Source organism: Pimephales promelas, chromosome 7 (assembly GCF_988280905.1).
Source record: "Pimephales promelas chromosome 7, fPimPro1.hap1.1, whole genome shotgun sequence".
In the NCBI taxonomy this organism is placed as follows: domain Eukaryota; kingdom Metazoa; phylum Chordata; class Actinopteri; order Cypriniformes; family Leuciscidae; genus Pimephales; species Pimephales promelas.
This window is the reverse complement of record NC_142775.1, coordinates 25,780,954-25,841,901: the sequence shown is the minus strand read 5'-3', so window position 1 is coordinate 25,841,901 and position 60,948 is coordinate 25,780,954. Positions and strand designations below refer to the sequence as shown.

The window sequence follows — 60,948 nt, the reverse complement described above, 5'->3', positions numbered from 1 at the left end:
AAGTATGGCGGCCTCTACGGCCTTCATTCCGAGTGTTTCCCTTCTCGATATTTGTAATGCGGCAGGATGTCCTCTCTGCATACATTTGTCAGATTTTATGACCTTGGCCTCTCCACTCCCGGGGCTAGGTTGCTTGCTTCTTAGTGTGCGCAAGGACTTCACACAAAACAGGCATTTCTCAGCATGGCGTAGTGGGTATGGGGTTCCCATCACGTTTGACAACGCAGCTCGAAGTTCCCTTGAAAGGGAACGTCTCAGGTTACGTATGTAACCCTGGTTCCCTGAGAGGGAACGAGAGCTGCGTTCGCCTGCCATACTTCCTGCATGCCCTGATCGACTTGCTTCAGGCCTTTCACAGAAGCTGTCGCGGTCTGATCTCAAGGGTGCTTTATAGTTTCCTGGTCTGACGTCACCTGACGTCCTACTCTCTCATTGGACTGATTGTACAGACGCTTCACTACGCAATCACACAAAGCGTTCCCATCGCGTTTGACAACGCAGCTCTCGCTCCCTCTCAGGGAACCAGGGTTACATACGTAACCTGAGACGTTTTCAGTGTACAATACATACAGGAAAATATTTACCTGGATTTCCCATAAATTGGTCATAAAATCTAATCTAAACTAAAGTCACTGCCTAAACATTAATAAACAAAAAATAAGCTTTATTTCTCTATTGAAACTAAGAAGCACTTTTGAGAAGCACAGATCACTCTTACCTGAAGACTGTGTAAAGACAGCAGAATGTAACATAAAAAATGTTTTAATTATATTTCAAATGATATGTCAAAAGCTTGCACTATGAAGTGAAAGAAACACAAATATGAAAGGTATATATAAATGATGAATAATACCATTTCAAACATCTAAAAGTGTACTCTTTAAATATTCTCATCCACGTTTTTAAATAAATATATATATATATATATATATATATATATATATATATATATATATATAATTATAATTAATAAAAAAATAGTTGCGGCCCTGGAAAAACACCTTTATATATATATATAAATGTGTTTTTATAAAGGTATTATTTTAATAATAATAATAAAAAAATAAATAATAAAAAAATAAAACAAATGCTACTTATGCTTCCAGTTTTTTTGATGCTCACCATGGTCAGTTGAATCTCTATTGGCAGGAGCAATCCTACTTGTGAACTGAATTTTCTCTGTTTCCATGTGCAATATTTAACTATGAGTAATACATGTATTTATGAATATGAAATGAAATATTAGACACATTTAATGGAAAATGACACAGTTACAAGAGACTGTAAATTCAAAAATAAATATTGTATGTTTGTATGTGATGACTGCCCTACTTGTGCATAAAGAGCACTTATTTACATGGTCCTGACATCCAATCTCACCTTGTTAGAGTGTACAAATGACATTTATAATTCCAGAGGTTTGTTGAGTTCTATTTTGTCCTTTTTGTAAAACTAGTTAATATGATAAGGGAATAGCTGTCAGCTAAATTGTCTCTGTCATGTGAATACGGTCACATTCACTCTGGATGTGACTAAAGCTTTGTCTATACTGTAAAAGACAATGCACGAAATACTGCCACAGATGTATGGATAAAATCTATTGTTTCAGTTTACAGGACTACTTCAGCAGAAGTCATACTGCTTAATCATCAGCGTTTGGCATTTGAATAACAACAAATGAGAGCCTCTGGTTCTTGTATAAAAACCACAACCAAAGGCCATCAAAGTACAGCTGGTACAGTGAGCTGAAACACTGAGAAAAAACAACACATCACCACCATGGGCAAGGTAATAGTGCTTGAAATAAGTATACTTAATACAAATGCTTAATGTTTGATAGTGTTAGTTTGAAACCTGATGCAATTCAGATCTAAAAAGCTTTCTGTTTATTTAAAAAACAGTGTATTTTTTTTTTAATTCCATCAACAGATCATCTTCTACGAGGACAGGAACTTCCAGGGCCGCAACTATGAGTGCATTAACGACTGTTCTGATATCTCCTCATACCTGAGCCGCGTTGGTTCCATCAGGGTGGAGAGCGGTTGTTTCATGGTCTATGAGCGCAATAGCTTCACGGGCAACCAGTTCTTCCTCAGGAGGGGCGAGTACCATGACATGCAGCGCATGATGAGCATGGGCATGATGTTCGACAGCATCAGATCTTGCCGCATGATTCCAGCAGTAAGGGTCTCACTTTGTTAATGGTGTTGTGCAGATTTAACAATGCACAATTGTTGTTGTTTTTTTCATAATTTGTATGGTATTCTAAGCATGCATTGCTGAAAAACTGCTAAATTAATAATCTTTCTTTGTTTTACAGTACAGGGGATCATTCAGGATGAGGATCTATGAGAGGGATAACTTTGGAGGACAGATGTATGAGCTGATGGATGACTGTGAAAACATCATGGATCGTTTCCGTATGTCTGACTGCCAGTCCTGTCATGTGATGGATGGTCACTGGCTCATGTATGAGCAGGCCCACTTCAGAGGCAGGATGATATACTTTAGGCCAGGAGAGTACAGGAGCTTCAGAGATATGGGATTTAGCAACATGAGATTCATGAGCATGAGGCGTATCACTGACATGTGTTAAATTGCTAGAATTTAGAAGCAAATAAAAAGTGTTATTTTCAGAACTACCTTTTGTGTCCATTGTTTCATTAGATTACTGAATGGCTGACATTTTAAAAGGGCTATATCAAGCATTTTTAAACAATAATACTTTTTGTTACTCAAAACTAACTTAACATAAGTCACTTTGTTAGACTAAAACAATCATAATTTGGTTTTGCATGGTTGTTTTTCACCCTCTCTCTGAGCCTTAAAATGAAATAGGGCATTTTTTGCTTGATTGTTTTTAAGTGAATGACATTGTCGCAACTTGGTAGCTCGTGTTCTATCATGTCCAAAAGCTAAGCATATTTGCAAGCTAAGCATATTTCTTTTACATATTACACTGCAAGAGCCTTAACTTTGCAAAATGATATTACTTGGTGCTATGAAAAAACGTAAGTATATTTTTAATAAGTTTTCAAAAACATGCTCAACCAAACGGTTGATATGGCATATGATGGTTAACTGTCACCCCCCTTTTTGAGAATGGACATTACAATGCACTATTAAAACTTGGTTATGCTTTGGAATAAAAACCTAATTAATCTTGTTTTAAAGAAAACACTTCTGATTATTGCTGAAGTGAAAGCACTTAAAAAAAGTATGACAAAGTTATGGAAGTTTTAAATTTATATTAAATAAAATATAGTGTACTAAATATTTTTTCTTTTATAATACATATATATATATTACAAAAAATTACTATAAAATCAAAGCCATATATCTAACCAAGTTGTGTTCCAAATTTGAAGTTGATATCACGAAAATCGAAGTTCCCATGAGATTTTGTTAAGGCATAATACCAAAAATGACATAAATTCCATTGAATTTCATTGTATGCTTCTGTAACAAATTAATAAATTTCTGTCCAAATATCACTTCTGTTACAAAATATGGAACCTTGAGACCTTTCTGACAATGTGTTTTGTCAAGATTAGAAAAGGTTTTGATCATAAATTATGATTTCATTTGCAATGAAAAAGTATGGCAAAGTATGAGTATGAATTTATTAATAACTTACCATTTATTACCATTAAGTGACATCTCAACCATTTGGTAGAGGCCGATATTTTAAAAATTATGGGATGTGTTAAAAAAAAAATACATTGACTGTGCTTACTAGCGACATAAGAAAATAAGAAATGCAATTCCCAGCATTCTGTGTGTCACTTATCACTGTTCATTGCACTCAGCTCTTGTATTCTTCCGTATTGGTATCCATCTTCTGGCAGACGGGCGTACGCATCAATTTATGGAGAAAGAGTAACATCATGGGGTAATTTTAATTTTTGGGTGAACTATCCCTAAACACAGCTCTTCAACAGGAAATGAAGGTTTATACAATTGTTTGTTTATTTATTTATTTTATTAATCCATGGGACTTGAGCTGGCTCAATTGGCCAAAATGGAGGAAAAGGTTGTTGTCATGATGTTTTTTTTGAACGGGGGCTATCAGAGCAACTTAGCTTGATCTTACTATTGCATGAACCTTCCTGGACTCTGGAATTTTATATTGATCTCTGTATTTACTGTGGGAGTCGTGGCAGAGGAACACAATTCTTCCGTCATGGCCGCCAGCTCAGAGTTCTCAGCCATCATGGCCGCCACTCCCAAAGCAACAATGGCTTTCCCAAAGCATTAGAGACTGGCATCCAGTGTAGCTAAACCACCGGTGATGCTGGTGCGAGTGGCTGGTTTCCCAAGTCCTGTGGCCCCAAATCCTGTACTCCCAGTGCATCTACTTCTGGTGGTTGCAACACTTCCAAGTCTGGTGGTCCCGAATCATCAGTGGATCCAAGTCTGGTGGTCCTACCGCCATCGGCTGTGCTGTCCTGTAATGGCAGTGACCATCTTATGCGTTTGGGTATGCACACACACCTCCACACACTCCTCCCGAGGCAGTGGCAAATGCTACAACTCCTCCCAAGGCTGCAGCGAGTTACAGCTCATCTCGGGGTGGTGGTGGTGACCGCTCCTGTACTTTCTGTCTTCTTTGACATGACCAATAGTTAGGACCAGAAGTGAGGAGATGGGGTGGTGGAGGGATGCTGATAAACTGTCAACGAAGAGATAAGTCTACTGTATATAGTACCTCTTATCGTTAATTGACTGAATGCGCTCTTCTCGTGTTAATCAAGTTAATTATCTGAATGTGCTCCTTCCAAACTTTGTTAATAAAACCTAATTTTAAGGTAGTAATATGTGACTCATTTAACCTTCTTTGCTATTGATAAATGTAACCGAACTGCAAACTTTCCAGTGATATCTTTGAAAAAGGGATGTGTGCTCATCAAGCTTGCCACTCCGAGTTTCATGTCAGCTTCGTATCAGCTTGCGCACAGCAGCTATAGGCATAAATATTCTACACATTTACTTCATAGATATCCTTCTCTGATAAATCCATTCTGGTCTTTGTTTGTTCTGTTGTCTGTGTATATGAAGAGTTCAGATGCAAAAGCCTCTAAGTGCCATTTGAAATTTTCTTCTAAAATGATCATTTTTATCAAGCTTGTTTAAGTTCAGTAATTTCACTTAAATGGCAATGAAGATTACCTATTAATTGTCATTTAAGTGAAATTACTGAACTTAAATATACAAGCTTGATAAAAATGATCATTTTAGAAGAAAATTTCAAATGGCATTGCTTTTGCATCTGAACTCTTCATATATACACGTTTAATTTTCAACCCACAGCTGTCAAAATTACCATATTAAAGACATATTTTGCTAGAAATCTGATGATTACTTTTAGATACAACAGAAGTAATTTTTTTTGCCTGGAATACATTAACAGAATGTACCTGTTAGTTTTAAAATAATTACATTATAAATAATTTGCTTGAATATCTGCTTGTTACCCCTTTATTACCCAAAACTTAACATATTGTTCCCTTATACCTACACAGAAGTACATCATAATTACAGAAACGAACACCGTACTTTCGGTTTACTTATGCAGTTGTTTGCGGGTCGTAAAATAAAGTGTTACCAAAATCTGTCAGACATTTGCTTCTATATGTATATATATATATATATATATATATATATATAAATAATAATATTTTTGTTTTATGTTATTTGATAGTTTAATTTAATCCATTGGAGATTTGTTAAAGATGGTTCAAAACACAATGTTTAATGTTGTATAGAAGTTATTTTATTGAAACATTAAATCTCTAGTAAAAGGAGTCCATGATGCGCCTCATGCTCATGAATCTCATGCCACCCATATTGCTGAAGCTCCTGTACTCTCCAGGCCTGAAGTAGTGCATCCTGCCTCTGTAGTGGGGCTGCTCATACATGAGCCAGTGGCCGTCCATCACATGACAGGACTGGCAGTGAGACATGCGGTAACGGTCCATGATGTTGTCACAGTCATCCATCATCTCGTACATCTGACCCATGAAGTTCTCCCTCTCGTAGATCCTCATTTTGTAGGAGCCTTTGTACTGTATTGAGGAAGTTGTCAGGCGGTAGTTTAGGTTCAAGGTTTAAGTTTTTACGAATTGGCATTCTGAAATTATCATCTATGCTTTTTGAGCAAATGGATTTAAAAAGATTTTTTTTTAAGTTTTTACAAATGCAAAATGTACATGGAACTCACCATGGGGATCATACGGCAAGATCTGATACAGTCACTCATGCCAAACATAGACATGTAGTCAGCGTACTCGCCCTTCTTGAAGAAATACTGATTTCCCATGTAGTTGGGACGATCATACATCATCCAGCATCCACTCTCCACTCTGCAAGAGTGACAGCGGTTCATGTAGGAGGAGAAGTCACCACAGTCGCTCATGCACTCATAAGTGCGACCCTGAAAGTTCCTGTCCTCGTAGAAGATGACCTGGGACAAATTTAAAAAACAAAAAACAAAAAATCAACATTGAATTAATTACTATTCATCAATACTATATTACCGTCACCCAACACAGTATCCACATGGTTCTTCAAAAACCATTTCTTTTATTTGAATTGCCGTGTTTTATTTTCAATATATCAATTAGAGCTGAGATACCATAATAAATCAGAAAAGCAAATAAATGCGTTGCATGTTTTATAAGATGGTGAGAATTTTTAAGGCTTACCTTTCCGTGCATGATTGTGGTTGTGGTTATTCCAAACTTGCTGCTGTAACAACAGCCTGCTGCCTAATTTATACTATATGGACTCCCAAAGAATTTGTATTCCTATTGTTTAAAAAGGCCTTAGTCAGCTGCATTGTGTAGCGAGTGGTACAGTTTGCTACTACAGACCTGAAAGGGTTATTATTTCAAGCCTTGTGATGGAGAAAATTAGAAATTTCTGCTTGTAAAGCAATTCCAATGACAAGAAAGCATTTTAAACAGTCAAAATGAAGCTCAAACCAAATATGCTTGTGTTACTTGTGCTTGTGGAAGAAGTTATTAAACATGTTGTTTTTATCATTAACCTATTAATGTAAACTACAGTAACTGTTGTTTGCTTTTAAAACATTTTAAGTTTTTAACACAATTTTTATAATTATTTTTCATCTATATTGGCAAAAGTATAGCAAACATTAATATTCAAATGACTTTAATAGGCTTTCGCTTGTCAGAGTGAACAACTGTAATAGGATATATTTTATTCTGATATTGCTTTTATGAGAGCACCTAATCCATTTTTTTTTTATTTATCAATAGAATTTAGATATTTCAGCCTTTAGAAAGTAGAACAGTTGATGGTTTGCTGTTCTCCAGATCTGACAAGGAGCTAAGGCTGGACCCAATGCAGTGCTGAAGTGCCAACTGGCCTCTCCCTATGGAGGATCCCTTTCCCACTATAGATAAAGCGTTGTGAATTTGTTTTGCACCTACCCCGAAGTGATAAAATAAAACAAAATTCGGTATCAAATTTATAGACAAGTAGTTTGTTCAGACAGGGTTTTGTAGGGATTTACAAACCTGAGCACATATATTCAAATGCACATAACTATAGAATCAATTCTTAATGTGCATGTGACTCCCTGGCCGCCTGAGGGGTCTTCCCCGCCCTGGCCACCCTAGGGGTCTTCACCGTCCTGGCCGCCCGATGGACTCTTCGTTTCGCCCTGGCCTCCCAGGACTAAGCGTTCTGTCCCTCCCTTCCCGCCCTGTTCTGTCCCTCCTATCCCGCCTGATGGAGCGTCTGGTTGCCACTCCGTAGTGAGGGGGTAATGTCACATGCCTGTCCTGTCTTGTATTGCACATGGGTGTTTTGTTATTTTGGGCCATGTGCTCTCATCATTTTCTGAGCGTTACCTGATTAGTATTTGAGTTCTCCCACCTGTCCCCTCTTGATTTGTTCCCTTTTTAAGTCCCCTCTTGTTTACAGACCTGAAAGGGTTCATACAGAATCACACGACAGAATCACACGAATGCGCGTGCGCGAGCGATCGGTTGTTTGTGTTTGTAGCTCCGGAGAATTTCTTCACAAATCCTTGATTTTCTTCTTTACCACTTATTTATAAACAAGCACTTTCTATTTTTATATTATGTGAACTTATCCTCGATAGTATTCCTTATAAAAAACAATTGGATTGCTTTGATATCGCTACTTATATCCAACCTTCCTAATCTACTAGCCTTTAGCCCGCTAGCATTCCACGCGTGCCCTCTCGCCTATTGATCGTCTCATTTTACACCCGTTTCACTGAATCCTGGTTATTTCCGACATTTCAATCCTAAATTAGTAGTGATAGTTGTAGTATCACTACTAATTTACTGATCATCCGTTATAATGGCGAACATATCAGATGCGTTAACCAAAATAATCCAAGGTTTTTATTTAACACCGTGGCTAGACTAACAAATAAACAGACATCACCAGAGCAAAATATACCGTTACAGTTTAGTAGTAATGATTTTATGAATTACTTCAATGCGAAAATAGAAAGCATCCGAAACAAAATTATAAATGTACAATCCGCTATGGTATGATTCAGCTTCAATTATGGACCCTCTAGAACAACTAAACCGCTTTACAACGATAGGACAGGAGGAGCTAAATAAACTTATCATTGCATCTAAACCAACAACTTGTTTATTAGATCCAATACCCACTAAACTACTGAAAGAACTATTACCTGTAGTGGAAGAGCCTCTCCTCAATATTATTAACTCGTCTTTATCTTTAGGTCATGTCCCAAAAATATACAAGCTGGCTGTAATAAAACCGCTCATTAAGAAACCGCAATTAGATCCAAATAACTTGGCAAATTACAGACCCATTTCAAATCTTCCATTTATGTCCAAAATACTTGAAAAAGTAGTGTCCGCTCAATTGTGCTCTTTTTTGCAAGAAAATGATATCTATGAAAAATTCCAGTCAGGATTCAGACCGCATCATAGTACAGAAACTGCGCTAGTTAAAATTACAAATGATTTACTTTTAGCTTCTGACCAAGGCTGTATCTCAATACTAGTCCTACTTGATCTTAGCGCTGCGTTCGACACTATAGATCATACTCTTGGATCGACTACAAAACTTCACCGGTGTCCAGGGACAGGCATTAAGCTGGTTTAGATCGTACTTATCGGACCGTTCTCATTTTGTCTGTTTAAATGGGAAAAAATCAAAGATAACGTCAGTAGACTATGGAGTACCGCAAGGATCGGTTTTAGGCCCTCTGCTATTCTCAATATATATGCTGCCACTTGGTAATATTATAAGAAAACATGGAATTAATTTCCACTGTTACGCTGACGACACTCAATTATATATTTCATCACGACCAGATGAAAACACTAACTCATCTAAAATGACAGAGTGTCTCAAAGATATAAAATGCTGGATGACGCGTAATTTCCTGCTATTAAATTCAGATAAAACGGAGGTATTACTTATTGGTCCAAAAAACTACTCACAAAACCTCTCACAATACAACTTTAATATAGACGGATGTCCTGTTACTTTATCCACTACAGTAAAAGACCTGGGTGTTATACTAGACCGCAACTTGTCTTTCGAAAATCATATTTCATATGTTACAAGAACAGCCTTTTTCCACCTTAGAAACATTGCTAAGCTACGTAACATGCTATCTATTTCTGATGCAGAAAAATTAGTTCACGCATTCATGACCTCGAGACTAGATTACTGTAATGCTTTATTAGCCGGTTGTCCTGCATCCTCAATAAACAAGCTACAGTTAGTACAAAATGCAGCTGCTAGAGTTCTTACTAGGTCAAGAAAATATGATCATATAACACCGATTTTATCATCTCTACACTGGTTACCTATTAAGTTCCGCATCAACTACAAAATACTACTACTGACCTATAAAGCCCTAAATGGTTTAGCACCTATGTACTTAACGGACCTTCTTTTGCCCTACAATCCACCGTGTTCCTTAAGATCACTAAATTCAAGGCTTCTGGTCATTCCTAGGATATCGAAGTCCAGTAAAGAAGGGAGGGCGTTCTCGCATTTAGCTCCAAAACTCTGGAATAGCCTTCCCGATACGGTCCGAGCCTCTGACTCGCTGACACAGTTTAAAACTAGATTAAAGATGCTTCTCTTTAGTCAAGCATTCACATAATGCTTACCTTCTAGTCCTCTGTTATGCCATACGGAACCGTTTGCCACTGAAACTGCTTAACGCACCAGTGGGGCTCGACAGCCTTTTAGACAAACGGGTCGGCGCGTATGGTCGGCGCGTATGGTTGGGTTGCGGAGAGTTCGGGTTACGGAGAGTTTGTGAGTTATAACGGAAATCATTATGAACATCAGCTATGCTAATTATTTCCCATCTGCCTTTCTGCTGTTATCTCGGGACGCTTGTCCCGAGAAAAATGGCGTTCGTCAGGTCCAGTTTTGTGTCCAGCCTCTCACGGGGATTTCGGATGCCCCAACGCCTGTGATGAAACGACTCAACGCCTGTGATGAGACGACTCAACGCCTGCGATATGTTATGGCGCCGTTTGATTCATAAACAATATTTATATTTAATATTTATATTTAAACAATATGAATGTAAGCCAGAGGAGAACTGGCCCCCGACTGAGCCTGGGTTCTCCCAAGGTTTTTTCTCCATCCAATCTGATGGAGTTTGGTTCCTTGCCACTGTCGCCTTGCTTTTGGCTTGCTTTGAGCTTGCTCAGTTGGGGTTATTTAGTGTTTAGCAATGTTGTTGATCTGTGTTGTGCTACTTTCATGTTATCACTGTGAAGCTGCTTTGATACAATCTGTATTGTGAAAAGCGCTATATAAATAAATGTGACTTGACTTGACTTGACTTGTTTGCAGACTTTGTTGGATCGTTGTCATTAATTGTCTCCCATTTTCCCTGTAATGTTCTTCTTGTTCAGGTTCAGTTTTTGTTCATCAAGTTCAGTTATTGTTTCACGTTTTACTTATTGTGTTTTCCCCCTCGTGGATTTTTGCTTTGTGTTTGTTTTCTTTTTGTAAAAAAATATATCTTGCTCTGCACTTAAGTCCTCACTCCCCTTTTTCGTAACCATGCCGTGACATTGCCAGAGGAGAACTGGCTCCCGACTACGGTTGGGTACCAAAGTGCGGTGCCAATAGGGAACCGGTTCCGACGTAAACAGTACTAACCAGGCCGAATAAGAATGACAATTTTGGTGCCTGATTTCGGTGCCTGCTGAGTCTCTGTGTCATGAGTCATGACGCGCATGCACGCAAAGTCTTGCTCTCTCCCTCGAGCAGGCATCAGGGAGCCTTTATAAATATACGGCAGACTCCCGGAACGTCTGCTAATGGCGAGGGGATTAATAAAGATGCAGAAGACAAAATGTGTGCTGATTGTCTGAAGCCCATAGAATCAGGCCAATCCATTGGCTGATAGCGCGGGCGTCGCCTTGACGTTCTTACGTCGTCATGTTATATTTGTGCGCGCATCATCTGCTCCTGAGATTTCTCTGCCGAAAAAGGAAACTTGTCGGCAGGCGCAAGGAGTTTGGCAGCGAATACAGCGTCTCGCTCCCTATTCAGAGATCAAGGGTTACACCAGTAACCAGAGACTTTCTCATACTCAAAGCTGCTAAGACACAGTGGGAACGAAGTACCAAACTCGCCAAGCTAAACGCTGCGTAACTACCCAGTACAATGACCAGATACAGGAACTTACATGACTGGTTCAAGCAGACAAAACATGGGAACCTGTAGCTATGTCGATATTAGATAACCCTGGTATTAAACTCTATTAATCTCCGGTATTATTACATTGTTTGATAAAATATTGTTTTATTTGACATTATGTAAATGTGAATTTTTATGTTATATTAGTTTATTTATTATTACCATGTTACTTATATTCATATAGTTTAAAGATTTAAGTTAATATTGTGTCCAGTTTGGCCTTGTAAATAAAAGGGTACAATTTTTTGACAAAGTGTGTGCGGTTTTGTTTTCCAGAACCATTTAAAAAATACAGAGTACTGATAGTATGGATAAAACCCAACCAATATCCAACCCTAACCCCGACTGAGCCTGGGTTCTCCCAAGTTTTTTTTTTTTTTTTTTCTTCTATTGGGTCACCTGATGGAGTTTTAGGACAGCATTAGGTCACTTGATGGAGTTTTTTCGGTTCCTTGCCACTGTTCCCTTTGGCTTGCTCAATTGGGGACATTCAAATTAATTATCCAAATCATTAATATTGATCAGCTCTACCAAACATGGATGTTTTTCCACTAAGAAACGAACATGGCTATTATGTTTTGATTGATACTGTGAAGCTGCTTTGATGCAATCTATATTGTGAAAAGTGCTTTATAAATATACTTGACTCAGATTTTAATAAAAAATATCTTAATTTGTGTTCTGAAGACGAACAAAAGTCTTGTGAAGTTGGAACAACAGGATGAATAATTTCTGACAGAATTTTCATTTTTGGGTGAACTATCCTTTTAAGCTATAATTCACAAATTAGATTACATTATATTTGATTACACCTTTCATAGTCATGCATTGCTTATTCTGCTCATACTGTCAGAAATTGTTGGTTATGACATTTACAAAATTGTATTTAAATTAGTAAAAGACTTACCAAGTTACAGCCAAATTGCCTGTTTACTTCATGTCAAATTCATTGGCATTTTATAGACCTTTTTTTTTTTGTATACAGAAAATCCATTCAGATTATTTTTGTCAGGCTGAAGGTTTGAAGATATCCTGACCAAAAGTGAATGAAGAAGATTCAATTAGAGTGGAACAGTTTTGAATCGAATTACTTGTATTCTAGATCGACCAAAGAATATGACTACAGTGAGAGAGCCATAATTTCATAAAAAAGGATTTCTAAAGTTATTCGAAATATTATAAAATATTTTATTATTTCAAATATAAAATTACTGGTCATAATTTTTGACCAATAAATAATGGCGTCTTATTCAAGTACTTAGAGGCCATGGCTTTTACTAAATTTAATTTTACTATACTTAAAACTAAACAAAAGTGTTTTAAGAGAGTAGTTCAGAAGTGCTTTATTGTCAAGTAACACACATTTTCTTAACACAGTCTCACATTAATACAGTTTACTTTTTAATAGAAGGAATCACTGATACGCCTCATGCTCATGAATCTCATGCCACCCATATTGCTGAAGCTCCTGTACTCTCCAGGCCTGAAGTAGGACATCCTGCCTCTGTAATGGGCCTGCTCGTACATGAGCCAGTGGCCGTCCATCACATGACAGGACTGGCAGTGAGACATGCGGTAACGGTCCATGATGTTGTCACAGTCATCCATCATCTCGTGCATCTGACCCATGAAGTTCTCCCTCTCGTAGATCCTCATTCTGAAGGATCCTCTGTGCTGGAAACATATAAACAGACAGGTAAACATTTTGCTAAACTGTTTTGGAACATTAAACATTTTTTGGAAGTACATGAAGAGGTCAGATGCAAAAGCCTCTAAGTGCCATTTGAAATTTTCTTCTAAAATTATCATTTTTATCAAGCTTGTATATTTAAGTTCAGTAATTTCACTTAAATGGCAATGAAAATTACCTATTAATTGTCATTTAAGTGAAATTACTGAATAAAATTACTGATAAAAATGGTCATTTTAGAACAAAATTTCAAATGGCATTTAGAGGCTTTTGCATCTGAACTCTTCACATATTGTTCTCTTACCATAGGGATCATACGGCAAGATCTGATACAGTCGCTCATGCCAAACATAGACATGTAGTCAGCGTACTCGCCCCTCCTAAAGAAATACCCATTTCCCATGTAGTTGGGGCGATCGTACATCATGAAGCAGCCACTCTCCACTCTGCAAGAGTGACAGCGACTCAAGAAGGGGGACATGTCGGCGCAGTCACTCATGCACTCATAAGAGCGACCCTGGAAATTTCTCTCCTCATAGAAGACGGCCTGAGAAGATTAAAGATAAGAGGTTACTAGGAATTTTAAGGTATGCATACATTTCAGTAAATATTGCATTCTACTAGAGAGAGAAAGCTGTATTTTGTTGTTATTTATATGAATACTTACCCTGCACGTGCTCATGCTGCTGGTGGTCATTTTTTTATTTTGTTATTGGTTGCTTTTCCCTTTACACTGCACTGTCCTCCTGACAGGTCTCACCCTACTTTTATACCCGAGCGAACTGAATAAAACTGTGTGCTTGCTATTGAGATTGAGGACAACCTCCTGACTCAGCAGACCAGTATGGAAACGTTCAGAGTGCATTCATTGTGGACCGTTTCGAATGAACCTACAGGTTATATACACTCCACAATAACATTTTTAATTTTATCAAACACAGTGTTAATCAAAATTGATCTGCTTAAAATACCACACTTTTACAACATTTAAAGTAATGTTTAAACATATTGAGATACAGGACAAAAGGTTTTGGCAAGGCTCATTTCAAATGTATTTTTGTGAAAGTGCTAGGTTAAAAAAAAATAAATATTAAATTATTCTGATTGCAGAGCTTCTATACTAGATGTTACTATACTAGACATAGATGTTCTAATATACCACAACATTTCAAAAACAATGTTACAACATAGACATTTGGTGGTTTGATCTATTGATCAAATGTGTGAATTTGGACTTTTCAACACAGTTCAGAGTGCATTCACTGCTCAAGTTAGTCAAAAACACTGATTTTCCCCAATATTTGTAATTTAAGTGAAAATAAAATGATTGTGGTAAGGCAAATGGCTACACGTTATAATTTTAAACATATGCTTTATTATATGCGTTTGATGTTTACATCTTCCAAACCCATTTTACCTTTTTTGTCTCACTTTCTTTACTTTTTTTCTTTTATTTCATTTACTATATATATATATATATATATATATATATATATATATATATATAATGTATTTTCCTATACCTGAATATGCTGGGAATCTTGTCAAATTGATCTGCCAGCTCGGGTAAAGAGGGTTATTTTACAATTAATTCTGAGTAAATTTATGGATTGGTTGAGGAAGAATTGCCTAGTCTGTGCTTACATCTCATGTGACTGTAGGTTCACTTGATTGTTCGTTCAACACAAAAGAAACATCAAGATGCAAACCCATCTACTGGCTACTTGAGACTGATAAACATAGAAATAGGAGATTCAGTTACATTTGACATATTACAAAAGTACTTTAGCTTTTCATGGGCCTCTATACCATGCTGCTTTGTCAGGAGTTTCCACAATAGGAGGCACATATTCTTTAGGTTTGGGAAGGTATAAATGTAAGGGTTAACATGAGCAAAGGGTTAGTGTACCAGTACGAAAGTGCTCTGAAAGACTACCACTACCATCATGGGCAGGGTAAGTACTACTGATACTTAAATATAAAAACAATAGTACATCTTTAGGATGCTACTTTTACTCATTTAAAAGTGCACAAGTTTGTACAAAGTACAAATTACACAAATTGCATTGTTTCTTTTGTGTTTCAAAACAGATAATTTTCTACGAGGACAGGAACTTCCAGGGTCGCTCTTATGAGTGTATGGGTGACTGTAGTGACTTCTCCTCCTACCTGAGTCGCTGTCACTCTTGCAGAATAGAGAGTGGGTGCTGGATGATGTATGATCACCCCAACTACATGGGAAATCAGTATTTCTTCAGGAGGGGTGACTATGCTGATTACATGTCTATGTTTGGCATGAATCAGTGTATCAGATCTTGCCGTATGATCCCCATGGTAAGAGCATAATTCATACAAATTTACCTACAGCTGTTGTTCACTAAATGCTCTTTTAACAATTTAACACAAATTGTACATTTCTGTACATGCTTTTGCAGCACAGGGGATCCTACAGAATGAGGATCTACGAGAGGGAGAACTTCATGGGTCAGATGTACGAGATGATGGATGACTGTGACAACATCATGGACCGTTACCGCATGTCTCACTGCCAGTCCTGTCATGTGATGGACGGCCACTGGCTCATGTATGAGCAGCCCCACTACAGAGGCAGGATGCACTACTTCAGGCCTGGAGAGTACAGGAGCTTCAGCAATATGGATGGCATGAGATTCATGAGCATGAGGCGTATCAATGATTCTTATTTTTAAAATGTACTTTTGCGGTACTACAATAAAGAGTTGAACCAGTCCATAAATTTAAGGTGCACTCAGTATGTTTTATTTTTTATTTTTTCATTAAAAAAGTAAAGTGAAAGAAAATGACAAGAACAAGACCAAAAGGCTATTTTATATATGGCACTCGACCCTGCTGTGTGTAGATCACATTGCCATTTATGTCTTGCAATTTGATTGATTTGTAAATAGAAATAACAAAATAACGTTGAGTGCTTTGCATGTTTCATTGGTTCAATTTGATATGAACCTGAGCCATATGAGCCATATGAACCTGGTAGGGTCACCCGAGGCAAACAGGTCCTGGTGACGGGTCAGACTAAGAGCAGTTCAGAACCCCTTATGAAGAAAGAAAAACTAAGGGCCGAGACATTGCCCAGCATGGTGGGCCCACCCGTGGGCTCACCATCTGCAGGAGGGATTGTAAGGGGCTGGTGCATAGTAGATCAGGCGGCAATGGAAGCTCCAGTAAGCACAAGTAACGTTCCGTCTCTAAAGTGGATTTATTTAACTATATACATCTTAAACCAATGAGCATTAAGCTGTGTCGTCAGCAAGTCGTTTCCCATCGTGCTTTTGATCAGCGCAGTCAGTAGAGAGAAACTGCAAGCGACTGCAGAATCCGACAGAGTTTTTTGACATAGCCTATGTCGGCATGACATCAGAGCCAGGCGAACCGCTCTCAGACATATTTCTAACCGGCATGCATCTTGCGCTGATCGCCGGTGATCGATTCTGCGCAGATTTTGCTCATCTCAAACAAACCTCACATCTCATTCTCATGATTCTTGGTCTGGCGTTAGCCAGGCTATGCAAATTTGTGGTTTCGTTAAATTTACTTTCAGTATGATTGTTTTAAATGTGTAAAACAGTGCAGCATTAACACATCTTTTGAAAAAAAGTCACATATTAGTAACAGGCTAGCATTAAATTTCAAGTTTCTTTCAGCTTCATCAAGATGACATAAAATAGTGTGATGACGTAGGCTACAGGTAATAGAAAAAATAATTTATTACCTAATCCGTGAACATGATTCGTGAAATAAAAGAATTATACCAAACATCTCTGCCTGGTAAAAACAACATCTTCCATTTGTTCCACTCACTTTCATAGCGTCATCAAACTTCGCCTTTGTTTTCAAAATGCACCCTCTGGTGGTGAAAAAAAGAAGCTCTCTTTTAACAGAATCCTTAACGATAATTGTTAAAAAATATTGTTTTCCTGTGCTTCTTGAAGGTAATTATTTTTTTTATTCTTAAGGGTTGCTGTTTGGGAATAAGGCTGCTCAGAGGTTGTGATGGCTTTAAACCAGCTTAAAAATCAACACTCACCTGGTCAAACTAGAGCGAGTTCCTAATCTGTTTTTGCATTTCTGTCTTGTAGTGTGGAGAATGCAATTGCTGAATTTACATTGTAAACTGTTGAAATCAAATTTTATTTATTCTTGCTTGTTAATAATCAGATACTTTTAAAAACAAGTAATTATGGCATGCCCTATGCTTATAAATGTCATGACACTCATTCTCATATCTGAAGATCTGGAGTCATGCTTGTTTGTAAGGTCTTTAATAACATTTTGTGATTATGAATTATATCTTATGAGGCATTTTTGTGGGGATACATATATTGATGGCACTGAAGCGAGTTTCATGAAAGTGTTTTGTTTTATTTTTATAGAGAAAGTAATTCATCATAATGCTAAAAGACTAGTACCAGGAGTCCATGATACGCCTCATGCTCATGAATCTCATGCCACCCATATTGCTGAAGCTCCTGTACTCTCCAGGCCTGAAGTAGTGCATCCTGCCTCTGTAGTGGGGCTGCTCATACATGAGCCAGTGGCCGTCCATCACATGACAGGACTGGCAGTGAGACATGCGGTAACGGTCCATGATGTTGTCACAGTCATCCATCATCTCGTACATCTGACCCATGAAGTTCTCCCTCTCGTAGATCCTCATTCTGTAGGATCCCCTGTGCTGTTGTAGAAGAGAAGTCATTTAAGTTTATTAGTTTTTACTTTAAAGAATATCTAAAACAGTCTAGTTATGCCTCTTTGTAGATCACCATTGTGAACAAATATTTTATCTAGAAATGTTTATATATAAAAAAAATTATATAAATGTATTTAAAATAATTTAAAAAATGATGCCGTAAGATTTATTATTAACACGTTGTGTTCTCAGAAAATGCTCATAGAACTGACCATTGGGATCATACGGCAGGATCTGATGCAGTTGCTCATTCCAAACATAGACATGTAATCAGCGTACTCGCCCCTTTTAAAGAAATACCCATTTCCCATGTAGTTGGGATGATCATACATCATCCAGCATCCACTCTCCACTCTGCAAGAGTGACAGCGGTTCAGGTAGGAGGAGAAGTCGCCACAGTCGCTCATACACTCATAAGAGCGACCCTGGAAGTTCCTGTCCTCGTAGAAGATGACCTGAAAATACATAAAAAATTGTGTTAATTGGTTGATCATGTATCCTGAAAGAATATTTGCAAAATGGCAACATTACAATTTATGTTTTAGTTGTTTTATAACAATTTATAATGTAAATCAAAATGTTAAGAACGCACTTTGCCCATGATGTCAGTCTGTCAACTGTTAACAAGTTGATATGGCTCGAATGCACTGTTCTTTGCGCTTGGCTACCTTTATATACCTGTTCCAGTTCAAAGACTGTGTGTCCCCTATTGTATATGAATGCCTGACCCAGCATTGCAGCACACTGCCTTTTACATAGTAAAACACTGTGACAACATCATGGACCGTTACCGCATGTCTCACTGCCAGTCCTGTCATGTGATGGACGGCCACTGGCTCATGTATGAGCAGCCCCACTACAGAGGCAGGATGCACTACTTCAGGCCTGGAGAGTACAGGAGCTTCAGCAATATGGGTCGCATGAGATTCGCATGAGGCGTATCTATGATATTTTTAAAATGTATTTTTGCGGTATAGAACAGTTTAACTAGTCCATAAATTTAAGGTGCGCTCAGTATTTTATTTATTTATTATTATTTTTTTTCATTAAAAAAGTAAAGTGAAAGAAAAGGACAGTGCTTTTGAACAAAACCAAAAGGCTATTTTATATATTGCGCTCATGGAGCCTGCCGTGTGTAGATCACATGAACATTTACATCTTGCAATTTGATTGATCTGTAAATATAAATAACAAAACAATGTTGAAAGTGCTTAACATGTTTTATTGGTTCAATATCCTTTATAAAACATAAAAAGAATATAAAAACTGTCCAAACTACATAAGCACAATAAGAAAAATAAAATGTCCAAGGAGATAGACTCTAGTGTGACATAGAAGCAGTTAATAAACAAAGTTCATGCATCAGTAGTAAGTATTTGTTCGCTGAGATTTGTGAAGTTGCACTAAAGTAGCACCATAAGGCTACTGAAGTTTAGCCATGAGAGAAATAGGATTTAAAATATATTAAATATATTTAGTTGATGTCGCCCCTCCTTGAACTGTCACCTTATCGTTTGAGTACCCGAATGATCCGGGGCTATATTGTCTGGGGCTATATGCTCCTGGTAGGGTCTCCCAAGGCACACAGGTCCTGGGTCAGACTAAGAGAGGATCAGAACCACTTATGAAGAAAGAAAAATCAAGGATCGAGACATCGCCCGGCATGCAATATGTAGGCCTAATTCTTTAATAATTACTAATCTGGTCTCTATATTTTCGCTTTCGAATACTGTTTTGGGTTCTAAGTAATTCCTGAAGAAATATCTAATAATTATTTATTAATTAACAATTAATTTCCTCATATTTTCACTTTAGAATACTGTTTCAGTTTATCAGTTGCCTAATTCCTGGATAATTATTTGATGGTTCTTTATTAATTATTAATGGGTTCCTTATATTTTCAGTTTAGAATACTGTTTCGGGTTATAAATAATTCCTGAAGAATTGTCTAATAATTATTTATTAATTACTAATAATTATCCTATATTTTCAGTTTCCCTCAGTTGTTGCCTCGAATACATGAATTTACTCAATGGGATTCTAGGAAAACAGACACACACAGAACTGTATAAAATATAAAACTAATCTGAGGTTAGCTATAGCAAAGCACGTGTGTGGGGTTCCTTTGTGAAGTTGATTTCTTACAGAACATGCTCACAAAACCACACAGGCATTTATTTAACTTTAACATTATATGTATTTGGTAAATTGCTACTTCTATTAACAATATTAGTGAATAAGAAAGTTCACAATTCAATGTAGTTTTGTATAACTGTTCATTAGTTACTTTTTATTATTCTTGAACCTTAATTAGTAGATAATTAGTAGTAGTTCTTCATGAGGTATGACCTCATACCTTAGTGGGCTTGAACTCTCATGTGACTAAATGGAGAAGAGACAACAAGTTCATGCTTTCCTTTTTCCCAATAGACATAGTCACCTGGCATTTTCTGACCTATTTAACATCAAGCACTCAGATCACTGTTACACACTTGCTGTTGCTCACATGACAATTCCAATCTAATTAGTAAAGATTAATAGCCTGGATGCCAGCCCGAACTCCGCCCACAACATTTTATGGTCGGGAAGTTCGGTCTGGACTCGATCCATTGAGGAGTAATTATGATCAGACAAGAAACGTTCGGGCCAATCAAATTGCCAGGGCGGGCTTTATACGATGATGGACAGATGATCTGCAAGGACGTAATCATCACGTTATCAAAGAGCGCTTAACTGGTCTCCCTCAAAGATGACTGGAGCTGGAGAATTGAGATGTATAATAGATTCCGCTGTCGTGTCTGTTATAAAATAAATCAGCGCATTAATTTTAATAGACAAACAGAGAACTGCAATCAAGGCATTTTTCGATCGGAAATATATTTTTGGCGTCCTTCCTACATGATTCTGGAAAAGTGTAACTTATCAGCTGGCTCTGACGGTCGCTCAGAAGATGGAACGTAATGAAAAGCCTGTGGTCGTTGTGGTTTCTCCTTTGGTCGCACTCATGGAGAAGTAAGTAAAAGAAGCAACACTCGTTATTTAACTTCTAAAATAAGTAAGTTCTGTAGTTGAAAACTGCACTATGCAAAGGAGTTGACTTAATGCGTTGCTCTGATTGGTCTACCGACTATCCAGTTGAGTGCAGAGCTTTTTTTTTTTTTCCTGGTTCGGTTAAGACACGCCTCATAATCAAAGCCCTACGGAGGAGTTTCAGACTCATATTCTCACTAGAATATGAGTATGACGAAGACAGGCTAAAAGATTAAAGGTACAATATGTAAGATTTTTGTACGAAAAAAAAAACACTTTCACAGTGTGCTATACAGTATATTAATGCACTTGTGTACGTACATTATCCAGAGATAATTTGTAAATTGTAAATCCATTTGTAAATCCAGAGAAATTACAGTATTAGATAATTTCTCATCTCTTGTCATTGTCGCCTATCAGTGACATAATATCCACGCTAACCGCTTGTAGAAAACATTGAAATGTATACATAGATTAATTAGATTCATTAGCCTCATTAGCAGCCGTTTCAATGGGCCATCAGTTGCTTGTATATCTGCTTGTTACCCCTTTATTACCCAAAACTGAACATATGGTCCCCTTATACCGACCCAGAGGTACACTATAATTACAGAAACGTACACCGTAATTTCGGTTTACTTGAAATTATAATTACAATCAATTAGTTGTTTGCAGTTTTATTTATTTTTGCTTGTTAATAATCAGATACTTTTAAAAACAAATAATTATGGCATGCCTTATGCTTATAAATGTCATGACACTCATTCTCATATCTGAAGATCTGGAGTCATGCTTGTTTGTAAGGTCTTTAATAATATTTTGTGATTATGAATTATATCTTATGAGGCATTTTAGTGGGGATGCAAATATTGATGACACTGAAGCGAGTTTTATGAAATTGTTTTGTTTTATTTTTATAGAGAAAGTAATTCATCATAATGCTAAAACACTAGTACCAGGAGTCCATGATACGCCTCATGCTCATGAATCTCATGCCACCCATATTGCTGAAGCTCCTGTACTCTCCAGGCCTGAAGTAGTGCATCCTGCCTCTGTAGTGGGGCTGCTCATACATGAGCCAGTGGCCGTCCATCACATGACAGGACTGGCAGTGAGACATGCGGTAACGGTCCATGATGTTGTCACAGTCATCCATCATCTCGTACATCTGACCCATGAAGTTCTCCCTCTCGTAGATCCTCATTCTGTAGGATCCCCTGTGCTGTTGTAGAAGAGAAGTCATTTAAGTTTATCAGTTTTTTACAGTAAAGAATATAATAAATATTCTTATATATACAACATTGATTTTAGTTAATTTATTATGAACATGTTAAAATGCTTATAGAACTTACCATTGGGATCATACGGCAGGACCTGATGCAGTTGCTCATTCCAAACATAGACATGTAATCAGCGTACTCGCCCCTTTTAAAGAAATACCCATTTCCCATGTAGTTGGGATGATCATACATCATCCAGCATCCACTCTCCACTCTGCAAGAGTGACAGCGGTTCAGGTAGGAGGAGAAGTCACCACTGTCGCCCATACACTCATAAGAGCGACCCTGGAAGTTCCTGTCCTCGTAGAAGATGACCTGAAAATGAATCAAAAATTGTATTAGTTGGTTGATCATGAATCCTGAAAGAATATTTTGAATTTGGCAATTACAATTTATGTTTAAGGTGCTATATAACATTTTATAATGTAAATCTAATTGAGAACGCACTTTGCCCATGATGTCAGTCTGTCAACTGTTAACAAGTTGATATGGCTCGAATGCACTGTTCTTTGCGCTTGGCTACCTTTATATACCTGTTCCAGTTCAAAGACTGTGTGTCCCCTATTGTATATGAATGCCTGACCCAGCATTGCAGCACACTGCCTTTTACATAGTAAAACACTGTGACAACATCATGGACCGTTACCGCATGTCTCACTGCCAGTCCTGTCATGTGATGGACGGCCACTGGCTCATGTATGAGCAGCCCCACTACAGAGGCAGGATGCACTACTTCAGGCCTGGAGAGTACAGGAGCTTCAGCAATATGGGTCGCATGAGATTCGCATGAGGCGTATCTATGATATTTTTAAAATGTATTTTTGCGGTATAGAACAGTTTAACTAGTCCATAAATTTAAGGTGCGCTCAGTATTTTATTTATTTATTATTATTTTTTTTCATTAAAAAAGTAAAGTGAAAGAAAAGGACAGTGCTTTTGAACAAAACCAAAAGGCTATTTTATATATTGCGCTCATGGAGCCTGCCGTGTGTAGATCACATGAACATTTACATCTTGCAATTTGATTGATCTGTAAATATAAATAACAAAACAATGTTGAAAGTGCTTAACATGTTTTATTGGTTCAATATCCTTTATACAACATAAAAAGAATATAAAAACTGTCCAAACTACATAAGCACAATAAGAAAAATAAAATGTCCAAGGAGATAGACTCTAGTGTGACATAGAAGCAGTTAATAAACAAAGTTCATGCATCAGTAGTAAGTATTTGTTCGCTGAGATTTGTGAAGTTGCACTAAAGTAGCACCATAAGGCTACTGAAGTTTAGCCATGAGAGAAATAGGATTTAAAATATATTAAATATATTTAGTTGATGTCGCCCCTCCTTGAACTGTCACCTTATCGTTTGAGTACCCGAATGATCCGGGGCTATGTTGTCTGGGGCTATATGCTCCTGGTAGGGTCTCCCAAGGCACACAGGTCCTGGGTCAGACTAAGAGAGGATCAGAACCACTTATGAAGAAAGAAAAATCAAGGATCGAGACATCGCCCGGCATGCAATATGTAGGCCTAATTCTTTAATAATTACTAATCTGGTCTCTATATTTTCGCTTTAGAATACTGTTTTGGGTTCTAAGTAATTCCTGAAGAAATATCTAATAATTATTTATTAATTAACAATTAATTTCCTCATATTTTCACTTTAGAATACTGTTTCAGTTTATCAGTTGCCTAATTCCTGGATAATTATTTGATGGTTCTTTATTAATTATTAATGGGTTCCTTATATTTTCAGTTTAGAATACTGTTTCGGGTTATAAATAATTCCTGAAGAATTGTCTAATAATTATTTATTAATTACTAATAATTATCCTATATTTTCAGTTTCCCTCAGTTGTTGCCTCGAATACATGAATTTACTCAATGGGATTCTAGGAAAACAGACACACACAGAACTGTATAAAATATAAAACTAATCTGAGGTTAGCTATAGCAAAGCACGTGTGTGGGGTTCCTTTGTGAAGTTGATTTCTTACAGAACATGCTCACAAAACCACACAGGCATTTATTTAACTTTAACATTATATGTATTTGGTAAATTGCTACTTCTATTAACAATATTAGTGAATAAGAAAGTTCACAATTCAATGTAGTTTTGTATAACTGTTCATTAGTTACTTTTTATTATTCTTGAACCTTAATTAGTAGATAATTAGTAGTAGTTCTTCATGAGGTATGACCTCATACCTTAGTGGGCTTGAACTCTCATGTGACTAAATGGAGAAGAGACAACAAGTTCATGCTTTCCTTTTTCCCAATAGACATAGTCACCTGGCATTTTCTGACCTATTTAACATCAAGCACTCAGATCACTGTTACACACTTGCTGTTGCTCACATGACAATTCCAATCTAATTAGTAAAGATTAATAGCCTGGATGCCAGCCCGAACTCCGCCCACAACATTTTATGGTCGGGAAGTTCGGTCTGGACTCGATCCATTGAGGAGTAATTATGATCAGACAAGAAACGTTCGGGCCAATCAAATTGCCAGGGCGGGCTTTATACGATGATGGACAGATGATCTGCAAGGACGTAATCATCACGTTATCAAAGAGCGCTTAACTGGTCTCCCTCAAAGATGACTGGAGCTGGAGAATTGAGATGTATAATAGATTCCGCTGTCGTGTCTGTTATAAAATAAATCAGCGCATTAATTTTAATAGACAAACAGAGAACTGCAATCAAGGCATTTTTCGATCGGAAATATATTTTTGGCGTCCTTCCTACATGATTCTGGAAAAGTGTAACTTATCAGCTGGCTCTGACGGTCGCTCAGAAGATGGAACGTAATGAAAAGCCTGTGGTCGTTGTGGTTTCTCCTTTGGTCGCACTCATGGAGAAGTAAGTAAAAGAAGCAACACTCGTTATTTAACTTCTAAAATAAGTAAGTTCTGTAGTTGAAAACTGCACTATGCAAAGGAGTTGACTTAATGCGTTGCTCTGATTGGTCTACCGACCAGGGCCGGCGCTAGCCATTTGGGTGCCCAAAGCACAAATGCTTGGTGGTGCCCCCTTAACAACCCCCCACCCCCCCACCCACCCACCCACCCAAGGAATAACAACCATTCAGAAGTTCTTAGTTAGGTTCTCTTTACTTCCAAAATAACGTCTGCAAATACATACATTTACATTAACAATGGCACCAAATATGAAAATAAATAAATAATAAAAAGGTTAAAATTATAAATACCAAAAACCACCACAATTACTAAAAACACATATTTGGAACTGGCTACAACTGCTGGTTGATGGTTCTTCCTCCTGGCCTTGAGTTGCTCCTTGCATGTATTTTAGCATTGACCCTGCATTCAGAAATACAAGACAAAATATTCAGGGATTCTACTGAATCAATAACCATCATACAAAAATATTGCACACATTAGTCTTTTATATAATATAGGCCTATGTGTCACTGGAACATTTAAAATTCAAAACTCTATTCTACCTTTAAAAGAGGTCTGATGAGGCACAGTATAATAATTCTGTACATAATTTGTAGGGCTGGGAAAAGATGAATCGCGATTAATCGCATCCAAAATAAAAGTTTGTGTCTACATTAATGATATAGGCCTATGTGTGTGTACTCACTGTGTATAATTATTTTGTATATGTATTTAAGAAATATTTGTTATTTATATATAAAATATTTTAATTTATATATATATATATATATATAATATAAATTATCTATAAATATATACAGTATATACATGCAAATATTTCTTAAATATATATGTGCATATGTGTGTATATTATATATACAAAATAATTATACACAGTACTCATGTAGAAACTTTTATTTTGGATGTGATTACGCTTTTCCCAGCCCTAATAATTTGACAACTCCATATGAAAATATACAAACAGTGAGATTGTGTTTTTTTTTTCTAATTGCAGTTTCACCAATAGATGTCGCCCTTGGGCCTTTGACCGCATTATCCGATAGAACAACAACGAAAAAACATATCTAAGCGATCTTCCTTTTCTTCTCAAACCAACTAACTGCATCTTAAACAGCCCAAGTAAAAAAAAAAAATCCCAAGGAGAAACCCCCGGACCCCCGTTAAAATAAAAAATTCTACATGCATTGCACAACTAGCGACGCCCCTCTGGACATGCATACACGAAGCAAGGGTGCCTACAAAACTAACACTTTTATTTAAAACATTGTCTTACCTGCAAACGAGTATCATCCCACTGTCTCTTCTTTTTCCTTTTTTTCCGCCCCTGACTCTTTCGAGGCCAATGTCTGATGTCGATCAGGTGTCTGCCAAATTTGACACACTGATTGAGGAACAGACCACTGCGAGGTGGGGAAGGGGGGGCACCAGAGGGAGAGTGGCACAGGAGATTCATCTTTTTCTCCACTAATTTGGTCTAGGCCTATATTACTTTTGTATTGCTGTTGTATATTAACATGCTTTAGACATATTGTATTTGTTATTTATACTAGTAGCCTATTGTGATGATTTTTCACCACCCAGATTTTTTGGTGCCCCCCCAAGCACTTGGTGCCCTACGCGCAGTGCGTGATGTGCGTGTGCGGAGCGCCGGCCCTGCTACCGACTATCCAGTTGAGTGCAGAGCTTTTTTTTTTTCCTGGTTCGGTTAAGACACGCCTCATAATCAAAGCCCTACGGAGGAGTTTCAGACTCATATTCTCACTAGAATATGAGTATGACGAAGACAGGCTAAAAGATTAAAGGTACAATATGTAAGATTTTTGTACGAAAAAAAAAAACACTTTCACAGTGTGCTATACAGTATATTAATGCACTTGTGTACGTACATTATCCAGAGATAATTTGTAAATTGTAAATCCATTTGTAAATCCAGAGAAATTACAGTATTAGATAATTTCTCATCTCTTGTCATTGTCGCCTATCAGTGACATAATATCCACGCTAACCGCTTGTAGAAAACATTGAAATGTATACATAGATTAATTAGATTCATTAGCCTCATTAGCAGCCGTTTCAATGGGCCATCAGTTGCTTGTATATCTGCTTGTTACCCCTTTATTACCCAAAACTGAACATATGGTCCCCTTATACCGACCCGGAGGTACACTATAATTACAGAAACGTACACCGTAATTTCGGTTTACTTACAAAGTTGTTTGCAGTTTTATTTATTTTTGCTTGTTAATAATCAGATACTTTTAAAAACAAATAATTATGGCATGCCTTATGCTTATAAATGTCATGACACTCATTCTCATATCTGAAGATCTGGAGTCATGCTTGTTTGTAAGGTCTTTAATAATATTTTGTGATTATGAATTATATCTTATGAGGCATTTTAGTGGGGATGCAAATATTGATGACACTGAAGCGAGTTTTATGAAATTGTTTTGTTTTATTTTTATAGAGAAAGTAATTCATCATAATGCTAAAACACTAGTACCAGGAGTCCATGATACGCCTCATGCTCATGAATCTCATGCCACCCATATTGCTGAAGCTCCTGTACTCTCCAGGCCTGAAGTAGTGCATCCTGCCTCTGTAGTGGGGCTGCTCATACATGAGCCAGTGGCCGTCCATCACATGACAGGACTGGCAGTGAGACATGCGGTAACGGTCCATGATGTTGTCACAGTCATCCATCATCTCGTACATCTGACCCATGAAGTTCTCCCTCTCGTAGATCCTCATTCTGTAGGATCCCCTGTGCTGTTGTAGAAGAGAAGTCATTTAAGTTTATCAGTTTTTTACAGTAAAGAATATAATAAATATTCTTATATATACAACATTGATTTTAGTTAATTTATTATGAACATGTTAAAATGCTTATAGAACTTACCATTGGGATCATACGGCAGGACCTGATGCAGTTGCTCATTCCAAACATAGACATGTAATCAGCGTACTCGCCCCTTTTAAAGAAATACCCATTTCCCATGTAGTTGGGATGATCATACATCATCCAGCATCCACTCTCCACTCTGCAAGAGTGACAGCGGTTCAGGTAGGAGGAGAAGTCACCACTGTCGCCCATACACTCATAAGAGCGACCCTGGAAGTTCCTGTCCTCGTAGAAGATGACCTGAAAATGAATCAAAAATTGTATTAGTTGGTTGATCATGAATCCTGAAAGAATATTTTGAATTTGGCAATTACAATTTATGTTTAAGGTGCTATATAACATTTTATAATGTAAATCTAATTGAGAACGCACTTTGCCCATGATGTCAGTCTGTCAACTGTTAAAAAGTTGATATGGCTCGAATGCACTGTTCTTTGCGCTTGGCTACCTTTATATACCTGTTCCAGTTCAAAGACTGTGTGTCCCCTATTGTATATGAATGCCTGACCCAGCATTGCAGTGCACTGGCCTTTTACATAGTCAATGGTGTTCTCCATTCTACACGTGACTAAATCATGCTTTCCACCCGTTTCAGTGGTTCCTTTTTTATTCCTTTTTTTTCAAGAAGAATGAGGGGAATGTTTCAGTGTTTCCCCCATTTTAAAATGTTTTTTGGCACAGAATGAATACATTCGGAGGAATCATCCAAACTATCTAGAGCTAAGTGGTTGATCTTATTTGTGATAGATTCATTCTGAGCTCTGTCACATTTTCATAATACAATTACTAGTAACACCAAAATTCATTCAAAATTTCATTGCAGTCATGGAACTTTAAATTGATGGAATAAGTGAAACTAGATATCACCAATTTTTGTCGCATATTCCAGGATAAACCGCTGAAATAATCCAAATGTACCACCACTGTGAGGTGACGCTTGGATGCCTGGTGTTTGATAGCTGCCTTGGTGAAGCTATTGAAGGAGTAGTTCACTTTTCAAAAAACTTTTGCTGATAATTTACTCACCCCCATTCGTTGAATGAACCAAATGACTCAAATGACAAATGAAGATTTGTTCATTTTGATGAACGAGTTCGAACAGGAGAGTCACAAACGTGCATCACAGAACAGAGCAAGGCGAGCAGTTGAGCTTATGAAACTTCAACTTTGTTATTTATTTATTAAATGAGCGATCGTTTCGCTTAAGACCCTTTTCATCAAAAACCTTCATTTCTTTTCGACTGAAGAAAGAATGACATGGACATCTTGGATGACATGGGGGTGAATAAATTATCAGCAAAAGTTTTTTTTTTCAAAAGTGAACTACTCCTTTTAGGCTGTTAACCTGTGCTTAGGTCCTTAAGTTTAAAGGGACAATGTGTAGTTTTTTAAAGTATTTTATCATCTAAAATCACTATTTTTTATTCGGAAATATGTCCTCAATGGTGTACAAATACCTGCCAATGATATGACTCATAAATGAAGAATTTATTATCTTTACATACATGGGATGGGTAGATCCACAGAGGCTCATTTTTTCAACAACTCATTTTCGTTCAGAGCCAGCGTCACGTGACTGAAAGCAGCGGAACCGGACAAGAACATTTGAGAGACGCCCCCAGTGAAAAGTGTATCACTGCCCCGAAATAATGAAATAATAAATAAATTATTTAGAATAAATTTCTGAAATAATATTGTGGCGAGCAGGACGAGGCCGAGGGACAGGGACATGAGAGTGGCGTGAGGTCGGTGGCGTGAGTGATAATGAACAACACCTGTGAAACACACCGGTCTCGCATCTCTCACGGAGAAGCGGAGGCATAAAGGAGGAGCGACGACAGTGGAGAGAGGAACAGGACTGATTTTACGTTGTGATTTTATGTTCTGTTTTGTGTGTTGTCCGTGAGGGGCTGCTGGCTTATTCTTTAATTTAGTATTTGTTTATTTATTATTAAACTTGTTGAATGTTCGCCGGTTCCCACCTCCTTTTTCCCATAACAACTGAACCCTGTTACAAATGTACTAGCAAACCATATCTAGCATTAGGCCTACATATCACTAGAATAATTATTTGAATTATATGATGTTACGTTATCGTTATATTATCTTACTAGCTATTCATAACTTAGAAAGGGTGCAAAGTTATAACATTACATGTCCTGCAAAATACGTAATGATTTGAGGACCAAGTTTGTTGTTTGTTTGTCAAAGTATGGGCAGGCCTTAGTCAATGTAAAGCATATTGTTGATTTTTCATCATTTCATAGACTCAGGGTCGACTCTCACTTTTGAAAGACAATAACTTTATATACGGTGCACTTTCAGATATAAATCTTTGCAGGATGTTTTCATTTCCTTAGAGCTATATTCCACATGAACAGTCATTTTCAAAAATCCATGATAGGTGCTCTTTAATAAATCATTCCTGGCCTGATTTCTCTGACATTTTAATAAAAATATATATTTTTAGAGGGTATGGAGAGTATATTTTGATTTCCTAGGTAATGAAATTGAACTTTTTTTTTCATCTTGTGTGTAAACAAAATGAAAAAAGAATTTTGCACCTGGCTTCATCATATGTTCAGATCTATCTACCGAAAATGTTTTTCTTTTCTTTTCTTTTTCTTTCTTTTATATGGGGCCACGAGCCATCTTTTGTTTTTCTTTCATACGGGGCCACTGGCCATCTTTTTTTTTTCTTTCGTACTGGGCCACCGACCAACTTTTGTTTTTTTTCTTTCATACTGGACCACCGGCCATTGTTTCTTTTAATGCAGGGCCACCTCGACCTCGGCCATTTTTTTCTCTTTTGACATCACTAGTAATTGCATTGAGATTTACACAAATTGTTACTGGAGAGCTTGCTGAGCTTCAAAGATGACTCTCTGTTCGGGTTTTATATAAGATTCAAAAGCAGGAAGACCAGGAAGACCATCTGCCCAGGATTTTGATAGCTGAAGTAGAAACACCACGTTCAGCCGCTGTAATGGCTTCCCGGATCCTGAAGGAGTTTGGCATAGTTTTAAAAGAGTCTATTATGTCGACTTTAGCCAAGCATCTTGACCAGCTAACTTAATTAACTGAATAATATTAATTAACTGAGTTAACAGAATTTTCATTTTTGATATTCGGTCAAACCGTTCCTATCTGTCAGTCATATAATGGAGGTTTATGGGGTCCACCTCAAAGAGCATGCACAGAGAAGTCCAAATTAAACATGATTTAATGACTTTAATGACGATAAATGTAACATTGATGGCCTAAGACACGAAACGAGCGAGAAACTTTGTGTGAGAAAGCGAACAGTATTTATATCGTTTTTAGCTCTTGTAACCACAGCCAGGTCCAAGTGATCTGAAGGTATGGGTGCTTCGGTCTGCGCAAGCGCCAGAAGTGATCTCTTGCATGGTTGCGAAAAAAAAAATCAACGCTGTCAGTTGATATATCGAAATCGTCCTTCCATTGCAATTTCCTGTATATCTAAATATGTTTATTTACATATGATTATTTATATAATGATTATTTAGACAGTTTTATGTTGTAGAGTTATAATTTTATTGAAACATGTACACTAGTACCAGGAGTCCATGATACGCCTCATGCTCATGAATCTCATGCCATCCATATTGCTGAAGTTCCTGTACTCTCCAGGCCTGAAGTAGTGCATCCTGCCTCTGTAGTGGGGCTGCTCATACATGAGCCAGTGGCCGTCCATCACATGACAGGACTGGCAGTGAGACATGCGGTAACGGTCCATGATGTTGTCACAGTCATCCATCATCTCGTACATCTGACCCATGAAGTTCTCCCTCTCGTAGATCCTCATTCTGTAGGATCCTCTGTGCTGTTGTGGAAGAGAAGTTGGTTATGTATAAATTAATTAGGAAGAACCATTTTCACATGTAGTCAAAAGTCCAACTTCAACAACAATCTTGATCTATCTCACACAGGTTACCATTCTGATTTCAAAATAAATGGTTTAAATAAATTTAGGACTATTGTCTAATGTCAGTTAATAAATACGTCAAGAGGTTCATGGAGCTCACCATAGAGATCATACGGCAGGACCTGATGCAGTTGCTCATTCCAAACATTGACATGCAATCAGCATACTCGCCCCTTCTAAAGAAATACTGATTTCCCATGTAGTTGGGATGATCATACATCATCCAGCATCCACTGTGCACTCTACAAGAGTGGCAGTGGCTCACGTAGGAGGAGAAGTCACTACAGTCGCCAGTACACTCGTAAGAGCGACCCTGGAAATTTCTTTCCTCATAAAAGGTAACCTGAAATTTATATAGTTAAATTTATTAGTGGTTTTAAGGGAGGAAAATACCACAGTAATTTGAGTGAAATTGAATGGATTGGGAGCTGTGATAAAGTTTACCTTCATGGTTGCACTGTCTGATCCTCAGTAGTTCCACAAAGGAGAAGCTGAAGCTGATTCTGGTTGTTGACTGACTGCTGTCACTCGCACCTTTATACTAAACCAAGACTAAAGACTACACAGCACCTATTGTTAGTCAATTCCTGACTGTGCAAGTTGGAAAAGAGCCCATTCTAGCTAAAGCTTGGTATGTAGATCTTAGTCCTTTATTTAGAAATCTAGCATAGCTTGAGTTTCTAATTTTTTTTTCTTTTTTCTAAAAGTTTCTAATTTGCTAACATGAAAAAAATATATATAAAAAAATAAATGCGGAACACTAAGTAAAGATTTAAACAAGGTTCCATTGTTTTGTCTTGTTTCATATTCTTCTTTAATTTGTTTTCATTCTAATACAGAGTTGGACCATGATGGATCCATTTTTAGTCCAACTTGTGTGTAATCCTCATCTCTCTTTTGTCTTTATGTATTATTGTCCGCTTTACCTGCACAATTTGTCTAATGGTTTGTTTTTTTCGCTAGACCATTAGACTGTGTATCAAGCCAAGACACATTTTGATGAGCCTTTGAAAATGCAAGAGAAACAGCGTGTACATCTCTGTTATGGGAACAACACGTTATGGAAGCGACACGTTATGGAAGTGTCACGTTATTCATGAAAACAGAAAAGCATCAATGAGTTGCTGGCTAATGAATAATTGAATTCAACCTCGTTATAAACCTCGATAAATATGCGAGTTTGTGTAGGCCTATGGTGAAACAGCTTTTCCAACTTCTTTAGTCAAGGTTTAAATATGCAGCAGGTCCCTGGATCTAATGATCAATAGTAGGCTACAATAAACATGTCTCATGCATTTAAAAGTGAAATGCCCAGACAAGTGATTTGCATTTATTTATCTGCTAAAACACTTTATCATACAATTAAGCTGATCAAATGTTCATTTTACATAATATTTATGTCCTATATAGCTAGCTATTTGTGACCACGATTGTACTTTAAAAGACAAAATCATTCATTTTGTCATTTTTTACATCATGTTTACCCCGTGAGAGTCTGTCTGGACAAAGCAAAGGTGCAAATGAGGTGTTCTCAGCAGTGTTGGGGAAAGTTACTTTTGCATTACAACATTTAGTTACTCCCCAAAAAAGAAACGAATTGCGTTACTTTTTCTTACCTGGCTGAGGCTTGATCTCTCTCAGGTCTTACAGGTGTTTTTCGACTGAGAAGTTATAAGCAATATATTCAACAACAGCCTATATAAGCACCTTAATGTTCTTTAAAAACACACACACACACACACACACACACACACGCACACGCACCAACGCACACACGCGCGCACACACTCACTCACACACACACACACACACATATATATATATATATATATATATATATATATATATATATATATTTATTTATTTATTTATTTATTGAATAATAATGTAGAATAATATTATATTCTGAGAACTTCCAGATCCCAGAGCTATGCATGCTATATAAAATGTCAATAAACATTACAGATTATGGAAAGTGATGTTTTTTTTTTTTTTTACTTTTGTATGCTTTTTTGTGGGTAGACTATATAAAGTGAATTCATTATCAATTGTAATAAAAAGGAGTGTAATACTAGCAAATTGCCAGTTTGAATTTTGAAATAAGGTATACTAGGGTAAAAGACATATCTCAAACATTTAAAATGTTTTATTAACTTATTTAGGACAATAAGATGATATTTGAGAACAAACAACATCACCAATTAAACAGATCTGTCAGCTTTCTATTAAGTGTCCTCAAAACAAAATTATTTTATGCACAAAGTCAGATCACTTCAGCAAAACAATGCAATATATATATATATATATATATATATATATATATAGTCAATGTAATGTTAGAGTATTATCTTAATAAGAGTTCACTACTGCATCTGGGTTTTATTTTCAAAGTAACTATTGTAGCGCAGCAGTAGTTTCTCAAAACGTTGGTTTGTGAGCCAGTTTTTTTTAACTTATTAGAGAACAATAAGATGATACTTATGCACAATCAACATCACCAATTAAGCAGATCTGTCAGCTTTCTATTAAGTGTCTTCAAAACAAAATTATTTTATGCAAAAAAAAAACAAAATCCAGATCACGTCTGCAATACAATACAAAAAATGTATTGTCAATGTAATGTTAAAGTACCATCTTAATAAGAGGTAACTATTTCATCTGGGTTTTATTTTCAAAGTATTGTAGCGCAGTAGGAGTAGTTTCTCAAAACGCTGGTCTGTGAGACGGTTCCTTTTTGGGGTTCCAATACTAAACAGCCTCTCAACTGGTGCACTGGTGTTGCTGTGTTGGCTTTTAAGAAAAATCTTCAGGTCTTCACATATCTCCACGTCCATAGTAATTGCTTGGTCGTCATGTTGATTCTCCTCTTCAGGAAATTCAAAGTCATTTTCATGGTCTCTGCTTTTATGAGACTGCAGTGGCTCTTTCTGTGGTATCTCAATGGTGAGAGCACGACACTGTGTTGCCAAACTCATCTTGATGTTGTCTTTTCTTGTTTCTGGTGTTCTGGTTTATGGTGTGGGTTTTCATTAGCTCTAAGTACTTCAAGACAGGGAAACCAGCAAAAGCCAAGAGTATAGACCCAGCTTTTGTCAGTACTGGATTTAAAAAAAAAAACGGGAAAAAAAAGCACTTGAAAGGTTTTCCATGCATGAGAATTCAGAGGTCACAACATTTCTGTTACAACTGCTGCCTATGAAAACAGGTCAGTTACTACACAGTTGAGCAGTGCAGTCAGTACACAGCAAGCAGAAAACAGAGCTAGTTAAAAAATAATAGGGGGTGAGATGTTTTTGGCGAGGCGGGAATTGGCCTTTAGGGTGCATGAACATCATCAAGGTAACCTTGACCAGCTTTTAAAATACAAAGCTGAAGATGATCAATCATTCACTAGATGGTTATCTGCAAAGAGGGCGGTGCACACATCTTGGGATTGTCACAATTGCAGATAAGATCCGGTCACTTCCAGTGTTGCAGTTTTCGATAATTATGGATGAGACTAGGGATATCTCTGATGCCTACGTTATGTTGACGCTGATTTGATGGTGCACAAAGACTTTATAGGGATGTATGAAACAACTTCTACAACAGGTGAAAATCTTGCCAGAATCATTTTGGCCGTTCTGTTGAGACTGAATTTGCCAATATCTGGCCTCCGAGGTCAAGCATATGAATGGGGCTTCAAATATGTCTTGAAAGTACTCAGGTGCCCAGGCTGTTATTCAGTGAGCACAGCCACTAGCGCCATACATACAATGCGGAGCACACTATGTTAATTTAATTACACAACAGGCTTGCTCAGCCTCCAGTGTCGTGCGAAATGCTCTTGTCTGGAGACATGAACTTGGCACATTATTTGGGCAGTCTGGTAAGCTGAAAGACCAGTTTAAAGCCATTGTTGCAGCTGAAGGGGAAGGGCCAGCCCTGTCCATCAGGCCTTTATGTCCCACTGGGTGGACTGTACGCTCACCTGCTATCCGTGCTGTTCTCAGCCAATATGGGATGGTACTAAATGCACTGGATGAGATGGCTGCAAGTAATTCTGGATCTGCAAGCCGGGCAGAGGGCTTACGTGTTCGCCTGCAACAGGGTAATGTTGTACAGGGACTTCTGCTTGCTTTAGATGTGATCAGTGAACTAGAGGTTCTAAATGCATCTCTCCAGAAAAACACTCAGACAGTGGAGGGCATGCTTTCTGCAGTCTCTCTTGTCCAAGAAAGGTTGAAATCCAAAAGAAATGCTGAACACTTTGAGGCAGTCTTTAAGGAGGCAGGACACATGTGTGACAGTCTGTCTCTAGAGACCATTGTTCCACTACGCACACATAGGCCCCCTAAGAGATATTCTGGGCAGGCCAGACAGGGCAGGCAGTTTTAGTGGGTTACGCAGGTTCAAAACTTGGTTGCGATCAACCATGACACAAAAAAAGACTCAATGGCATTGCTGTGTGCCATATTCACCAAGAGAGGCTTGACAGACTGAACAGACAAGACATTGCCCAGCAGTATGTTCAGGGTAATGAAAGGAGGAGAGATGTTTTTGGGTCCCTCATTATATCTCATACTCCATATAGCCTACTTACTTATTTTTATTTATGTAAATCGTAAATATGTTGTTATTTTATTTGATTATTATTTGCACATAGGTTCTTTGCTTTTTTGTTCATAATGATAAACTGTGTATCCTGAGATTAGCAAGTGTTTAAATAAAACATACTTTGCTGAAGACATGAAGTTTTGGTGGGTGATTGGCATACTAGTCAGATAACAGTCTGATCATGCATTGCTAGTGGTGATCAGGTATGCCTTTGTTGATCTTTTTTCATTGTTCTTTATCCATGAAATTTCATTTCAAATAAGAATCCCCCAATGGCTTTTAGTGCAAATCATTAGCCCAAATTACACAAAGTAACTAATTGAGTGGAAATCATTTGCTGACAGCTTGGTCAACCCCCAGCTAAAAAATTCTATCTGCGCCACTGGACAGAACTATTGTCTACCAGAGCTGCGCTCCTTAGTCATCTGAAAAGCCTAGGTCTCAGGGTCAACTGGACCAAGAGATCATTACTGCCCAGTCAGTCAATTTCCTTTTTAGGAATAGAACTGGACTCCACGGCCATGACAGCTCACTCATAAGCACAGCTCGAGTGGCGACTGCCAAGCATATGACAAGCAGAGGTTTGTGAACACACTTGTAGAAGGTGAGCTATATTTATCTTAGGCTCATGTTACCCACACCCAACTGAAGTTTGATGCCTAAAAAGGTATTGATTACATATTGAAAATGTTTGAGATGATTGCATGATTGATGTGTTTATATATAGCTTGTATTGGCTTAACATTGGTTTTAATAAAAAAAAAAATGTTTTGTACTCAAATTTGTGTTTTTATATTAATTGTTAAGTTAAAACAAGCCATTCTATTATCATCTTGATACCCTAATTCAAAGACATTACTTAATTGAAATTATTAAGTTCAACCCACTAATGGGGATAAGTGAACAGGATGCTCATTATTGAGTTCACTTTATTTTGAACTTGCATAGCAAAGTTGAAACAACAATAATTGTATAGTCATGTTGACTCGCATAAGGCAATTCACAGTTTAACAAGAATCAAAATAATTAGTTAAAACAAATTATTAATCCATTTTGTTTTTACTTGAAATTAACTTTAATACTTCCTCTTGAGGGGATGTTAGATGTTCCACGTCCGGAATGGCAGCCGGAAACAACGGAACATCTAACATTTCGCTGGAAACACTTTCGCACTGAGTCATCACCAAACAGCCCAGATGGAGAAATAGGAGAGTCGATAAGAAACAAACAATCTTTTTCCTTAATCCCTGTCAGATTAAGCCAATTGACATCAGATACATTATCAAGCATTTCACCTAAGCATGTCAGATAGTCCACGTGTGCATCAGGAGGTCTATAACAGCATCCCACAAGCACAGGTTTCATATAAGGTACATGGACTTCTACCCATATAGCTTCAATGTCATAATATATACAATTTTGTTTTAACTCACAAGGACCACCAAATTGATCTATATCCTTTCTAAAAACATTAAAAAACTTTAACAGATAATTTAGAGTTTTGAATAGAACGCACTACTTGCACAACTATACTTCCACGTTCTACTTACATATCGGGAGTTTCCGTTTAGAGTGTTCATCGCACATTCGTACATGAGACTGCAGATTATAATTACGTTTTATGAATGTCAATTGATTAAAACAATAAATAATGATCTCTGTATTAATTATCTTGAGCCTGCTATAATGTTCCTATAAATACATTTTCTTTACAACTGTTCCAAATATTGTAATAACTGGTAGTTATCAAATAAACGTTTACTATGCTAATTCCTAACATGAGATCAGACCACTCCTGTCCCATACACCGCACGGAGCATTGGTAGATAAACCAATAAAAAGTAATAACAATGAATATCCCTCTTTTATTTCAGAACACAGAAAGTATTACTCAGGCAAGCCACTATTGCCTTACACATGATGGTGAGAGACACATTTTTACCTTAGGGAAAATTAACCAAAAACATCTGATCTAACTTGAACATTAACACACATCATTTTACTATCACAAAAACTTAAAGATCTTACTGCAATAACACATAAATCAAATCTCAATAAACAATTACCCCTAATGCACCCAGCTGCTAGCGCTGACAGGTCATTACAATATATTTATCTACTAACCTGAAGTAGTCTTATGCCTGCTTATTGTATGGTAAACCATACTAGAAATATGCTAGAACAGTTTAAAACTAAAACTATCTGGTCAGGCTTTTCCAAGCCAACTTAAAGTTTGTCTATGAACTTCACCATCTAGTTGTTAACTAATGTAGTTAAATAATGAAACTTGTTGTAAAGTGTTACCCACTGTTCTAGTCTCATGAGTCTCATAAATTTTGTTTTATTTGTAAGTCTATTTAGTTCATTGGATTTTTCCTGTGATTGATTAGACATGCAAATATTATTGGCAGTAAGAATTTTGCGGCACAATATTTAGTAGAGAAATTGTTTTATTGAAACACTAGTACCAGGAGTCCATGATACGCCTCATGCTCATGAATCTCATGCCACCCATATTGCTGAAGCTCCTGTACTCTCCAGGCCTGAAGTAGTGCATCCTGCCTCTGTAGTGGGGCTGCTCATACATGAGCCAGTGGCCGTCCATCACATGACAGGACTGGCAGTGAGACATGCGGTAACGGTCCATGATGTTGTCACAGTCATCCATCATCTCGTACATCTGACCCATGAAGTTCTCCCTCTCGTAGATCCTCATTCTGTAGGAGCCCTTGTACTGTAGAGGAAGAGAAGTCAGTTAAGTGTGCAGTGTAGCGAAACTCTCTGAAAAAGTCTTTTTGAGATTTTAACATTTTCCTCAATGTCCTAAAAATTTAAATTTTCTCTCTGCTTTGTGTTTCCGAATAAAAGTAGTTTATTAAAAAGTGATTTTGTTGGTCCCTTTTGAACATCCTGTTGACTATAAGTAACTTTGCAACTACATGTCAACTAACTCAGAGTATTAGACTGTGTGCTTGATATCTTCCAACTCTTCATTGTGATGCTCCTCTAACAGACATTCTTCTTACTATAAGTAACTTTACAATTACATGTCAACTAATTATATCCCTAACCCTACCAGTCTACGTATACTCTACTAACACTCTAGTGAGAGTTAGTAGAGATGTAGATGCAACATTACTTATACTGAATGTGTTAAAGGGACCATCTAAATAAAGTGAAACCAAAGTATTTATTAAAACAACATTTTTCATGGAGCTCACCATTGGGATCATACGGCAGGACCTGATGCAGTTGCTCATCCCGAACATAGACATGTAATCAGCGTACTCGCCCCTTCTAAAGAAATACCCATTTCCCATGTAGTTGGGATGATCATACATCATCCAGCATCCACTCTCCACTCTGCAAGAGTGACAGCGGTTCATGTAGGAGGAGAAGTCACCACTGTCGCCCATACACTCATAAGAGCGACCCTGGAAGTTCCTGTCCTCGTAAAAGATGACCTGAAAAATCAAAGTGGATCTATTGAGTTGTTTAAAGTAAAAATCTTACAACTCAAATGTTTTTGGAGTTAAACTGTGGAAATCTTAGATGTAATGAAGTTTACCTTGCCCATCATGGTTGCACTGTCTGATCCTCAGTAGTTCCACAAAGGAGAAGCTGAAGCTGATTCTGGTTGTTGACTGACTGCTGTCACTCGCACCTTTATACTAAACCAAGACTAAAGACTACACAGCACCTATTGTTAGTCAATTCCTGACTATGCAAGTTGGAAAAGAGCCCATTCAAGCTGAAGCACAGTATCTAGACCTTACTCAAATTTGTCACTCTAGAATTTCTGATGTTTAAATTGTAATTATGAAGCACTTTAAAAGAGGTTTTAAAGTATTTTGTTAGTTGTACCTTTGTACCTTTTTGTACCTTTTTTTGACTTTTTTCATAAGTTTTTACTAATTATTCTAGGAAGAAATTATACTGCTTACAATTTCATTTGAAAATTAGAAGTATAACAAATATTTTGCAGGTCATATTGAGTAAAAGGACTTTGTATTTAGCACAAGTTAAATACAAGCTATGGACAGTTTCTGTTGCCTGTAGGTAATTGGCAGATAATAAAATTAGTAATTTTTTGTTTTGTTTATCAAATAATTCATTTGTTTATAGTAGTATAAAATCACTGAACGCTGAACACTTTTGTTTTTATGAAAGCATTTTCATGATTAAAAAAATGTTTTAAGATGTATTGTCTTCTAAAACGTCTTTGAGGTAGGATTTATTTTTTAGATTTTAGAAATTGTTTAATTATTGTCCTGGAAAAAATTATTTTCAGTTGTTACATCATGTCCTGCCCTCCCCCCTCAATTCCTTGTTATTTTCTAGTATCTTTGCACAGTGATGAACGTAACCATTTTTATTTTTTTTTAACATGGTTAAATTGAATGCATCCATATTTTCATAGTATACATCCGATTTAGGATTAAATCGGTTTAGGAAGTATAAAATCAAAGCATAAAAAAATAATAAATTTGACCCGCTCCATACAGGGTGTGCACAAAAATCGAACAGTGCACAAGGGTAGGATCTTGAGAGTATCAGAGGAGAATGGACACTGGGATCAGGAAACACTAGCCGCATTTCCACTGTCTAGCCAAAAGGGGGCGTGCTACTGTTTGCCAGGTCGTGTTTCCACTCTCACTTCCGGGGCTTGATCGGTCCTCGTCGGGGCTTCCTCTGGCAGGTATTACTTCCGAATACCTTTAACCAAAGCGGGTCAGCTCCGGCTAGAGGAGTGGTTACGAACAGAGGCGGAGTTTGTCTGAGCCAAGACGGCAGCGCCAGATGATTCTGTCAGCTAACACCAGCATTAAAGACTTAATAATAATTTTGCGATGACATCTTACGTCATCACAAACGTGCACGGTGCATGATAAAAAACAACGCGGGACAATGTAATGGTGTATTATGCGTATCAGTGAACAACACAGGTTGACTATGTGTGTGTGTCACATAAGGTGGCTTTCTGCTGCTTGCAAATTGATTTTTTTGAGGAGACGGAGTGGATTTCCATTTATTTGTTGCCCTGATTCCAAGTGCTATGCACGAATACACTACTCTTTCTCGCTCGTATCCATCCCTTACATGTTCTTTATTTAACTAAATACATCATAATCAGCTGAAACGCATGCAAAGTTTACTTTATCTTCTGAACCAGTGCGTACCTGAGTCCATATTGCATTCACATTCATGCGAACCGCAGCACAGTTCGAGAGCAACCGAACTCAGACCCCCTCTTCCAGGTATTCTCGGGTTTGGTACCCTGGTGCGCACCCGGGTCTACATGACAGCGTTCATATTAGTGATAATAGTTTGTGATTGTTGGTTGTCAGTGTGTTACAATGGTACAAGACAGATAATAATACTTCAATAGGTCGATAAATTAACATTATATCAGATAATGAAATACGGTTTATTTCTGTAAATTTTAAGTTAAGTTTGTAAAACCTTGCTACCGTAAAGTCTTGCTACTGTATTTTATACAGTAAATCAACCACAGCTGCCAGTATTTTACCGTAAATTGAACAGATTTTTTTTTACAGTATTTGTATGTATTTCATATTAACAGCACTATGGGTTTTATTACGTTTTAATGTTTAAATTTGGAAATAGACTTAATGTATTTGTTGACATTTTAAGGATCTCTTACTGTCACCCTTTTTTGAATAGGCATGGGAATGCACATTTCAAACTTAAATGGTTGTAATTCAAGAATGCTTTGGTATATAGACGTAAAATTGGTATAGAAGTTATAGAAGTTTGACTTTATGAAAATGAACAATGTAAAAAAAATAATTATTCATGTTTTATATAAAATATATATTTTCAAAACCTGTGCTACTCTAAAATTGCAGAAAAATCAACGCCAAAAATCTGAACAAGTTGTGTTTACAATTTTTTAGGTTTATATCTTAAAAAACGAGCTTTCAGTGAGATTTTGTTTGGGTGCAGTACCAAACTTTTTCACTAGGTCACAACCAGACTCCATTACTGCCCATATAAGGTCGCCTCCATTTATGTTTTGAGAGATCTGAACCATCATTTACACAATTTTCACACAATTTATTAAATAGAAATCCTATTCAGAAATAGTACAGGAAGTTTGGGAGATTTTGATATGAATTCAACATCCAAGAAACACATACAAAGAACACACATGTTCGTTATAACTTCCTGCCACATCAAAAATGGTGAATTTATTATTTTTAACATTTTCAGACCTTTTTTCTAAAATAATTGAATGGATGCAATCTTTAGAACCCTTGGCATGAAAAAAAACTGAGGTTTCTACCTTTTTTCATGATTTTTCATGTTCATTGCTATTTCAAAATAAAGGTCTGAACACGCCTAATGAGTATGAAAATATTCTTGTTGCAAATTGATAAATTACGACTCCTGTGTTATTTATTTTGAAAATCAGTCACCAAATATGGAAACTAGTACGTTTTCAAGTGATATATAGTTTGTCAATATTACTTAAGGTCTTTTCTAATATATTATTGTTGTAAAAATATAATGGCAAGCGTCCCACCTGTGGGACGTGACAGTTAAGGGGCTAATGCAATTAATAAAATAGAAGTAAAGCACTTAATATTCTTCAGATTTTAGATAATTTTAAGTCATAAAGTGAGTGGGATATATTAAAATTAATGTATGGTTCAGCAGGCATGTTTTATGATAGCCTACTAATTGGGGCAGACGGTACCTCTGTCCAGACGGTGCCTGCGGCCTGTCTGTTCGTCCTATGTTGAGTAGCATATCAAATAAATGAAACCCACTTGACTCAATTTTATGGAAAACACATACTGGGATTTTTTTTTTTTTAAGTCAAACATTTGGAAGAACACAAGGATGAGTAAACGATTTTGGTGTGAATTATCCCTTTAGTTTTTCCATATAGACATTTAAGGACTGCATTTTGAGTACTTCTAAATTCTAATAAAATATAAGCATTTGTAATTTCACCACCAGCAATGAGAAACAAGCTATTTTCATGCAGTCTGTAGTTTCACAGTTATGGACAGGATTTTATGTTTACTCAACCTTGTCTATTGAAAGCCTGCATCCCTCATGTTTACACCCTATTAGATGGCTATCTTTCAGTATTATAGTACAATAGAATTCAATAAATTCTTTATAGATCTTTTTAATTTATGAGATGTTGTTTGTGAACTATACTAATGCAAATATTATTGACATCAATGAATTTCAAGACAGATTGTGTAGTGTTGTCAAGAAAATATTTTTTTAATTTAAACCCTAGTACCAGGAGTCCATGATGCGCCTCATGCTCATGAATCTCATGCCACCCATATTGCTGAAGTTCCTGTACTCTCCAGGCCTGAAGTAGTGCATCCTGCCTCTGTAGTGGGGCTGCTCATACATGAGCCAGTGGCCGTCCATCACATGACAGGACTGGCAGTGAGACATGCGGTAACGGTCCATGATGTTGTCACAGTCATCCATCATCTCGTACATCTGACCCATGAAGTTCTCCCTCTCGTAGATCCTCATTCTGTAGGATCCTCTGTGCTGTAGTAGAAGAAAAGTCCATTATTTTCAAGTTTAGCTATAGTAGAAACAACATCTAATGTAAACAAATAACAAGAACTGTATAGTTCTGCCTTCATTTTGAAAGTTGCTTTGAGTTGATGGATTTTAGAATTTTCCTGCAATGTCCTGCAAATTTATGTCCTACATGTGTTTGCTTCATGAATCTAGATAAATATAAATGAAAAATACATTTAATTAAGAAATATTCTAAAATGATAGGATGTGGCTTTGGGTCTATTACAAAACAATACATTCATGGAGCTCACCATGGGGATCATACGGCAGGACCTGATCGAGTTGCTCATCCCGAACATAGACATGTAATCAGCGTACTCGCCCCTTCTAAAGAAATACCCATTTCCCATGTAGTTGGGATGATCATACATCATCCAGCATCCACTCTCCACTCTGCAAGAGTGACAGCGGTTCAGGTAGGAGGAGAAGTCACCACTGTCGCCCATACACTCATAAGAGCGACCCTGGAAGTTCCTGTCCTCGTAGAAGATGACCTGAAAAGAAAGTTAATCTGTAATGAATTTTCACTTTATACAGTATAACTTGTATCAAAGTAATTTGAGTGAAACTTTATGGGTCCTGGAATGAAGTTTACCTTGCCCATCATGGTTGCGCTGTCTGATCCTCAGTAGTTCCACAAAGGAGAAGCTGAAGCTGATTCTGGTTGTTGACTGACTGCTGTCACCTGTACCTTTATACCAGACCAAGACTAAAGACTACACAGCACCTATTGTTAGTCAATTCCTGACTGTGCAAGTTGGCACAGAGGCCTTTCTAGCTAAAGCTTGGTATGTAGATCTTAGTGTTCACATTATTAGGTCTCTATATTTTTGAAGTTTATTTACAGTATGTACAGTGTTAAATTAATACTGAGAGTGTGATTTATATAAACTCTGAGCAGAGTGTTAAATGAACACTGAAGCAGTATTAAAGTTAATGAAATAATTAAGTGAATAATTGTGTGATAATTGAGCATTATTGAAGACACCTAACAAGCAGAATCACTGAAGGGGAAAACCATCATTTTAAGTCACCATTATGGTGTTCAGTGTTCACTTTAGTTCGGATCTTGACCCTTAAATCGTTAACTTTATATTTAGTTTGTCTGCTGTACATGAATTTTGACAGCCAGATGAATACATAGAAAAAATGACACCATCAGGTGTCTTCAATAATACTCAATCATCACTCAATTAATCACTTAATTGTCTCATTGACTTTAACACTGCTTCAGTGTTCATTTAACACTCTGGTCAGAGTTTCACACTTTCAGTGTTAATTTAAAACTGGGGATTTTGCTGTATATATGTGTGTGTGTGTGTGTGTGTGTGTGTGTGTGTGTGTGTGTGCGTGTGTGTGTGTGTGTGTGTGTGTGTGTGTGTGTGTGTGTGTGTGTGTGTGTGTGTGTGTGTGTGTGTGTGTGTGTGTGTGCGTGTGTGTGTGTGCGTGCGTGTGTGTGTGTGTGTGTTTAACTTTATTAGACATGTGAGCAAATGTTAGAATATGATCTGTATGTTATTCTCTAATGCTAATCTACTGTAGCTTAGTCTCATACAGCCAACTAACAACACTCAACACATTCAAATGCCGTTTAATGTGATACTGTAACTGTTAGAGCAAGTGAAACAGTACTGCGTTACCTCAAGTTTAATTACTCTAATAAACTGACCTGGGTGAGTATTAATTCAGCACTTGCGTGTAGTTCGGTAGAATGAAATGTCCTTATTCCTTTATATTCACAGGACTCACGTTGCCTGTATACATCTAGCAAACGCACCCTGCTTCATACCACAGTCATGTTAAAAACATCAATGTATTCACTCATCCATAAAAGATCCATCAGCTTGACGACAAGATTCATAATTCATAATTCTGCTTAATGCGGAATATACGTCATTAATATAAGCCTTTGTTATTGTAAGAGGTTAGTGACCCCTCGTGGCAAAAAATCCTGCATAATGTACCTTTAAACTGTCAGGTGGTTGGTTTTGACATTAATGAGGCCATAATAACATTTTAATGGCAAATTGAATTTGTTCCACTGTAGTTGAGGTCAAGAAAGATATTCATGACACAGGTATAATGGCCCTGTGACACCCAATGTCAAAACCAGCCACATGACATTTGACAGTTGTGTAATGTTAACCATAAAGCTAAGGGGTTTCTTAAAAGTTTGATAATTAATCTTCTGTTTATGACATATATTTATGACAATTTATGTTGTCTTGGTAATGTCAAGTTGTCATTACCAAGACACTGACAGGCTATGATGTATTCGTTTATGTCAAGTTGTCATAACAAAGACATCTCAAACAATGTCATATTTGCGTTCAAAATGTCATAATTGAGCATACTTAACAGTTGTCATAAACATGCATAAACCTTCCTTCATATTCATGACATATGTCATGTTATGTTTATGAAAGTGTCATGTCAGTCTTATGCACACCCCTTCAAGTAAAGTGTAACCATTTTTTTTAAAAATATATAAACACTAAATATTAAAAACCGAAATACTGAAGAGTTTTCATCCTTACAGATTGTTTATCGTTTCAGATTCCCACACTCCTGTTATTTGAATTTGGTTTGTTTTTGGTTTTCATTGGTGTTCATTTCAAAATGATGCAAATAGGTCCTTTTTTTAATTACACCCTTTACATGAAATATTTAGATGGAGAACACAATGAGGGAAAGCACACATATCCTTATAAAGCCTGGCTGTATTATAAAGGTCATTGCAATTGTGCTTTAAAATTGAATTATTTAAAAAAAAAAAAAAAAAAAAAAAAAACAGGTTGAGACAATTAGTGTTTCTGAAGATTGTTTAAATAATTATTTATTCAGACCAATCTACTGGATGGTCTATTATGCATTCATCATATTATGAAAGGATGAATTGTTAAGTGAGAATTAATTACTTTGGTAACACTTTATTTCGGTAGTCCACTTCAGACATTCTACTAACTATAAGTAACTTTGCAGCTACATGTCAACTAACTCTCAACAGAGGATTAGTAAACTCTCTGCTTAGTTTGCTAACACTTTATTTTGTTGGTACCCCAACCGACATTAACTTGGCAACTACACAGTATACTGACAGTTTACTAATACTCTAATGAGAGTTAGTTGACACTTAGTTGAAAAGTTACTTACTTATACTGTAGTTAGTAGAATGTCTAAAGTGGACTATCGAAATAAAGTGTAACCATTACTTTTTACAATTCCTAACCCTTTGACAAAAAGGGTTTGAAAATCTGGAAATCTTATAAATTTAATTTATATGTATAAAAAAAGTCTTTATGTTGCAAATTTTCAAAGAAAGAATCACAGAAGTTTGGGACAAAATAATTGTAGGTTGTAGAGAAAACACAGAAGTGTAAAAAAAAATCTGAATCACCTATTTGAAAATAATTTGTCATTTCTAACCAAGACTGTATTACCAGATATTCCACTCCTAGACATTCTACAGGTTTTTCAGAGATATGGGTGGGAGAAAAAAAAGAAAAAGAAAAAGAAAACTTCAGAATTGATTCTTTCTGAACATGCTCCAGTTTTTTCTGCATGAGTGATATAACTTGTGTGCACTAGACACAGCCATACTCATCTTGCTGCTAATAAGACACAAACACATGCATACACACAAAACCATTAAAACAAGTAGACTATATATGAAGAGTTCAGACGCAAAAGCCTCTAAGTGCCATTTGAAATTTTTTTCTAGAATGATCATTTTTATCAAGCTTGAATATTTCAGCTCAGTAATTTCACTTAAATTGCAATGAAGATTACCTATTAATTGTAATTCAAGTGAAATTACTGAACTTAAATATACAAGCTTGATAAAAATGATCATTCTAGAAGAAAATTTCAAATGGCACTTAGAGGCTTTTGCATCTGAACTCTCAACCCGATCTCACGGGAATTCGTACGAATTTTACGAGGTGGCTAATTCGTAACAATTCATACGACCTCAGTCGTACAAATTAGTACGATTTTTGCTAAATCGTACATATTTTACGAATTGGCCAATTCGTATGAATTCGTACGAATGACCTACCCCTGACCCCGCCCCTAAACATAACCGTCACGTGGGTTTAGACAAATCGTATGAATTCGCACGAGTGAGGTCGTACGAATTAGTACGAATTAGCCACTTTTTAATCACTCGTACGAATTCGTACGAATTGGTCGTGAGATAGGGTAGGAACTCTTCATATATTGCATATGCATAATATTTCATGATTGAAGTGAAAAGAAGGGCAATTGCTTCTTTGCACAAGACATGCACTATGAGAAATGCTTGACAATGTGCAGTTTTGCTGGTATTTCAGTGTTTTATCTTTCAAACAGTCGATCATCAGATAATACGATCATTATAAAATATCAATAAACATAAATAAATTATAAAAGTACTGACCTTTCACCGGCACAAGTTATCAAGTTATTTAATTTTCTTGTTTATATATTTTTCCCCACCGGTGATCCCTAAATAATGTCTAGTCCACACTATACATATTTGCAAATAGATTTGGGAAGATGTGAAGTAAAAATAAAAATAAACATGTAGGCCTACTAAACTGCAAACTTACATGGTGTCACCCAGCTCCTCTACTGTGAAGTGTCATATGATATTATTTGATATTGTGTAACATACACACTGTAAAGTCAGCTTAAGAGAATCAGTGAGAGTATTTTAAAGTTACATGTGAAATTAATTTGTTTTATATTTTTATTGACAAACTTGGGTTTTTATTGAGTACTTCAGAGCAACTATTAGTGACATTAATGATTTTCAGACACTGTTGTATTGTTGTAGAGAAATTATTTAATTAATAGAAACACTAGTACCAGGAGTCCATGATACGCCTCATGCTCATGAATCTCATGCCACCCATATTGCTGAAGTTCCTGTACTCTCCAGGCCTGAAGTAGTGCATCCTGCCTCTGTAGTGGGGCTGCTCATACATGAGCCAGTGGCCGTCCATCACATGACAGGACTGGCAGTGAGACATGCGGTAACGGTCCATGATGTTGTCACAGTCATCCATCATCTCGTACATCTGACCCATGAAGTTCTCCCTCTCGTAGATCCTCATTCTGTAGGAGCCCCTGTGCTGTTGTGGAAAAGAAATACGTTTAATTTAAGTTTATCAGCCAGAATAAAATGTTAACTTGTAAACACAGATGTGTCTTTATCTTATATAAGCTTAAACTGAACTCACCATGGGGATCATACGGCAGGACCTGATCGAGTTGCTCATCCCGAACATAGACATGTAATCAGCGTACTCGCCCCTTCTAAAGAAATACCCATTTCCCATGTAGTTGGGATGATCATACATCATCCAGCATCCACTCTCCACTCTGCAAGAGTGACAGCGGTTCAGGTAGGAGGAGAAGTCACCACTGTCGCCCATACACTCATAAGAGCGACCCTGGAAGTTCCTGTCCTCGTAGAAGATGACCTGAAAAATTCAAAAGTTGAAGTTTTACGTTATTTGTTTTCTACTTTTATTTTTTATTTTAATTAAACTTTGAAATTGTAGTTGTAATGAAGTTTACCTTGCCCATCATTGTTGCACTGGCTGATCCTCAGTAGTTCCACAAAGGAGAAGCTGAAGCTGATTCTGGTTGTTGACTGACTGCTGTCACCTGTGCTTTTATACAAAACCAAGACTAAAGACTACACTGCACCTATTGTTAGTCAATTCCTGACTGTGCAAGTTGGCACAGAGCCTGCTAGTAAGCGTACTATCTAGATCTTAGTCCTTGGCAATTTGTCATGATTTTCTTCTGAATTTAATATCTGTTCAAATTAAAGACTAAAGCCTCACAATTGTGGATAAATGTGGAAAAATATTACATCTTTTATTTATTTTTCTGTACAGCACTTTACTCCACTTCAGTTGTTTTAAAGTGTTTTATAAATAAAGTTTAATTGATTTATTGATCGAGAATATATATATATATATATATATATATATTTTTTTTTTTAATTAATTTCTTTCCAAGAATAGATATATTAAAAAACTATGAAATGTGTACAAAAAGAGTTTTTATCTTTCAACGCTTTAGTTTTCTGTATTCCCACCTTTACCACGTAGATTTGGTTTGATTTTGTGGTATACATTTTGCTATTGTGTACTTTCTAATTTCCCAAATGAAGCACTGCTACAAAAGACTATGTCTTGTGAAGCTAAGTTTCTTGTGAGTCCCTTTTACGATTTCAATTTGCCTACATGCACAAAGCGCTGTTCAAGCTAAGAAATAGTTATTCTACTGTGGCCATGGAAGTTACCTTTTTCTTAGAATAAATGAGTTCATTGGACGAACTGATTAATTGATTGTAATATTAATTCAGCCACATCAAGTTAACACCCCGGGGGTCGGCCATCATGCCGGCGTGATTGTCTCTCTTTTTTTCTTATTAGTGCATAAGAGACTCAAACAACTTTGTCAATTTTTGTGATAGAGGCACGTGTTATTAATCGTTCAAAACTGTTAAATGTCTACTGTTTGTGTACACTAATAATAATAACAAAATGTTGTGTTTTTTTGTAAAATAAAGAAAATAAACATGATGCATGTTCATCCTTCTCTCTCAATTTGAAGTTCATCATATGTTGACCTGATGAGGAAACTGATCCTACTCTCTTCCATTGACCAAAGGCCTTGCCAGTCCATCTTGCATTGTTCCACACTCTCCCATCTCATCCACTCTCCCTGCTTGGCCTGGGAAATGGCCTTTATACACCTCATCCTCTCCTCCTGCTTTCGCACCTCGATGACTAGTAGTCTTTAGTTTGATGGGTTGTAGTGAAGACATGTTCAAAGTGTATTAGACAATGGTTTTTCTCAAATAAAGTAACGAAATTGCTCATTAGGCGTTCTCTCGCCGCTCTGGAAATGTTAATGTATTCATGCCCTCAAAATTTTTGTGAGACGCTGAAAACACCATGAACGTCACGCATACTTGAGTATGCCGTTGTAGGTGGGGTTTTCTCTTGGTTTAGTGACAGACCTGTGAAACTGCTGGTTTGTCATGTGTTTGTGTTTAGCATGGTCTGTTGTGAGCACATTTCTGTAAGAGAGGACCGACGAAAGAACCCTCCAGTGAGGCAAACTGCAGTGGTCCCAGTGGACCTTGAGGAGCTTGGCCATTTCCTTGTGCCATGTGCTATCCTGTCAATTGTCAAACCCCACCCATCTTGTTATCGGTTAATTTTCCCCACCTGCCTGCCTCGTTTGCTTATTTATTTTTATTTATTTATTTCAGGTTTATTTAACAGGGACAATGCACACTAATGATACATGATTAAATGTACAGTGTGCCAGAATTAGCCAGTAGGCACATTATGTTGGTCACACCCTTGTTACCCATGGTCACACCCCCGTGGTACCAGCCCTGAGGTCACCAGGGAATCAGGGTTCTTAAACAACTGTGATTCACCATGATGCACAGGCTGCCAAAGCCAAGCATGGGTTGGCACACGGCATTTCAGCCAGTTCTACAGCGGGCGCATGCGCAGTAATCCCATATAGATATTCCCATGTAGCTTTATAGTGTTTATGACTTAACTCGACACATCAGGGATGGCTTACCAGGCCGGCACCCGTGTGGCTAGGGTTTGACACACTAATTGGGATGGGTCGCCTAAAGGCCTCATTATGCTTCTGCGTCAACTCTACGGCGTAGCTACGTCGTCACTGCTACGGCGTCGTGGACGTTTTATACTTCTGCGTGAGGTTGTGGTGCATCGCGGTGCATTTCGCCGCCAGAACGCTAGGGGGGTTCGCGAATCTCTTTGGTTCCGTGCGCCGCGAGCGAAAGAGAGAGAATGTTGTTTTAGCAGCTGTCAGCTGGAGCTAATCGACGTTGAATAACAAGACGACACAAACTTTATCCCCACAGAATCAACACGGATGTCCAGGGCCCGTTCCACCCATAGACAATAAAATAAAGGTTCCACCCGAGCTGCCATAACGATACCTGTTCGGAATGACTTAAAGGATTTTTTCAGTCTCCACGTGGAACTGTGCTATGGCAGGATATAATGTGTCCAGTGGCAGACTTGGTTAGTACTGTATTATCAATGATGTAAAACCGTGAACATTGTATTGAAAATAAACAACAAACTGTGTTTCAAAACAAACGTTGATTTATTGATTGATTGAAGTTTATTGCGAGCAAAAAAGAAAGAAAAGAATATAGACATATATATTAACAATGAAATAAAAAAAACAGTTTATTTTTAGATTAATAGTTTATTTACTTTCTTTATAAGAGTATTATAATTATCAGAACGAGGGTGCAAATGTTAAAAATAGCGCTAATAGCGGGAGGGGGAAATCGGAAAAGCTACACTCCTGAATTGATGTATAATCTGACCAATCAAAGCCCTTGCTGTCTGCGTCGCCTCGACGCGTAGTTACAAATTTTTGAAGGTGCACGTCGAGCTACGGCGGAGGGGTCAGAGAGGGGTTCGCGTCGACGGATAGGGGTCTGCGGGGGTACGCCGTCGATTCGACGCAGAAGCATAAAACAGGCTTAACATAGGGGGACCAATACCCTTATATTGTGATTTGTGCACATAATGAGTGTTGAACTGACTGTACAAGCTTTTGCCTGGGGGAGTGTTACAATAGGGAAGGGGCTACCTAGTGGAGGTTTCTTCTTCCTTGGCTGTTGTGGAAAAGGAAGAGCAGGTGAAGCGGCGTAGCCATGTCGTGAAGGAACTATCCGCATCCGCACCACGGAGATGGGCATTCTCTCAAAGGCTGAGCAGCCGCCGGACTATTTTTTAACAGGCTACTTTAAGACAAGCTAAGATTGTCTGTGATGTTTTGTATACAGAGTTGCTTCCTTCTGGGAGGAGATTTAGTGTTCCTCATTACAGATTGAATAGATTTAAAAAATAATGTATTCCTGTGCCTGTAAAACCGCTTGTATCATGTTGCTGTGTTTATGTCATGGATCGTTTTATTATTGTTTGGGTTAAATGATTGTGTGTTAGTTGTGAGCTGACAGCAGCCTGCATGGGTACAAATTTCCCCATGTGGGATAATAAAGTTTTACCATACCCTTACCTTACCCGTTGTTCCCTTTCAAGGGAACTTCGAGCTGCGTTGTCAAACGCGATGGGAACGCTCTGCGTGATTGCGTCGTGAAGCGTCTGTACAATCAGTCCAATGAGAGAGTAGGACGTCAGGTGACGTCATCGACCAGGAAACTATAAAGCACCCTTGAGATCAGACCGCGACAGCTTCTGTAGCCTTCAGCAAGCGATATCGATCTCTACTCTGTCCTTGTCTATTTATTGTTGTTTGTCAAAGCCAAGAAAAGAAATATATGTCACTATCTATATTTATGGCAAGCATGATTATAGACGCTGTGTGGTTCCCTGCCCTCGTTACATCACGGGTGGGGTCGGGGACACACATCAGATATTTGTTTGGGAGTGGAGCATGCCAGCAGTCAATTCTCGAGGGAGCTGACTGTGGGCATTGCGAGAAGCTGTCCGCGAGGACGCTCCGCTCCCGCCGGGCGTTCTCCGAGGAGGTCGGTTCGGTTCGGTTCGCGGTCCCCGCGCGGGTCTCTCTGTTGCCGAGGCACGGAGACGACTCGCATTTCGGGGTTCGCAAATGGATCTGACAATGGGGGTTGGGACGAGCTCAGCTCTATCTCAGCTTTCACATGCCAGATCTAGTGGACTGCGATTTCCAGTTCCGAGGAATTGGTATCGTTAGTGTTTTGTTTTAAAAAGAAACAGACAAAACAATTAAAAATGTTAAGGTAAAGGCAGATGTTTGACTTTTAAATCAATGAATAAATAAGTCAGCTCATATCTGCTGAATAAAGAGGAGCTTTTAAAAGGAGGTTTTATTTATGCTTTTGCCAGTTAAAATTTTACTGGCTAGCTGAATATTATGAGATTGAAAAATAAATAAGAGTTTTTAGATTAAATTTATCTTAAAAACTAGAAAACTGTATCTCAGCCTACTTGTCTGGGTTTATATTTTGTGTTTAATCCCCATGATGTCTAATTATAGCAATATGTGGGTATTTCAGTGCCTCGGGTTAAAGAGACGCTTGCAAGCTTTCTCTCTCCCGAGTCAGTGTCATCGTTTTTAACCCCAACGTTACCCACCAGCCATCATAGATAATGAATAGATTTTTATTAGGCAGCCCTGGTGGGTATGGAATGAGTGTGAGGAGTGACTCTCTGAGGAGGGTCGCAGCGCTGCCAGTTCGGTTGTTCCATGGCCACAGAATTATATGTACATACTGTATATGTTTTTCCGATATAAAGATAATGGGAAAATAAAGATATAAATATGTCTGTTCTTCTGGACGCTCTGCTTTCAAGAAAACTATTAAATAATCCATTCAGCGGTGTTCCAGAGGTTTCTTCCTCACCAATGTTCCTGAGACTGCTGGACGAGAGCAGTCTCGGCCTATTAAGCTCCTCGCAGCACAAGGTGCAAAACAGAACAGTCTATAGCAAGTTAGAGATATGCAAGATCTGAGGACTGTTTTATCTCTAAAAAAGCTTGGACAAAGGAGAAGCCCTAACGCTGAGGCGGTCAGGCTTCTTAGGGTGGTACTCTCTGGGGTAGGGACGGTTTTGAGAAATCGTTTCTCCTCAGTGCCCTTTGGGGCTGTAAAAGTAAGCTGTAGAAGGGATTCCTCCTCCCAGCAGACAGCAATTACTTCATTGTTTCTGAAAGAGGATGAGGTGTTGCATCCTACTCTGGACCTGTGTCAATTAAACAGCAGGTTTCAGAATCTTAAGTTCAATATGCTTAAATATGATTGTGTCACAGATTCAGTCCGAGGACTGGTTTCTCTCAATAAACTTAAGGGACGCTTACTTATCTTTCCATCCTCATCACAGGAGGTTCCTGAGGTTTGCTTTCGGGGGCGAAGAATACCAATATTGGGTTCTCCTATTCAGCCAAGGTTCTCACCCCACACCTTTGTTTTCAATATGCGTGGATGCAGCTCTGGCTCCTCTGGACTCCAGGGCATTTGCGTATTATACTATCAATGATTGATTGATCCTAGCTCAATCTGAGAATGTGGCAGTTCGGCATTGAGATGTTCTGTCTCATTTTAAGATGTTGGGGGTTGTTGGTAAATGGGGTATATATCATGGCAGCTGCGTCCAACGTAATTACTTTTGGCCTTCTGTACATGAGACCCATGCAGTGATGGCTCAGGACCAAGGGGTTTTCTCTGAGGAGAAAAACGTTTTTTCATGATCAAGGTCACGTGGCTTTGCCTCCGTGCTTCGGTCTTGAGGAAGAACCTTGGTTAGTCGCCCAGACCCACTGTTAGGGGCTTCCTGTCGACGCATAATGTTATCAACAGATGCTTCCCTCACAAGTTGGGGGGTATATCTAGGCCAGTTACTCACTGTCAAGCACTTTTTAGACTGGTGTCTCTCATGGCAGCTGTGTCCAATGTAGTTACTTTTGGCCTTTTGTACATGAGACCCATGCAGTGATGGTTTAGGACCAAGGAGAAAAAACGTTTTTCTCCGAGGAGAAAAACGTTTCGCATGATCAAGGTCACGCGGCTTTGCCTTCGTGTTTCGGTCATGTCGAAGAACCTTGGTCCCTCGCCCAAGCCCATTTTGGGGGCTTCTTGTCGACGCATAATGCTATCGACGGATGCTTCCCTGACAAGATGGGGGTGATCATGAGTGGTCGCTCGGCGAATGGTACTTGGCAGGACCATCTACCTTTTAGCACATAATTGGCTAAAAGTGATGGCAGTATTCCCGAAAATCTCAATACTTTCTGCCAGACCCTAGAGGTCACTATGTGTTTGTCCTTTCGGATAAAACACTGATGGTCTCGTATATATCAGAGCAGATATCCTGTTGAGGCAGGGGCTGAGGCCCAGGGGATGGAGACTCACCCCGAGGTGGTGGAGCTTCTTAGGGAGAACTAAAGTCAAACTAAAGTCAGTCGACATTTCACATCGTCGGTACAACGCATTGCTCTATTTGGTTCTCCCTCACACATCCAGCTCTGCTTGGACTGGATGTGACGTATTAGGTGTGGTTATCACTTTACCGGTACGCATTTCACGATATCTTTGCTCCTGGGAGTTCACCCTCATTTGGAGTTTGGATACTGTGGCTTGGCCTCTGAGGGGGCCCGGCTCATAGAATCCTGTCTCTCGACTGAGGTCGTTGAGACCATTCTCCAATCCAGAGCTCCTTCCACAAGAGAAACTATATGCATTGAAATGGAAATTATTCTCCATCTGGTGTGGCGAACATCACCAAGATCCTGTTAACTGCCCTGTTGGTACAGTTCTTGATTTCTTGCAAGACCGTTTCTCTGCTGGATTATCTCAGTCTACCTTAAAGGTTTACGTGGCGGCTATATCGGCCTACCACACCCCTCTGGGGGGTACTTCTATCAGGAGAGATCCTCTAATTACTAGTTTTTCTCGGTGGTACATGAGGTGTAAACCTGCACTGCACTCAGAGCACCGGCTTGGGATTTTTGGCCATTGTACTTGAGGGTCTGGCTTTGGTTCCCTTTGAGCCCATTGAAGAGGTTTCAGAAAAATTCCTCACTTTGAAAACATTTCTCTTTGCTGTTTCATTTACCGGAGATTAGGAGATTTGCATGCCCTGTCGGTTGGTCCTTTATGCCTGGAATCTGCACCGGGTATGGTGAAAGCATTTCTATACCCTAGACCGGGTTATACTCCTTAGGTCCCAGTTTATTTTGGGGGGCCTTATAGTGCTGCAGGCCTTTTATCCTCCACCTTTTAATACCCCAGATCAGGAACGACTGAACCTGTTATGTCCAGTTCGGGCATTAGATGCCTACGTTCACAGAGCTGCCCTGTGGCGTAAGTCTGAACAATTATTTGTCTGCTTTGGGTCACTCAAGAAAGAGTCCCCTGCATCTAAACAGGTTATGAGCAAATGGATAGTCGAGGCTATATCATTAGCTTATGAAGCGGCTGAACAGCTTTCACCTATGGCTGTTCGGGCCCATTCTACTAGAAGTATGGCGGCCTCTATGGCCTTTATTCCGAGTGTTTCCCTTCTCGATATTTGTAATGCGGCAGGATGTCCTCTCTGCATACATTTGTCAGATTTTATGACCTTGGCCTCTCCACTCCTGGGGCTAGGTTGCTTGCTTCTTAGTGTGTGCAAGGACTTCACACAGAACGGGCATTTCTCAGCATGTCGTAGTGGGTATGGGGTTCCCATCGCGTTTGACAACGCAGCTCAAAGTTCCTTTGAAAGGGAACGTCTCAGGTTACGTATGTAACCCTGGTTCCCTGAGAGGGAGCGAGAGCTGCGTTCGCCTGCCACACTTCCTGCATGCCCTGGTCGATGACGTCACCTGATGTCCTACTCTCTCATTGGACTGATTGTACAGACACTTCACGACGCAATCACGCAGAGCGTTCCCATCGCGTTTGACAAAGCAGCTCTCGTTCCCTCTCAGGGAACCAGGATTACATACGTAACCTGAGACGTTTCCTTTCATTTACCTTATTGTTGTTTACTTGATCTTTTGTTCACTCAGATCTATAATTGTGGGAACAGATTTCAGATCTAATCTGACACAAAGTTGCATAACTCAACTAGTTTTACTAAAACTTACTAAAACTTGCTGAATTTGACACTGTAGATCATACAATTTCTTTGGACAAGCTTGACAATCTTGTGGATGTATTTGAATCGTATCGGTCAGATCACCACCATTGTATTTAAAGGGTTGATGAACTGAGATATCAAATTTTCCTTGAGCTTTTGATATCTAAGAGGTCATCATATTATAAGAATATCCTGTAAGTTTCAGAACTGAAAACATGTCCTTGTTAGTCCAATAAAAGCTTTTATTGAAACGAGCCTCAGCAAACGACTAGTTTTTAAAAGTGGGGAACTATGACGTCAAAGAGGATAAAACACCACCCCGGCAGAAGAAGATCAACACCATTTCAACACGGCCATTAGCCCCGCCCACCGATTCGCGCATTACACGTATAGCTAAATAACATAGATGCCTACCTCATTGTGACAAACCGGATTGAGCTACCGAGTGAGCAATACAAATTATTGTGCAGTGCCTGGTTGTGGAAGAAGTTGCTGCATATGTTTCCTCTGGATTCCAATAGGACTGCATGGATAAACTTTATTTTTAATGTTCCAGCTGATGAGGTAAAACCGTCTGTTCGATTCATTACACTGAGGATTGTTTTGTAAACAAGACTGGATTTGCAGACCGATTAAGATTAGAGAACGGTGCTGTGCCGTCTATATTGGATCTGACAGGAATTGTGCAGCACACGGACTCTGAGTCGAACATGTATGGGCGAATCATTCCGGTTGCCATTTTACATCGCATCGACGGGTGAGTTAAAATATGCAAAACTGTTATCCACTTAAAGCAGTGGGTGTTTACTTCCAAGTCTTCAATGCGAGACGCCCATAAAAAACGAGCGTTTTTCAGCTAGGCTCACAACTTGGGTACAAAATAGCCTATAACTTGTTAATTTTGATGTTTTTGAATGCAAAAAAACATGCGAACGTCATAAGTTGACCTCAGACAACAATATAATAAAATTTAAAAAACCAGTTCATGACCCCTTTAAATGAGCTATGTGACTTAACATATGAAAAATGTATGGTGTGCCTCATACAGTAATCAATCTTTGGCCTTTGGGTGTCCTTCGAACCCTTTCTTTTTTAGATGATTTTTAGGAAACAAGGTATTAGCTTTTTCATGTTGTGCGCCACATGAAATTTCAGGTTTTTTTTTTTTTACATCAGTGGACTAACTCAGTTCTAACAAAGGGTACCACTAGTCATTTGACCAGATGCTTTGATAAGTATGCTATCCAAGTACAGAATCTGTATCTATATGGTTCCACTGTTAAGACATGTTAATCTGCTAAGAGCTGAGTACCTTGTCATTTGAAAACCAAAATCCAATGATGAATTAAAAAAATAATAATACAGTAATTTATTATTCTTTTTTTCTTTTCTTGATTTGTTTGACATCATGAGAACTTTGTTTGTTTGTACAAAATGCAGATATTTGTGGCATAATGATTTTCAAGACAATGTTTAGTGTTCTTATGAAATAGTTTTATTATTAGAGACACTGGAATTCTAGTACCAGGAGTCCATGATACGCCTCATGCTCATGAATCTCATGCCACCCATATTGCTAAAGCTCCTGTACTCTCCAGGCCTGAAGTAGTGCATCCTGCCTCTGTAGTGGGGCTGCTCATACATGAGCCAGTGGCCGTCCATCACATGACAGGACTGGCAGTGAGACATGCGGTAACGGTCCATGATGTTGTCACAGTCATCCATCATCTCGTACATCTGACCCATGAAGTTCTCCCTCTCGTAGATCCTCATTCTGTAGGATCCTCTGTGCTGTTGTGGAAGAAAAGTCCATTATTTTCAAGTCAGGCAGAATTAACATAAAATGTAAAAAATGGGTCTGTCTCAAATCACCATTCTTATAGGTTCCTCTGTTATTTTCTAACATTTTTCTCTAAGCCCCCCAAAAAACTAGAATTAGTTCTCTGATTTATGCTTCTAAATACATATGAATTAAAATATTTAATTTATTACAAATCCTTCAATATGGAGCTCACCATGGGGATCATACGGCAGGACCTGATGCAGTTGCTCATTCCAAACATAGACATGTAATCAGCGTACTCGCCCCTTTTAAAGAAATACCCATTTCCCATGTAGTTGGGATGATCATACATCATCCAGCATCCACTCTCCACTCTGCAAGAGTGACAGCGACTCATGTATGAGTGCATGTCAGCACAGTCGCCCATACAGTCGTAAGAGCGACCCTGGAAGTTCCTGTCCTCAAAAAAGGTGACCTGAAAATTCAAAGTTAATTATTTAGTGATTTAAAATAAAATATACCAAATAAAATGCATAAGAAGTTAAAACATGTGTAAATGGCAGCTGGAACAAGGTATACCTTCATGGCTGTGCTGTCTGATCCCCAGTAGGAAAGCAAAAAAAAAAGCTGAAGCTGATTCTGGTTGTTGACTGACTGCTGTCACCTGTGCTTTTATACTAGACCAAGACTAAAGACTACACAGCACCTATTGTTAGTCAATTCCTGACTGTGCAAGTTAAAATAGAGGCCATTCTAGCTAAATCTTGGTATGTAGAGATCATAGTGTTCACATTTTATTAGGACAAATTATCATAATTTTCTAACATTTACATTAGTCAAAAAGAATGTGAATCTGTAAAACACTTAAACTAATCTATGTTAATGTTAATCTCTGCCTATATTAGTATTTTAATTAAATTGAATCAATTAAGTTATATAAATTGATCATTATTATATATAAATTATATTATAATTTATCAACAAACATTAACAATAGTTTATTTAATGAACAATAGTATGATGTATTCATAAATTAGCTTTAATATTGTGAATGCTGAAAAAAATATTATGTGATAACACATATTTCATATTTCACACAAAATTAATTGAATTGTTACTATCATTCTTAA

At 37.8% G+C, this 60,948-nt stretch overlaps 12 protein-coding genes across 12 annotated transcripts; 2 read left to right on the top strand and 10 right to left on the bottom strand.

Annotated features, from left to right (window-relative positions):
• The first annotated feature begins 1,600 nt into the window (after positions 1-1,600).
• LOC120467069 (gamma-crystallin M1) lies at positions 1,601-2,596 on the top strand. The gene is made up of 3 exons (XM_039655837.2): positions 1,601-1,788; positions 1,930-2,181; positions 2,321-2,596. Exons 1-3 carry the CDS (start codon positions 1,780-1,782, stop codon positions 2,594-2,596), a joined length of 537 nt encoding a protein of 178 aa, XP_039511771.1. The 5' UTR covers positions 1,601-1,779.
• Positions 2,597-5,792: 3,196 nt separating this feature from the next.
• On the bottom strand, positions 5,793-6,472 carry LOC120467111 (gamma-crystallin M2; the record flags this gene model as incomplete). Its single annotated transcript, XM_039655893.2, has 2 exons — positions 5,793-6,065; positions 6,221-6,472. Coding segments are annotated over 2 exons (525 nt in total), but the record flags the coding sequence as incomplete, so codon positions are not given.
• A 6,600-nt stretch (positions 6,473-13,072) lies between these two features.
• LOC120467107 (gamma-crystallin M2) lies at positions 13,073-13,955 on the bottom strand. The gene is made up of 2 exons (XM_039655889.2): positions 13,713-13,955; positions 13,073-13,392 (listed from the first exon to the last, which is right to left on the bottom strand). Exons 1-2 carry the CDS (start codon positions 13,905-13,907, stop codon positions 13,120-13,122), a joined length of 468 nt encoding a protein of 155 aa, XP_039511823.2. The 5' UTR covers positions 13,908-13,955; the 3' UTR covers positions 13,073-13,119.
• A 1,399-nt stretch (positions 13,956-15,354) lies between these two features.
• On the top strand, positions 15,355-16,163 carry LOC120467117 (gamma-crystallin M2-like). The gene is made up of 3 exons (XM_039655897.2): positions 15,355-15,363; positions 15,500-15,742; positions 15,844-16,163. The coding sequence occupies exons 1-3, from the start codon at positions 15,355-15,357 to the stop codon at positions 16,114-16,116; spliced, it is 525 nt and encodes a 174-aa protein (XP_039511831.2). The 3' UTR covers positions 16,117-16,163.
• Positions 16,164-17,719: 1,556 nt separating this feature from the next.
• LOC148978353 (gamma-crystallin M2-like) lies at positions 17,720-18,601 on the bottom strand. Its single transcript, XM_089133273.1, has 2 exons — positions 18,347-18,601; positions 17,720-18,119 (listed from the first exon to the last, which is right to left on the bottom strand). The coding sequence occupies exons 1-2, from the start codon at positions 18,599-18,601 to the stop codon at positions 17,847-17,849; spliced, it is 528 nt and encodes a 175-aa protein (XP_088989399.1). The 3' UTR covers positions 17,720-17,846.
• A 3,461-nt stretch (positions 18,602-22,062) lies between these two features.
• On the bottom strand, positions 22,063-22,773 carry LOC120467114 (gamma-crystallin M2). Its single transcript, XM_039655896.2, has 2 exons — positions 22,517-22,773; positions 22,063-22,386 (listed from the first exon to the last, which is right to left on the bottom strand). The coding sequence occupies exons 1-2, from the start codon at positions 22,709-22,711 to the stop codon at positions 22,114-22,116; spliced, it is 468 nt and encodes a 155-aa protein (XP_039511830.2). The 5' UTR covers positions 22,712-22,773; the 3' UTR covers positions 22,063-22,113.
• A 5,045-nt stretch (positions 22,774-27,818) lies between these two features.
• LOC120467115 (gamma-crystallin M2-like) lies at positions 27,819-28,543 on the bottom strand. Its single transcript, XM_089133271.1, has 2 exons — positions 28,273-28,543; positions 27,819-28,142 (listed from the first exon to the last, which is right to left on the bottom strand). The coding sequence occupies exons 1-2, from the start codon at positions 28,465-28,467 to the stop codon at positions 27,870-27,872; spliced, it is 468 nt and encodes a 155-aa protein (XP_088989397.1). The 5' UTR covers positions 28,468-28,543; the 3' UTR covers positions 27,819-27,869.
• Positions 28,544-31,846: 3,303 nt separating this feature from the next.
• On the bottom strand, positions 31,847-33,696 carry LOC120467120 (gamma-crystallin M2). Its single transcript, XM_089133270.1, has 3 exons — positions 33,658-33,696; positions 32,322-32,564; positions 31,847-32,119 (listed from the first exon to the last, which is right to left on the bottom strand). The coding sequence occupies exons 1-3, from the start codon at positions 33,673-33,675 to the stop codon at positions 31,847-31,849; spliced, it is 534 nt and encodes a 177-aa protein (XP_088989396.1). The 5' UTR covers positions 33,676-33,696.
• A 5,582-nt stretch (positions 33,697-39,278) lies between these two features.
• Positions 39,279-40,397, bottom strand: LOC120467108 (gamma-crystallin M2). The gene is made up of 3 exons (XM_039655890.2): positions 40,386-40,397; positions 40,039-40,281; positions 39,279-39,551 (listed from the first exon to the last, which is right to left on the bottom strand). Exons 1-3 carry the CDS (start codon positions 40,395-40,397, stop codon positions 39,279-39,281), a joined length of 528 nt encoding a protein of 175 aa, XP_039511824.2.
• A 3,695-nt stretch (positions 40,398-44,092) lies between these two features.
• Positions 44,093-45,008, bottom strand: LOC120467113 (gamma-crystallin M2-like). The gene is made up of 3 exons (XM_089133655.1): positions 44,997-45,008; positions 44,653-44,901; positions 44,093-44,365 (listed from the first exon to the last, which is right to left on the bottom strand). Exons 1-3 carry the CDS (start codon positions 45,006-45,008, stop codon positions 44,093-44,095), a joined length of 534 nt encoding a protein of 177 aa, XP_088989781.1.
• A 4,234-nt stretch (positions 45,009-49,242) lies between these two features.
• LOC120467112 (gamma-crystallin M2-like) lies at positions 49,243-49,975 on the bottom strand. Its single transcript, XM_039655894.2, has 3 exons — positions 49,964-49,975; positions 49,624-49,866; positions 49,243-49,515 (listed from the first exon to the last, which is right to left on the bottom strand). Exons 1-3 carry the CDS (start codon positions 49,973-49,975, stop codon positions 49,243-49,245), a joined length of 528 nt encoding a protein of 175 aa, XP_039511828.2.
• Positions 49,976-59,553: 9,578 nt separating this feature from the next.
• Positions 59,554-60,305, bottom strand: LOC120467119 (gamma-crystallin M2; the record flags this gene model as incomplete). Its single annotated transcript, XM_039655899.2, has 2 exons — positions 59,554-59,826; positions 60,051-60,305. Coding segments are annotated over 2 exons (528 nt in total), but the record flags the coding sequence as incomplete, so codon positions are not given.
• Between the last annotated feature and the right edge of the window lie 643 nt (positions 60,306-60,948).

Coding starts and splice junctions, on each gene's coding strand:
- LOC120467107 (XM_039655889.2), bottom strand. CDS start 13,907: ATGAGTGACTGCGCCGACATGTCCCCCTTCTTGAGTCGCTGTCACTCT. Junction 13,393..13,712: donor CTTGCCGTATGATCCCTATG/GTAAGAGAACAA, acceptor ATATGTTTCCAG/CACAGAGGATCCTTCAGAAT.
- LOC148978353 (XM_089133273.1), bottom strand. CDS start 18,601: ATGTATTTTCAGGTCATCTTCTACGAGGACAGGAACTTCCAGGGTCGC. Junction 18,120..18,346: donor CCTGCCGTATGATCCCAATG/GTCAGTTCTATG, acceptor CTTCTACAACAG/CACAGGGGATCCTACAGAAT.
- LOC120467120 (XM_089133270.1), bottom strand. Junction 32,120..32,321: donor CCTGCCGTATGATCTCTATG/GTGAGCTCCATG, acceptor CTTCCACAACAG/CACAGAGGATCCTACAGAAT.
- LOC120467114 (XM_039655896.2), bottom strand. CDS start 22,711: ATGGGCGACAGTGGTGACTTCTCCTCCTACCTGAACCGCTGTCACTCT. Junction 22,387..22,516: donor CCTGCCGTATGATCCCAATG/GTAAGTTCTATA, acceptor CTTCTACAACAG/CACAGGGGATCCTACAGAAT.
- LOC120467069 (XM_039655837.2), top strand. Junction 2,182..2,320: donor CTTGCCGCATGATTCCAGCA/GTAAGGGTCTCA, acceptor TTTGTTTTACAG/TACAGGGGATCATTCAGGAT.
- LOC120467115 (XM_089133271.1), bottom strand. CDS start 28,467: ATGGGCGACAGTGGTGACTTCTCCTCCTACCTGAACCGCTGTCACTCT. Junction 28,143..28,272: donor CCTGCCGTATGATCCCAATG/GTAAGTTCTATA, acceptor CTTCTACAACAG/CACAGGGGATCCTACAGAAT.
- LOC120467113 (XM_089133655.1), bottom strand. Junction 44,366..44,652: donor CCTGCCGTATGATCCCCATG/GTGAGCTCCATG, acceptor CTTCTACTACAG/CACAGAGGATCCTACAGAAT.
- LOC120467117 (XM_039655897.2), top strand. Junction 15,743..15,843: donor CTTGCCGTATGATCCCCATG/GTAAGAGCATAA, acceptor ATGCTTTTGCAG/CACAGGGGATCCTACAGAAT.
- LOC120467108 (XM_039655890.2), bottom strand. Junction 39,552..40,038: donor CCTGCCGTATGATCCCAATG/GTGAGCTCCATG, acceptor CTTCCTCTACAG/TACAAGGGCTCCTACAGAAT.
- LOC120467112 (XM_039655894.2), bottom strand. Junction 49,516..49,623: donor CCTGCCGTATGATCCCCATG/GTGAGTTCAGTT, acceptor TTTCCACAACAG/CACAGGGGCTCCTACAGAAT.